Here is a 72089-nt window from a genome sequence, read left to right on the forward strand (position 1 = left end):
AAATATTCAAAGTAATGAAAAGCAAAAACCTACAACCATGATTACTCTATCCAGCAGAGCTGTCATTCAGAATAGAAGGGCAGAGAAAGTGCTTCCAGGACAAAGTAAAACTGAAGAAATTCATCAGATCCAAACCACTGTTATATGAAATGTTAAAGGGACTTGTTTAGGAGAAAGAGGATCAAAACTGAACATTAAAATGAAAACTGTATCACAACAACCAACAACAGAAGCTAGGGAATCCAAACAAAGGCAAACTAAGTAGACAACGAGAGTGGAAAAGAATTATAGGTATGGGGAACATATTGGGGGGAGGTCAGCTGGGAGGGAGAAGGGGGGAAAGAGAGAGAGAGATGGTACAGGAATTAACAAGCATAGTAGGAGGAAGCAGGGTAGCTAGGAAGATGTTACTATATGCACAACCAATGGGCATGGACTAAGGTGGGGGGACAACTGACAGCAGGGAGGTCAATGGGTGAAGGGGGGAAAAGAGGAAAAGAAACTGGGACAAATGTGACAGCAAAATCAATAAAGCATATAAAAAATTAAAAAACAACAATGGATTAGGTCAATGCACAGTGTTCTTCATCTGAGTTCATGGTAAACCCACTTTTCCAGTTGCTCAGTCTAGAAATTTTGCAATCATTTGGCTCCTTTATTTTTCTATCTATGGCACAAACAGAACAGCAAATTCCATCTGCCTTGCTCTCAAATTGTATCTACAACTTGTCCACTCTAGTTTAAAGGGTCCACTATTTGGGGTCTGGATTACTGGGAGAGTGTCCAAAATCAGAGTTTTCAAATGTCTAAATTCACAAAGTCCGTGATGTCTTACTTTCAGGCTTAAATTCAGAACAAAAAGAAATAACCGTCCTATTTATTATTATTATGTTGGCCAAAACGTGTGTTTGGTTTTTTTCCCCCCATAAGATTGCTCTAGTAGTGCTTAGTTGTCTTTAACTTCATTCAAAACAATTTTCTTAAGAATATATTTTGAAAGCGGTCCTATTAGCGTGTATTTTAAAAACACATAAGAAAATTGGTAGATTTTGTGTAGCCATTTTAATATTGAAGATGGGAGAAAATCAGCAACATTTCCAGCATGTTATGCTTTATTATGTCAAGAAAGGTAAAAATGCAAATGCAACGCCAAGAAGAGACTTGTGCAGAGTGTGGAGAAGGTGCTATGAAAGATACAACACATGCAAAAGTGGTTGGAAAGTTTCATGCTGGAAATTTCTTGCTAGAGGATACTCCAAAGTGAGGAGACACATTGAAGTTGATAGTGAGGTATACCCAGAACAGGCTATGTAACATAAATGACCATTTACTCAACACCTGAGCGCCATGCCCACAAAGACACTACTTCAGTCAACTTTCCCAACAACACTCGAGGCCAGCATCCCTGTGCCACTTTACTCCTGATGTTCACTCATGGGCTGAGGTCACATTGCATGTGGTGGAGCAAAGCCTCCATTTCAGGCTTGTCTCCAAAGGCCTCAGTATTTACAAGGGCCCGTGGGTGGAAACCTGACTTTCAGAGCACAGTATCCCGATGTTACTGGTAGATGACATCAAACTTCAGGTGAAGCCTAAGCATTTAAGTAGAGGGGCCATCAAGGACCTCCTCTGTGACCCAGGCTGCATGTGCTGCCTCGTCTAATCACCACCTCAACCAAAGTCCATGAGGAAAATCTGATGGAAACGTCCATTGTCATGGGGGCCAGAGCCACAAGCGCATGTGCATACTTAATTGCTGCTTGAACAGCCCTACTACAAAGGGATCAGTTCAAAGGCGCTCCTTGGGAGGCCTCCTGGGGCTGCTGAGAGAAGTGGTGGTGGGGGAGCGTGGGGAACAGGAAAGAGAGTGGAATAGGGGAAGGGCAGAGATGGGACTCATCATCATTTGAAAATTGGTAATGTGTATTTCAACAATTATTTTTATTGAGGTATAATTTGCATACTATCAAGTTCATCGTTTTAAACTGTAAATGCAGTGATGTTTAGTGCATTCAAAACTCGTGCAACCATCACCATCCTCTACCCCCAAACATTTTCACCAGCCCCAAAAGAAACCCCCTTCATCATTGGCAGTTAGTTATTTCTTGTTACCTCGTCCCTCCAGCCCCTGGCACCACTACTGTGCTTTGTATCTGGATGAAAGTCACTTTTCCAGAGATTTCATATGTGGAGAAATACAATATGTGACGTTTTTGTCTGGCTTCTCTCACTAGCATGTTGTCAATGTTCATTCATGTTGTAGCATGTGTCAGTCCTTCATTCCTTTTTATGACTGTATAGTGTATTGAATGGATTTACCACTTTGTTCATCCTTTCATCAGTTGATGGGCATCTGCATTGTTTCCATAAGCATTTTACATTTATTGAGAGTTCATTCTGTGCCAGGCGGCAACAGGCTACCTTAATCACTCCATTTCACAGATAAGGAGATTGGCTTGGAGCTTGTCAAGTATTTACCCTAGATTAAGAGCTGGCAATTGGATGAGCTGGGATTTGAACTCAAGCAGTCAGACTTCTGAGGCAGTAGATTCACATGATAGAAATTTAGAAAAGCACAAAAGGGTTTCCAATGAAAATCCTCCCTTTTTTCTTAGTTCCCCAGACACTACTTTCCCTCCTCCATTAGAGACATTATTTTGCCATGCTGTGGATTCTTCCAGAGAAATTACCTACACTCCAACATATATGTATCACAATTTATAGATGAATCTGTCTCATTAATTTGAAATATCACTTTTATGCAACAGTAAATCCTTATATGTACTTTTGTATCACTCTCTTAGAACTGTCCATGCTTTTTTCCCTGTCTTTTATATTTGACATTTCTCTAGAGCCCTTTTATCTTATTTTTGATTTCTAAAACTTTCATTGTTTTCTCATTTGTTTCCCTTAAGGCATTATCCATTTTGTTCATTCGCTCTTGTATTACATTTAATTAGTCTTCATTTCTGAAATTTTTAAATTTATTTTTAATTCTGTACTGAGTTCCATCGTCTCACTTTATTCTGATTTATGCTTCCTTTCATTATTTTTAAATTATGGTAAAATATACATAACACACAATTTTCCATTTTAACCCTTTTTAAGTATACAATTCAGTCACAGTAAGTACGTTCATGATATCACGCAACCATCACTACCATCTAAATTTAAGTAATTACATCAAAAGACTGAGCAGCACTTCAGAAAGGTAGATGGAGCAGGATATGGTTTTAAAATTTCCAAACCCTGTCACGAAAATAGACGAACCCATACTAAACATTCATGGGTAGCTTTTACAGGCATTTATCATTTCTGGAACATTTTCTTCATTCCAAACAGAAATTCTGCGCCCTTTATATTATAATGTCCCACCGTGTTCTTTCAACTTCTGCTTTGTTTTACTGAATGTCTTTTAGCTCATTTTGAAATAGCAGGTTACTGTTTTGTGGGCCCATCTATTCTGACTTGTTTCTTTTGCAGATGAGATACTATTCTGCTCTTTATTCTTCTTTTTCCATACTACCTTTGTATGGGATTTTATCTCAATCCTTTCCTGTTATTTATATTTTAGGTAAAATTAGTTTTAATGTCCTTAGAAAAGGTGAGGTTGAAGACCTCTTTTTTAACTTACAAAATTTTTCTGTATTTATTTTAATGTAGTCTTCAGAAACATGGGGCTTGCTATCTGAGGTTTACTGGCTCTGTTTCCCCTCCCCAACTTCATCAGGACATCTTCCCTCTGTGTCTATAGTTCCTCTGTGCACTGTCTCCTCCGTGTGGGCTACATCCAGGAAAGACACTCTGGTGCTCAGTGTCAGCATATATAGGGTCTAGACCGCTCTAGTCCTTCAAACTCTTTCGCCAGCCCCTTGTACTTGCTCACTTTGGGCTTGGGCAAAACCCCTCTCAGTCTCAGCTGCTCTTCTCACACAGGCCTTCAGTGTTTTCTGGTGGCTACTGTTGGTGCTTTGAAGGCCTCCTGCCATCACGTCCCACAGATGCTTCCTACTGTCTGTCACTTCTCTTGGTGCAGATGCTGAGACCTGGCAGGTGTGTGTATCCTCCACCCTTTATGTTGGGGTTTCTAGTTTTGTGGTAAATGCTACCCATGGGTATCTTGTTTGGGCTGACCTATTTCCAGGAAAGGGTTTGAGGATATCCAATCACTGTGTTGCAGAGCCTATTTTTCTTAAATTCTGCTCCATCCTTTTACATATATTTTTAATTTGGGGACCCTGTAATTTTCAGTTCCCCAAAACAGAGTCCCATTTGCCCTGCCCTCATAGGACTTTGGGTCAGACAGGTATCTCTGTCTCCCCTCTCTTATTGCATAGCACCTCATGTCTACATTTGTTCACACCACATTTTGAATAAGAAGGCAAAACACAACGACCTGAAGGCCTCCTGAGTAGAGCTACATTTGTCCACCAGGAGATGTGGAATAAGCCTGTGGGCTGGTGGAGAGTCTGTAGGCAGTCTCTAGTCATGATCCTGTATCTTTCGCTTCCCTTTTTCCTTCCCTTCTAATCTTCTTTTCTAAAAGTGTAGTAAACAGAATGCCCCACCTGCCCTACTTGTAAGAAACAATAGCAACAACAATAACACACACAAAAAAAACCCCTACTTCCGGCCATAGACAGACACGTTGAGTCTCCCTCCACAACTAAGAAGGAATACAACTACCTCAAAACTAGAAACGACCAGAAGTTCGAGGAAATCAAACTACATGGAAGTCCAGCAAACAAAGATATAAAGAAGAAATACTCATGCAGACAGGTAGTGGGGCGGAGCCAGGGCCAAGAGGACGCAGTGTGGTAGCGGCAGCAGGGGCGGCAGCGGCAGAAAGTGCAGTCACATGTTTTAAAAAGTCAGGAGCATTCCCAACCCCTCACCGGACCTCTCATCTCACAGTCCCAGCACTGGGGAAGATCAAGCCTCATTGCTTCTGACTATGCACAGCAGTTGGGGTTGGGGCGGAGGAAGAAACTGCAAGTCTCTCAGCGGAGTCCGCTTTTGTAAAGGGCCCCCACAGTCCTAGAACGTCCGCAGACCCACCCACTCTGGGAACGACGGCCAGGGCAGCAGCTAGAGGGGCGCCAGTCGGGTGCAGTAGTGAGAGAGGTGACTGGAAAAGGGGCGAGTGCTGGGAAGGTGGCATTGTTCCCCCTCGGACCCCATACAGCACCACAACATGGTGAAACAGGTTGCCCTGTACTGACAAATCCCTAAGGCTCCGCCCTTTACAACGTAACAGGAGTGACAGCTCTACCTGGGACACAGAGGCAAACAAACACAGGAGCCTGTCAGAATGAGGAGACAGAGAAGTATGGCCCAAAATGGGGAACAGATCAAGGTTCCAGTGGGAGAACTAAGCGACGAGGAGATAGCCAACCTAACAGATGAGGAGATAAACCACCTAAGAGATGAAGAATTCAAAACACTGGTGATAAAGATGCTCACAGGAATGACAGATATGCTTGAGTATGGCAAACACAGAAGAGAAGAAATGAAGGCTATGCTAAGTGAAACGAAGGAAAATCCACACAAACCCAACGGTGAAGGGAAGGAAACTGGGGTTCAAATCAACGATTTGGACCATAAGGAAGAACAAAACAGTCAACGAGTGCAGAATGAGGAAGCAAGAATTGAAAAAAAATGAGGATAACTTCCCAAATTTTGCAAAGGAGATGGATATACAGGTCTGGGAAGCACAGAGAGTCCCAGGCGAGCTCTACCCAGAGGGCACCACACCAGGACACACCATGATCGAGATGCCAAAGGTGAAAGATAAAGAGAGGGTTCTGGGGGCAGCAAGAGAGAGGTGGGGAATTGTCTACAGTGGGGTGCCTATAGGACTATCAGCTAATTTCTCAGAGGACACTCTGCAGGCAGGAAGGGACTGGCAAGCAGTAGTTAATGTGATGAAAGTCAACCTGCACAGGACTCCTCTATCCAGCAAAGCTGTCATTTGGAATGGAAGGGCAGAAGAAGTGCTTCCCGGACAAGGTAAAGCTAAAGGAGTTCATCATCACCAAGCCATTATTATATGAAATGTCAAAGGGACTTACTTAAGAAAAATAAGTCCGAAACTATGAACACTAAAATGACAACAAACTCACAAGCATCAACAACTGAATCTAAAATATAAAAACAAAATCCAACGAAGCCAACCAGAACAGGATAGAATCACAGGTATGGGGATTATTTGGAGGGTTATAAGCTGGGAGGGGGGAGGGGGGAAATGGGGAAATGGTGCAGAAATTAAGAAGCATGATCGGTTGGTACAAAATAAACAGGGGGAAGTTAAGAATAATATAGGAAAGGGTGAAGCCAAAGAACTTATATGCACGACCCATGAATATGAACTAAGGGGGATGGGATTGCTGGAGGAAGGGGGTACTGGACAGAGGGGAGCAAAGAGGGAAAAGACTGGAACTACTGTAACAATATAATCAATAAAATATACTTAAAAAAAAAAAAAAAAAAACCTGGTCCCTGCACCTGCACAGTTTTCTTCATCTCACTTCATGGTAAAGCAATTTCCCAGTTGCTCATTCCAACCAACCACCAGAACATCAGAAAATTTCATCTGCCTTAGTCTCAAATTGTATCACCAACAGTTCACAATTGAGCACTTTCCTCCACATCCACTCTAGTCCAAGCCTCCGTCATTTCTTGCCTGGATTAGTAGGAGAGTCTTCTATCTTAGAATTTCCCAAAGTTTCTAGATTCACAGAGCCCTTGGTTTCTAACCTCTAGGCTTAAAATAAAAAATAAAAGTTTAACCAGTCCCATTTATCAAAGTAGTTAGTTCCCAAAAACTTAAAAAGCATTTGTGCCTGTTGTAGGCTGGATAATGACCACCCAAAGAGATCAGGTGCTATTTTATTTATGAAAAGTGTCTTTGCATGAGTGATTAAATTAAGGATCTTTAAATGCAGAGGTCTTCCTGGATTATCAGGGTGAGCTGAGCCATAAATGCAACCCCTGCGTCCTTATAAAGAGGAGGCAGGAGATTCGGTGCAGACAGAAGAGAAGGTGATGTGACGATGGGGCAAAGACTGAGTGTTGCCGCCACCAGCAGATCAAGCCTGCAGCCAGCAGAAGCTGTGGGAGGCGAGGAACAAGATCTCCCCCAACAGCCTCCAGAGGGTGTAGTCCTGCTGACACCTTCATTGGACCCAGTGATACTGATTTCAGACTTCTGACTTTCAGAACTGTGCACAATACATTTCTGCTTTTTTCAAAGCCACCCAGGTGTGGTCATTTGTTACATCAGCTTCAGGGAAAATGCTACAATAAAACTACACATTGTACTGATACAATCGTTCAACAGCTAAGTAGATATTTGGAAAATAATACATGCGAATTTTAAAAATATTTTTATTTTTCCCTTAACCACAATTACTCATGTGATTATTAGGCACTGTACAACATGTCATACCTTAAAATCAAATTGGATCCTGCCAGCCTCATTTCCTATTCCAGATCAGTTTTCTAATAGTGCTTGCTTCTTGTTCCAGCTACTGCCAAAAACTCAACTTCACAAAGACAAGATAACATTGAAAAGAATATAGCGTGACCTAATGCTGAAACCGTCAACTAGTCACTGGGTAGAAGCACACACGGTATCTAACAGCTGTCAAGTATCACTGCAAATGCTTCAGAAATTTAAAATACACTGCTACACCCTGATGAGTTTGCTGTGGTGTTCCGGGGGAACCCCAGTGTACTGGGAACCGCAGTCCTAATCGGCTTACCTGCTCCAACCTTTGCCTCTAAAACTTGTCAACACAGTCACCAAAACTTCAGTCAGATCCTGTCCTCCTCCTGCTCAAACCCTCCCAGAGATCCTTATTTTTCTCAGAATCAAAGCCAACATTCCAACAGTAGCCTGTAAGACCCTACCAACAACAAGGGCCAGAAGTCATTTTCTATAAAAAGCCAGACAGTACATATATTAGTCTTTGTTTGCGGGGTTGTCTCTGTGCCAACTACTCAACTCTCAACTGTAGCAGCTTACTCCATATACAGGTGGGGCCAAAGAGGATCTACGGTGTGAGTAGGTAAAACAGTTTATTCCAGTAGCATTATTTATTAATTTTTGTATTACTTTCCATATGAAAAACTGTATACCTACTTTGGCCCCACCCTGTTAGGTCATTAGCAACTCAGCCCTCACTCACAGTCACAAGAGTGGTGAGTGTGAGCAGCACTAAGCAGGGGAAGAAAAGCAGAGGCAACCCAGGCCAAGTCGGGCTGACTGCACACATCTCTCCCTTTGCTTGGTGCACAGTGTAACTCACCACAGTGCCTTGCTCACAGACCTCTTTTTAAGTTTCTCCACAAAATCCATCAGGTCAAGGGGGTTCATGATGCTTCTAAAAAAAGTCATCAGGTCAAAAACGTGTGATATGTCTTACAATGATAGAATCTTTAAAATTTTGACAAGGAAAAGAACATCTGGACAAAAGCAGAGCACTGATACACAGCATGATCTCCAAACATACCAGTGAATGATATAAGTGAGGTAATAATACATAAAACAAAGTAGGAAATACATGGAAGATTCTTCTCTCTTCTGAGCAGAATTCCTGGGGGTTTCTGCATTACTTAGCACATATATTCTGTTAATAAAAAATGAGGCCAAAATGTGTCAACCTATTTCTCACAGAAACTGAAAAGTCCACATCAGACTCCTTCTTCCTGTACACTTTCACCTTCCCTCTTCCCTCCTCTCCATGAATGTCCTTGACTTTCTCTAACTATTATCCTCTTCATTTCTGCCTGGCCTTGCACCCAAACGTGGCAGACTGAGAATCCTAGAGGCCCAAAGTTCTACAGCGGCTGTTTGCAAGGGGGAGGAGACTACAGTAACTGCCACACCGGATACACTTTATGTGAGAAGGAAATGGAGAATATTGTGAATGCCTCTTCCATGTAAAAGAACAGGATGGCAGCATTCCTTCATGGGCCAAAGAAGCAGAGGAGGCAAATTCTGGTTGAGAGAACCGCAACCAAAGGCTGGGAGTGGAAAAGTTTGCAATGAGCTGACCCCTCTCGCTCTTTGGTATTTGCTTCTGAAGGGCAGAGTCCATTTGGGGAAGCCAAAGACACTGAAGAGAAGTCCCGGCTGCTCAAAGTTGACAGGAAGTAACAGCCATGAGAGTAAGAATTCAACATCAAATCTGTTCTCAGAAACAACACGGACAATGAAGAAGAAAAAGAAAAGGAGAGCAGAAGAGAGATGCAAGTACAAACAGGCCCACCTTAGTGCAGCCCAGCCCAGCCCAGCCCAAGGAAGGTAGGATTCAAGGAGAAGGAACTATAAGTGGGGAGCCTTAGACCACATCATTCACCGCAACATGCACTTAACAAACTCCATTTTATTCTTTAACCTAGTCACACAAAGAGCTCCTTAATCCCTTTCTCTGCTCCTCCAAAGCTGCAGTATATTCCCTAATGAGATGGCCTGATATAATTTCATTGGGAACATTGTAATTATACAACCTGGATGTCCCTTTCCTTTCTACCTAAGGATATTAACAATATCCTATTATACAACATAATATAGAGAATTAACTAATATTTAATTATATTAATGAGCATCTATAGAAACATTGAGATGATTCTTTTTTTAACATAAGAGCCCGAGGAAAGTGAGATTATCACATCTGCCTTGTAAACTATGACAACGGTCCCCAAAACTCAGCCATTTAGTTGTTGACTTAGCTCCCTCCATCCAATCCTGTCATCTTGTTGGGAATTTGAGCTCCCTATTGGCTCCCTGGTGACTTTAAACTGCCTGTTTTTGTGACATCATTCTCCCATCAAACCTACCACAACCTGGTAGAATCTTGGGGTTTCCATGGAGCTGTCTGTAAATAAATTTGTATCATCACAACTGACCAATGACCAGTAACCAGTGGCCAGTGACCAGTGTGACCAGTGACTTTCGCACTGGGCACATGTGCTCTTTGGCTCCAGCCACTCAGCCTTCTCATATTGTCTCCTCGTCCTTTGCATCTACAGTTGATATTTCCTCTTCTCCTCTGACCATGTCAGGTAATGAGAGAATCTTTTCTAAAGTTATTCCTTAGATATTTTTGGGCCCTACATTTAGCACTAGAGCCAAAATACTATATTCTAAGGGGAGAAAGTGTGATCTGAAAATCTGGAGACTTAATTTTAGTTTTGATTTTGACATTCCCTAGCTATGTCACTTTGGACATGTAATTCAATCTCTCACATAATCTGCTTTTTCCTCATCTATTACATTAAAACATTAGTTTGGTTGTTATTTCTAATCCCTTTCTTTTCTAATAATGAGCCTTAAAGGACACCCATATAAAAGTGAAATCAAGACTTCCCGAGACCATTAGAACAGAAACAGATAGAAAACCTAGGTGACAGAGAAAGCTATATATATATATATATATAAAACCATGTGTAATGGTCTCCCACCACTGATATTTCTACCTCAGAGTTTTAAATTTAGTGCTGTTTAAAAAGTAATTTATACCAGTTTTTCGAGTTTTCTATCCAAACTAAGTGAAAAAATATTGAAATGTAGGTATTATTTTTATCAGCATAGGCCAACAGGAGGAACCGAGAGGGAGGGGAAAGTGTAAGAACGAAGGAGGGAAAACCATAGGAATGAAAGAAGACAGCATGGAGGAGCCCTCAAGAGCAAAACTGGTAGTTAGGAATGGAATGTTGAAGGAATCCAAATATTTTAAATTAAAGCAGCAATAGCACAGGGTAAAATCTGCTCACAGTAGGGCAAAATAAAGGTGACTTTTAGCAAATGCTTCCATTAGTAGAGTAGAAAGAAAAGTAAGACCAGAATAGAGTATCACTAGGCAAAGAAAGTTGTCCAGAAGTCATGTGTTTGTGTTTAAAACCACCTCTCTGAACACAGATGGCAATTGACAACTGAATATAAATATTTAAAAGCTATATTTTAGAGCAGAGGTTTTCTATAAATGTGAAACTATAAAATTGGTTATCTGGGGGGCTGGAGGAAACAGCACTTTCAGTGTTTCACTTCATTCTGATTTTTAAACTTTGTAGATGTTTAGTCTATCAAAAATAAATATTTTTAAATGCTATATCCTTATTTGAACCAGAAAGACTAATTCTTTTGTGTGATGACTATGTTCTGAGACAAAGTGGGTTTTCATCTTTACAGTTAGTTTCTCCCTAACACAGACAGCACACTGATAAACAGCCATCATCTCTTTTTAGATCTTAGCTACCTAAGAAAAAGAGAAAAGTCACACCCCATACTCTAATTTCACATTTATCAAGAAACAATTTTGTGGAGTTTCTTGGGTATTCTTACTTCAAATTTTTGAAAATTAAATCTATGATGAAGGTTTTTAAGGCTTTGGGTATAACACATTCCTGGATGTTGAAGGCCATTATAATCCAGGTTTTAAGATAAATATAAAAACTACATGATACTTTTAAGTGTCCTTTTGTGTTTTATTAATTGGAATATATATTTCTACTGGACTCACTGTTATATAGCTGTTATATATCTGTACTTGCTGGGTAATATTCAAATGAATGTGAATGAGCACAATAATGGAATTCCTTTACACTTACTTTACTCTCTGCTTTACAGCTGGCTTTACTAAAATATTTGTCTATATTGGGGCTACCTGTACATACACATTTATTGCATCTTGCTACTTGTTAGGCAATTTTTACTGATATGTATTCTCTGTCTGTGTGTACCAGCTGGGAATTCCTTCAAAATCACCTTTCATTCTGGGCTATACTTTGCTTATAGTACTCACTGAAATAAAATAGGCAACATTCAGTTTTACACTATTGCATGTATAAAACAGAACTTCACGTACTACCAAATTTATTGTGCTTTGATCCTTGCTGCATGCCCTAAATTTTATATATATATACACATATATATGTATTTATTTATATATATGTACATATATATATATATTTAGTTCTGAAATATGGTTTTCATTTCATTTGTAATATATCACTTGTCATATATGAATTACTGCTGTTGTTGTCATAAGCACTTTATGGATGAGTAGCCTAAAGCTCAGAGAGTTTAAATAATGTCTTTCTTTCAAAAAATACTTCTTGAGAAACACACTCTCAAATAGTCATTTTGAGAAAGGATCAGAAGTCAGGCTTCAAGAATGTAAGAATGACCCTTCATTTTTACCAGCCAGACTGAGTTATATGTGATTTCTAAGAATAACATGTGAACTGTGCAGGCAAAATGAGACACTGAAGGTTATGATGATAATAGCTGTACTGGTTTCTCATGGACAAAACTCTGCCTACATTAGAGTTGTATTGTTCCCAGTTTATGGCTGTGTAATGCTCAGAGCACAGTCCTGCAGGGCAGTCAGGATGCTGAGGTTATGTAACCTGAGAATAATACTGATATAAAGGGAGAAGTTAAACAACTCTATCTGACCTCTCTGAGCCTCACTTACCTCACAAATAAAATGAGAATGCTAGAACAGAGGTTTTCTAAAGACTCCTGGTTCTAAGCGCTTCAATTCTAGGAAATAGCATGCAAATCAACACAAGTGCAGGCTCAAGAGATGACAGGGCAAGGAGAGGTTGATTCTAATCTCGAGAACAATATACAAACCACACTTGTTGGTCTTCTGAACATTTTTCCTTAGTTGGGAGCAAAGGCACTTAATACAGGGAGTAGTAAACTGCTCTAGCACGTACAACCATCGTAAACTGTTTTATTTTTGATATCTCAATGAGTACTGGTATTAGAGGCTTTCTGATAGCAACAATCTAATTATATTCTTCAAACATAGTGAGAGTTCATCAGTCTCACTGACTTTTTTCAACACCCTCTTGTTCCCCACAGAAAATTTCCAAAATCCACATTTCCTTGGAAATTCAGATTCTACACAGCCCTCTCTTCCTGCAGTGAGCAATGCAGCCTCCCTAACAGGAAGGGTCTGCAACTTCTCCAGTAACTCTACTCCAGCTGTCAGTTCACAATGGCTACTGCCATCAGCCTCTGGCACCTCTTTCCAAGCACGCGTGGGTAGTGCCTGCCTCTACCAACATGCTAGCACAACTATGTGGCCTGGAGGCATTGGCCAGAGCCAGGTCTCCACCTCAGCCGCTTCCAATCCTGGGGTTTTTCAGTGGGCTATCACAGGAGGCTCTGAAAAGAAGTCATCATCACTCAGAGCCTTCACTGTGCCTGCCATTGGCCAAAACACAGCTGTTTCCTCCATGTCTATGGTATCCCAGTATAATACCACTTCAGTTGCTAATCACATGGCCCCTGTGTATCCATCACTTTCTGCCCGCCTTGTTCAGGTGGCACCATCTCAGATTCCAAATCAGGGATATAGCCTGTCACTTCCCTACCAGGAGGGAGGTCAGGTATACTACTATAATCCAGGCACACAAGGGCCTCTTCTCTCTGGAGAACTTGGTCCCTACCTCCAGTCCTATGGCTCTGTTGTTTCTTACATGGAAAGCAGAGCCTCTGTCCCTCAACCAGAGATGGTCATGGTACTAAAGGACAATCAGCCCACAAATGTGATTCCACCGGCCTCCACCTCTGGAATCTACTACTCTGTGCCCGCTCAACCCATCGCAGATACAAGTTTTCAAGGTGAGTACAAAGAGCAAAAAGGAAGAGGAATAAAGTCAGCATTCAAAAATAGGGCCAATCTGCAGCCGGGAAGTGGTGAGTCCACAGACAGGTGGAATTTATGTCCTGTGACTTTAGAGACTACTACCCTCAGTCAGAACTCTGCATTTTCAGAGTCAGTACGAGAACACATAACAGAGGTGGGAAGGTTGGACATCTAAAGGCCATGTATGCTCTATGTAGGAGAACCACAAGAGCATACCAAGGGATATCACCCCTTCACTGCCCTGTACTACCACACTGAAATGAACTCCCTTCCCTGATTTCTTGATTTAGTCTATTTGTAGAGGTATTTCAGAACTCTTACTGTGACAGTGCCAATTTCACTTTCTCTCTCTTGGTTTATACCAAGACTTAAAAGAGCTGTTTCTCAATACTTTGTTAAAGAAAAAATAATAGGCTAAAAATCTGTCTGTGCTTATTCATTTCATTAGGAAGATTTCCATTCCCTCTCCTAGTGTGTGGTATGAAGTGTTCTTATTAACTCAGGAAAGTTGAAAGAATTAAAAGGATTATATGTGAAAACGCTGGGCTTGTAAAATATTTTTTAAATCACTTTACTTCTTATTTGATGCATAACAATCCTGTGAAATTCAAAGATAACCATGAAACAATGACATTAAATGACCACCGGTAACAACTAGAACAGTGGCCTCCTACCTCTTGCACAGGGTGCAGTCCATGAGCCTTAAAAAGAGCTCATAGAAATACCTTTCCCATTGTTGGAAGGAGCAAGGTTGCTGCATTTGTGATAAGGAAGAATTTTATTTACCAGGAACTAACTAAGTTCTCCTTGATTCCTTTGTAGTGATGGAGCATTCCCTGAGGATGGAGACTTCCCTGGGATTGCAACCTCCAGGCCAAACATTTTGTCTGCCACAAACTCCAGAACTCCCTCAGTCCTGTAATAGCAGAAATACCCAGATACTTGAGAGTAATCCACCACCTGGGAATGGGGACATTTCAGTGGTAGCTCCTGTCCAAAGTTCTAGTAATCTACTATCACTGCCTCCAGTGCCAAGCCAGGAACAGAGAGAAAATAAGAATTCAGACAATATTAAAGCTCCCCTTTCGAAGCCTCTGGATGCCTACCAGATCCCAATAGAAAACCAAGATCTTCCTCTGTTCCCTTTAAAAATCTCTGATATTTATGAGTTCCTGGACAGTACTGACTCTCTTGTCCCAGAAAAACAGCCCGATTGTGAAAAGGATGATCTCAGAAAGAACAGCTTGAGTCTTAATAACAGTCTTAAAAACCAAGACACACTTGAATATGGGACTGAACCTTATGATGGTTTTGTAGACATCGCTACACTGGTGAAGAATATTCAACTTCCCCCACCCATAGAGCCCTTGGATGATCTTGATCAATCCATAGGTCCCAAGGATACTCAACTTCCCCCACTCTTAGAGCCCTTGGATGATCTTGATCAATCCATAGGTCCCAAGGATATTCAACTTCCTCCACTCTTAGAGCCCTTGGAAGATCTTGATCAATCCAAAGGTCCTGTGGAAATCAAAACCAAAGGTACCAGAGGCAACAAGTTGAACAAGGTGCAGGAGAACTCAAGTGTCATTAAGGCTTCTGATAAAGCCAGGAAGAACAAACGTAAAGCCTCCAAGCCCATCAGCATTGCTCCCAATGCCAAAGCCAAGCCTGAGAGCCCAGATTGCATGTGCTTGGGAAAAGTGGGTATTTGCAAAGTTGCAGCCAGTGGCATGGCTCCTACAAACACAGCCAGGCATTCTAACAGCAAGCCTCACAAATCTGCATCCAGCAGAAACAGCAAAACTAAGAGCCACGGGCAGGGTAAAAACAAAAGAAAAAAAGACAACAACTCCAAGAAAGCTGAAAAGAATAAGCAGGCAGGGAACAAAGTTAAGGCAGAAGAAAAGCCAACCATTTCCAAGAAGCAGCAGAAGAGAAACCAAACTGAGCTGACTCAAGAGACCTTCAAAAAGCCTCGAAGCTGCCTAGCTATGCACATGCTGGAATCAGTGCAAGTGTTTCACGCACTGGGGAAGAAGCCTGATAAGAACACTGAACTGTTTTCATCCCGGGCCCTGGGAAACTCAAGCAACCCTAAAGGCCCCCAGCCACCTCCTCCTACCGAACGAAGGCTGGATACCTCGGGTGAGGGCAAAGGTCCTGAGAAAACTCAAGTCAAACACCAGAAAACAGATGGCAGTGCTGAAAAAGAGTGTTCTTCTCCGACTCAGATTGAGCTGCCACCTCCTGGCCAGGTCAAGTTGGTATCTTTGCCTTTTTTTAAACTGGACAAATCTCAAGCTCGACCAGTTCCTCGCAGGCCACAGCCTGTGGCATCACATCGGCCTGCTGTGGCTAACCCTGCCCAGCCTGGTTCTACCTCAGTGCAGCCTGCTGCAGTCCATTCATCCCGGCCCACTGCTGCACCTTTGACAGGTCCTGCCAGACCACCTTGCTCAGTTTCAACCAACCCATCTAGACCAGGTTTGACCAACACTACCTGCCCCAGTGTCCCTCCGTCTGCTGCTCCCAGGCCTGTGCCGTACAAAACATCAGGTTGCAGTTCTTTCCAACGGGAGCCCTTTCACAGTACTGTGACCAAGCCCCACTTCCCACCCAAGCCTCAAAACCAGTATCTACTCCAGGATTTCGCCCTCCAGCCAAGGCCATGGAAGAAACCCAGCATTTCTGGGCCCATCGTATCAAATCCCATCACAAATGAGCAGAGGCCAGAGCGGGAGGCCATGAAGAGGAAGGCTCAACTAGAGCGTGAGAATGCTGCCAAATACACCTCTGTGGGGAAAGTGCAGTATTTCATTGAAAGGGAAAAAGAAATGGAAATCTCTCAATACTATGGCTACGCACGGTAAGAGAGGCTAGCATGGTTGGTGCCACTTTGAATACCAACTTTTTCCCATAGATAGGTATACATTTCTCTATTCTGGTATATTTTAAAACTTAATAAAATTGAATAAATAAATAAATGTAATAGACTTAGTAGATGAGAAATAAAGAAGCCTTCTGAATTTGGAGATGCTGTTAACTGTGGTTTTTCTGTGGTGACGGTTGGGATCAAAGGCTGCCTGAGAATGAAATATTGGAAGTTCGGTGAGCAAATCAGCGACAAGGGGTAAGAAGTGAGGAAAAGGCAGGAACTTAGTCCGTGGTCGTAATGACCATGGGATTCTCCCATAGGGGAGAGGTGTTACGAGTTTATAAAAAGAAACAGAGGAGGGAAAAAGGTCTAAAATTAAGATAATAGAAGAAAATTGGATTAGAGTTGAAGATGGCAGAAGATGACTCTTGGTTGGCCAGAAGAAATATAAAAAGTCTCCTGTGGTGGCTGGCCGAATGCCTCATGATCACCAAAGAAGTATATATATTAGAAAACAGGTTCTGGAAACATTTCCAGCCGGTTTGGGTTGCCTTATCCAAATCTGATTGTAGTTGGGGGAGGTGAGTACAAAACAGGGGAATCTACCAGATGAGTGGCACTGGATTACTGTTATCCTGGGGGCAGCTGGTCACTAGGGCCTGGACAACTGGTGAACTGTTGCAGTAGGAGGGATACCCAGAACAGGCCATGTAACGTAAACGACCATTTACGCAAAGCCTGAGCGCCATGCTCACTAAGACACTACTTCAGTCAACTTTCCCAACAACACTCGAGGCCAGCATCCCTGTGCCACTTTACTCCTGATGTTCACTCATGGGCTGAGGTCACATTGCATGTGGTGGAGCAAAGCCTCCATTTCAGGCTTGTCTCCAAAGGCCTCAGTATTTACAAGGGCCCGTGGGTGGAAACCTGACTTTCAGAGCACAGTATCCCGATGTTACTGGTAGATGACATCAAACTTCAGGTGAAGCCTAAGCATTTAAGTAGAGGGGCCATCAAGGGCCTCCTCTGTGACCCAGGCTGCATGTGCTGCCTCGTCTAATCACTACCTCAACCAAAGTCCATGAGGAAAATCGGATGGAAACGTCCATTGCCATGGGGGCCAGAGCCACAAGCGCATGTGCATACTTAATTGCTGCTTGAACAGCCCTACTACAAAGGGATCAGTTCAAAGGCGCTCCTTGGGAGGCCTCCTGGGGCTGCTGGGAGAAGTGGTGGTGGGGGAGCGTGGGGAACAGGACAGAGAGTGGAATAGGGGAAGGGCAGAGATGGGACTCATCATCATTTGAAAATTGGTAATGTGTATTTCAACAATTATTTTTATTGAGGTATAATTTGCATACTATCAAGTTCATCGTTTTAAACTGTAAATGCAGTGATGTTTAGTGCATTCAAAACTCGTGCAACCATCACCATCCTCTACCCCCAAACATTTTCACCAGCCCCAAAAGAAACCCCCTTCATCATTGGCAGTTAGTTATTTCTTGTTACCTCGTCCCTCCAGCCCCTGGCACCACTACTGTGCTTTGTATCTGGATGAAAGTCACTTTTCCAGAGATTTCATATGTGGAGAAATACAATATGTGACGTTTTTGTCTGGCTTCTCTCACTAGCATGTTGTCAATGTTCATTCATGTTGTAGCATGTGTCAGTCCTTCATTCCTTTTTATGACTGTATAGTGTATTGAATGGATTTACCACTTTGTTCATCCTTTCATCAGTTGATGGGCATCTGCATTGTTTCCATAAGCATTTTACATTTATTGAGAGTTCATTCTGTGCCAGGCGGCAACAGGCTACCTTAATCACTCCATTTCACAGATAAGGAGATTGGCTTGGAGCTTGTCAAGTATTTACCCTAGATTAAGAGCTGGCAATTGGATGAGCTGGGATTTGAACTCAAGCAGTCAGACTTCTGAGGCAGTAGATTCACATGATAGAAATTTAGAAAAGCACAAAAGGGTTTCCAATGAAAATCCTCCCTTTTTTCTTAGTTCCCCAGACACTACTTTCCCTCCTCCATTAGAGACATTATTTTGCCATGCTGTGGATTCTTCCAGAGAAATTACCTACACTCCAACATATATGTATCACAATTTATAGATGAATCTGTCTCATTAATTTGAAATATCACTTTTATGCAACAGTAAATCCTTATATGTACTTTTGTATCACTCTCTTAGAACTGTCCATGCTTTTTTCCCTGTCTTTTATATTTGACATTTCTCTAGAGCCCTTTTATCTTATTTTTGATTTCTAAAACTTTCATTGTTTTCTCATTTGTTTCCCTTAAGGCATTATCCATTTTGTTCATTCGCTCTTGTATTACATTTAATTAGTCTTCATTTCTGAAATTTTTAAATTTATTTTTAATTCTGTACTGAGTTCCATCGTCTCACTTTATTCTGATTTATGCTTCCTTTCATTATTTTTAAATTATGGTAAAATATACATAACACACAATTTTCCATTTTAACCCTTTTTAAGTATACAATTCAGTCACAGTAAGTACGTTCATGATATCACGCAACCATCACTACCATCTAAATTTAAGTAATTACATCAAAAGACTGAGCAGCACTTCAGAAAGGTAGATGGAGCAGGATATGGTTTTAAAATTTCCAAACCCTGTCACGAAAATAGACGAACCCATACTAAACATTCATGGGTAGCTTTTACAGGCATTTATCATTTCCGGAACATTTTCTTCATTCCAAACAGAAATTCTGCGCCCTTTATATTATAATGTCCCACCGTGTTCTTTCAACTTCTGCTTTGTTTTACTGAATGTCTTTTAGCTCATTTTGAAATAGCAGGTTACTGTTTTGTGGGCCCATCTATTCTGACTTGTTTCTTTTGCAGATGAGATACTATTCTGCTCTTTATTCTTCTTTTTCCATACTACCTTTGTATGGGATTTTATCTCAATCCTTTCCTGTTATTTATATTTTAGGTAAAATTAGTTTTAATGTCCTTAGAAAAGGTGAGGTTGAAGACCTCTTTTTTAACTTACAAAATTTTTCTGTATTTATTTTAATGTAGTCTTCAGAAACATGGGGCTTGCTATCTGAGGTTTACTGGCTCTGTTTCCCCTCCCCAACTTCATCAGGACATCTTCCCTCTGTGTCTATAGTTCCTCTGTGCACTGTCTCCTCCGTGTGGGCTACATCCAGGAAAGACACTCTGGTGCTCAGTGTCAGCATATATAGGGTCTAGACCGCTCTAGTCCTTCAAACTCTTTCGCCAGCCCCTTGTACTTGCTCACTTTGGGCTTGGGCAAAACCCCTCTCAGTCTCAGCTGCTCTTCTCACACAGGCCTTCAGTGCTTTCTGGTGGCTACTGTTGGTGCTTTGAAGGCCTCCTGCCATCACGTCCCACAGATGCTTCCTACTGTCTGTCACTTCTCTTGGTGCAGATGCTGAGACCTGGCAGGTGTGTGTATCCTCCACCCTTTATGTTGGGGTTTCTAGTTTTGTGGTAAATGCTACCCATGGGTATCTTGTTTGGGCTGACCTATTTCCAGGAAAGGGTTTGAGGATATCCAATCACTGTGTTGCAGAGCCTATTTTTCTTAAATTCTGCTCCATCCTTTTACATATATTTTTAATTTGGGGACCCTGTAATTTTCAGTTCCCCAAAACAGAGTCCCATTTGCCCTGCCCTCATAGGACTTTGGGTCAGACAGGTATCTCTGTCTCCCCTCTCTTATTGCATAGCACCTCATGTCTACATTTGTTCACACCACATTTTGAATAAGAAGGCAAAACACAACGACCTGAAGGCCTCCTGAGTAGAGCTACATTTGTCCACCAGGAGATGTGGAATAAGCCTGTGGACTGGTGGAGAGTCTGTAGGCAGTCTCTAGTCATGATCCTGTATCTTTCGCTTCCCTTTTTCCTTCCCTTCTAATCTTCTTTTCTAAAAGTATAGTAAACAGAATGCCCCACCTGCCCTACTTGTAAGAGACAATAGCAACAACAATAACACACACAAAAAAACCCCCTACTTCCGGCCATAGACAGACACGCTGAGTCTCCCTCCACAACTAAGAAGGAATACAACTACCTCAAAACTAGAAACGACCAGAAGTTCGAGGAAATCAAGCTACATGGAAGTCCAGCAAACAAAGATATAAAGAAGAAATACTCATGCAGACAGGTAGCGGGGCGGAGCCAGGGCCGAAAGGACGCAGTGTGGTAGCGGCAGCAGGGGCGGCAGCGGCAGAAAATGCAGTCACGTGTTTTAAAAAGCCAGGAGCGTTCCCAACCCCTCACCGGACCTCTCATCTCACAGTCCCAGCACTGGGGAAGATCAAGCCTCATTGCTTCTGACTATGCACAGCAGTTGGGGTTGGGGCGGAGGAAGAAACTGCAAGTCTCTCAGCAGAGTCCGCTTGTGTAAAGGGTCCCCACAGTCCTAGAACGTCCGCAGACCCACCCACTCTGGGAACGACGGCCAGGGCAGCAGCTAGAGGGGCGCCAGTCGGGTGCAGTAGTGAGAGAGGTGACTGGAAAAGGGGCGAGTGCTGGGAAGGTGGCATTGTTCCCCCTCGGACCCCATACAGCACCACAACATGGTGAAACAGGTTGCCCTGTACTGACAAATCCCTAAGGCTCCGCCCTTTACAACGTAACAGGAGTGACAGCTCTACCTGGGACACAGAGACAAACAAACACAGGAGCCTGTCAGAATGAAGAGACAGAGAAGTATGGCCCAAAATGGGGAACAGATCAAGGTTCCAGTGGGAGAACTAAGCGACGAGGAGATAGCCAACCTAACAGATGAGGAGATAAACCACCTAAGAGATGAAGAATTCAAAACACTGGTGATAAAGATGCTCACAGGAATGACAGATATGCTTGAGTATGGCAAACACAGAAGAGAAGAAATGAAGGCTATGCTAAGTGAAACGAAGGAAAATCCACACAAACCCAACGGTGAAGGGAAGGAAACTGGGGTTCAAATCAACGATTTGGACCATAAGGAAGAACAAAACAGTCAACGAGTGCAGAATGAGGAAGCAAGAATTGAAAAAAAATGAGGATAACTTCCCAAATTTTGCAAAGGAGATGGATATACAGGTCTGGGAAGCACGGAGAGTCCCAGGCGAGCTGGACCCAGAGGGCACCACACCAGGACACACCATGATCGAGATGCCAAAGGTGAAAGATAAAGAGAGGGTTCTGGGGGCAGCAAGAGAGAGGTGGGGAATTGCCTACAGTGGGGTGCCTATAGGACTATCAGCTAATTTCTCAGAGGACACTCTGCAGGCAGGAAGGGACTGGCAAGCAGTAGTTAATGTGATGAAAGTCAACCTGCACAGGACTCCTCTATCCAGCAAAGCTGTCATTTGGAATGGAAGGGCAGAAGAAGTGTTTCCCGGACAAGGTAAAGCTAAAGGAGTTCATCATCACCAAGCCATTATTATATGAAATGTCAAAGGGACTTACTTAAGAAAAATAAGTCCGAAACTATGAACACTAAAATGACAACAAACTCACAAGCATCAACAACTGAATCTAAAATATAAAAACAAAATCCAACGAAGCCAACCAGAACAGGATAGAATCACAGGTATGGGGATTATTTGGAGGGTTATAAGCTGGGAGGGGGGAGGGGGGAAATGGGGAAATGGTGCAGAAATTAAGAAGCATGATCGGTTGGTACAAAATAAACAGGGGGAAGTTAAGAATAATATAGGAAAGGGTGAAGCCAAAGAACTTATATGCACGACCCATGAATATGAACTAAGGGGGATGGGATTGCTGGAGGAAGGGGGTACTGGGAAGAGGGGAGCAAAGAAGGAAAAGACTGGAACTACTGTAACAATATAATCAATAAAATATACTTAAAAAGAAAAAAAAAACCTGGTCCCTGCACCTGCTCAGTTTTCTTCATCTCACTTCATGGTAAAGCAATTTCCCAGTTGCCCTTCCAAGGGCAGCTCTCCGATTGGTGCCCCTGAAGAAAGCCCAGGTCCTACCTGTGCCGTGTCCCCTCTGAAGACTCTGGTGTGGGGCTTCCACAGACCACTGCATCTGCGATCGGCCTTTCCCAGAGGAGGCCTCTGACTGGCCTTTCCCCCATCTTCAAAACTCCATCCTTATTATAGTACAGAATCTTACTTTTTTTTTGCTGTTATGGACTTAATATTTTTAAAAAACTTTTACATAGCTGCTCAGTCTACCCCTTAGTCCTGTCCTTCATTTCTTTTTCAACACCTCTCTAGGTGGGGCCTTGTTTCTCCTGAGCTCAACACTCGGCTGGCAGATTTAATACCTTTGTGTGGTGCTGAATAGCTCTCCACACTTGGGCTGGATCCAGAGTCAGTCTCAGCTACACATGCCCAGACAGACAGAGAGGACCCTTATGACCAGTCAAAGGTGCATTTCTGCACAAGCTGCTAGGTACGTGGAGCCTGTCATTCCATGCATACCACAGCCACACAAGCACTTCCCTGGTAGTGCAGGGAGACCGGGGCACAATGTTCTGTCGCTCGGAGAAGACTTCGAAAGGAAATGCTGGCGGTTTGAATACCAACACCATAAAGAATCAATGCAAGGCCATGGATAGAGAGGGACATAAGGCGTCCTTTTGTTCAGCAGCAATTAGTACATTCCAGTAGAGCCAGTTCTGGGCAGGAAGCAGAGGCAGTAGCCACAAAATGGCCTTTGTCCGCACAGCCATAAAAAATGCCAGTCAGTGGGAGTGAACGCAGACATATAGTCCAGAGAGTCGATTGTAGATATCCTGATCTTGGCTTTTACAGTGAAACTATTCTAGGAATTCATGGACCATGGTCTGTGGAAGGAGAAGGAAAGCAAATACCTCCTCCAGAAAAGGTGCCACTTTCTAAAGAGCTCGTTTTAGGGTGGAGGGCTTTTGCTTACTAAGAATGTTGGCTGTGTTATTTTGTTAATAGAATATAGATCCAGCCATAAAAAGACATCTCTCCATCTTCACTCATCCCCCCGCCCACTCCCCCAGTTCCCTCATGCACACACAGAAATACGTGTTTAGCCATTTTGACTCACAGCTAAATAATCTTAAAACTGTGTTACACCTTTGTGATTGTAAACATGCATAGTAAAACTTGCTCATTAGGTAGGTAGATATTATTATCTCCATTTTAGAACTGAGAAAAATGAAGATCCAAGAAGTTAAGTAGCTGGATGAAGGTCAACTGGCAGAACTCAAATTTTAGTCCAGATCTGTCCCCCTGCATTACCTGGGTATCTGATCTACCCCTCAGGAGCCCTTCTCCTGTGAGGACACATTGGCCCAGTGTTAAGACTGCCTGAGTCCTCATCCTTCCATAGCTATAAGATGAGCACAGCTCTGTGCTTTGTTTTCCTGTACTTCACAGGGGGCATGATTTTGGTGCCTCTGCCATAGAATTCTGGGAGCATGGGAAATGTGGAATGATTAGAATAGTACCTGGCAGTTAGTCAACAGTAAATGGGCCTATTTCCATTATCTCAAGAACTATAGAAAAATAAGACTTATCCAGAATCAGTGGGCTAGGCTTTGAAAGTCTTTTCCAGCTTGAAGGGTTTCACACGGAGGCACACATTTTTTATCTCATCTGGGGCTAATCATATACATCCAGGAGGTGGTTGGACACATTAATGGTGCACATTTTGATTTTTTTTTCCCTCGAGAAGATAAGATTTGTTCCATTGACTCAAGGGAGAGAGAATGCTTAGAAGAACCTGAATGGAAGTCATGGGGACTATAACTGACGCTGCCTCATTCAGTAATGGGGCGGGGGGCAGGGCTTAATTTTTTAATTGGCACACACACACACACACGAATAAGAGTAAATAAATTCCATCTAGTTTTTTCCCACAACTCTAAAAAATATATAATTTTTCAGCTTTATTTCTTTGTGGAAATTAACCGTGGTTTTTTACAAGGCCAGATGCTAGCCAGCCACCATGGTAATCTCAGTTGAACTGAACCAACTCTGAACTATCAAATATGAAATAGTAAAAGCAAACCCTTTGCAGAGTAATAATAATAAATTATAAACTAAGACATACTGAGCCTTTATTGGGTGATAAATTCACTTTCTTGCCTCATATATAATGTTTTTTGAGAGTTTCACCTCTAATGAAATATTTTCACTGGACTTTGGCACATAATTTAATTTCCGAAGTTTGAACTTTTTATTAGTGGAAGGGTGGGAACAAGGTGCGTGTGTATAATGCCTGCCCTACAGATCATCCCAACCCTCCTGAAATGATTCAGAATATTGTCATCGTCATCATCACCATTGTCCTTCACTGGTCACTGTGTCCCAGGAGCTTGCAGCATCTTACACAACGCACAACTCAGCAAGGAGCGGGCTCTGAGTTGGTTCTAACTGAGGAGCCACGTTCCTATCTTGCTGTAGGGACTTCACTCCAATGCAACACTTTAATACTGTAGAATGGGCCTATTTCCATTATCTCAAGAACTATAGAAAAATAACACTTATCCAGAATCAGTAGGCTATGCTTTGAAAGTCTTTTTCAGCTTGGAGGGTTTCACACAGAGGCACACATTTTTTTTTATCTCATTTGGGGCTAATCATATACATCCAGGAGGATGTATAGATATATAGATAATGTAAGTACAGTATTCTTCTTATTCACGGTAGTTTTGGTCTGTAAAGTCACTGAGAACACTGAATTAGTAAATGCTGAACTACTGCTCCTGGGAGAAACAGAGTTAGGTTCCTGTGAACCTTTGGTCCCAACACTTTCATCAGCCAATCCGTGCATAACCTTATTGTGTGTGTGTTTCTGATACTGCCGACTCACTGCTGTTGAATGCATGGCCAGCACCACTGTAACTCACAGTAGGCGAAGCACACAGGCACAACACTACAGCAAGTGACTTCTGCACAGAGCATGTCACGGGCTGCCTGCACTGAGGAACTCTAGACAGCATTCCAGCTCTGTACTTAGAAGCCGTTTTCAACAGCAAAGTCACCAACAAAAAGGCACAAAAATGTGAAAAATGTGGCACTAACTATACTGCAGCCAGAGCTGCAAACCAGCAAGGCAGACGTGGCCCCGTTCTCGTGCCTCTCATTTGCGCCGCCTTGCCTGCGCATGTCTGAGAAGGCCCAGGGCAGCAGGGAGCCCTGATCTGGGAGGTACAAATCAATGTCAGTGAATAGACAGAGTCACAAACAGTGAGCATCCAGAAATGCAGAATCCACAAATAATAAAAATTGACTATTGCTTAAAACCCAGGGTTGCTGACTAGGAGATGGAATAATACACAGGTTAAGAGCCAGATTTTAGAATTAGACCATGTGTGTTCAAATCCTGTCTCCATACATGTGAAGTGGGCAAATTCTCCTTTGCATCTTAGCTTCATCATCTGTGAAATCTGACAGATAAAAGTACTTATTACATGAGGTTGGTGTGAGGGCAAAAACAGTTAAAATATACAAAGTTCTCAAGACAGTGCCTGACAGATAATAAGTGCTTGAAAAATGATAGCTAATCTTTCTCATTCCTCTCTCTCTGCCCCACTCTCTTTGAGGGAAGTAGAGAAAGGTGAGGAACGCCAAACTAAGAGGACTTCATGATGAGCTTCCATACTTGAAAAAGCAGAAGCAATTCTACCATTTCCCATCTAACAAGGAAAAATTGAATATAACACTGTTGTATTTATTAGGATAATAAATCCATCTACTTGTGGATTTCTAGACATTTCTGAGATATTGTTCTCCTTTACTTTCATATAAATGAATTTCCCTGAATTTTGACATACAGCTTTCTTTTTATGAAGCTTAGTATTCTACCTTTTGGATGAGTAAGAAATGGGAATAAGAATAATGTGTACACAACATGTGGCAATACACGTTTGGCCCAGAGCCAAAAGGCATGATTCACTGTGTCCTAGACAGCATTTAATTTCTAGATAAATCTTACAGTCTGTGTCATGCAGCCGAATAATCGCCCTGAGATGACAGCTCATCCACATCACAATTCCGTATTCTTAGAGAGTAAATAAACTGTTTAAGATTGAATTTGCAAACTAAATGTATGGAGAAAAAACGATAATAAGTGGGGTGCATGATTAATAATACTGTACCTCAGCACAAAAAGCAACTTATAACTATGAAATGTATGGGAAGGTAGCAGTTGAGAAAGAGGAGGTAAGAAAATATACAAATGCTATCATGAGCAGTAATTTCAAGTGTTATCAGTAAAAATTCATTATATTAATTTTAACTGTACCTTAACATAGAAGACAGGATTATTGAAAGTATTAAAACATCATTATCTTTATTGACATCTGAACTGTCCCTGAGGAAGGAAGAGGGAATGACAGCTGAAAGTTTGCACAAGGATTACTCACACAAGAATGTGAGAGAATAGCCATGGACAACCAGAGGTTGAATTTTTATTGTTTGAAATGACATTGTCAGAATATCTAGAAAATGATAGCCCAGAGACAGCTTTATGCGAATCTGCTCTATCAGCTCTGTTTTACTGGGGTTGTCCCTTGGGACCCTGTTAGAAAGGGTTTGGGGACGGAGCTCAGTAGGAAACATGCCAAAGCATATCTACAAAAAACATGTACATATACAATGGGGGGGGGGCAAAGAAACCCTGGAATTATCTTCTGGAGGGCAGGCCCCTTGTGGTTCAGTCTTCCCCTGCTAGGTGGGTGTTCTAGGAACCCATCTGTGTCAGTGCACCAGCTGGTGTTGTTGTGAGAGGCTGTGTTCCACTGCAGTGAATATTTGTTTGAAGACTGTCAACACATCTGCCCATTTCATGGTGGGCGATTTATGGGCACACCTGCCCACACCGTGCTGAGTGTTCAGCAGTTTCTGACCAAAATTGACATGACCCCCATGCCCCACCCTCCTTATTCACTCGATCTCACCCCGAGCAACTTTATTTTTGTTTCGCCAGATGAAAATAGTCCTCAAAGGGAAACATTTTGCTGATGTGGAGGAGGTGAAATAAAAAATAGCAGAAGCACTAAAGGCATCAAAATCAATGAGTTCAAAAACTGTTTTTGAGCAGTGGAAAATGTCTTTATAGGTGTATTGAATTAAATGGAGAGTATTTTGACGGTAATTGAAGTTTAAACATGTTAAGAAAAAATTCAGTGTTTTATAAATAAATTCCGGGTTTGGGGGGCATCCCCCCTGGTGTAACTAAACCGTTGCTTCATCTGTGTTCTGTGACGAGTGCTTCCTGTGCACTAGTCATGGATTCTCACAATGAGCGCCATGAGCGTTGCTGTTTCACTGACGAAGCAATTTGTACGAGACAACATCGACCACCGGAGCTGGCTGCTAGTAATGTTCTTGGGTCTTGTCAAAGTGGCTCACTGGTTGGAGCCCTTCAGCTGGGAGACAATTTGTTTGAATATAGTAGGTCCTGGTTATAGCTCTTAGTAGCCACAAGAGCTTTGGCATTTTTTAAACCTCTGTACACCCCCATCTCCTAATCCACATGCTAAAAGTAATAACAGTTCTGCATGTATTATAGGGTTGTTACGACAGGGACATGCATGGAAAGCGCTCAGCACAGTGGCTGGAAGACAATGAGAGCTCATTAAAGTGTGAGTTGTTATTATTGCCACAGTAACCTCCAGGACACACTGTGGGCAGTGGCCCTGTGCTATGTTCCCAGCCCTGCCCAAGGGGTTAGTATCCAAAGTCCCCTGGTGGGAAAATAAAGGAGATTCATCCAAGAGGAATGGAGCTCTTACCAGATAAACTTTGATCAGCTTAAATAAAACTGCCCATCAGACACTGTGTCTTTATGGAAAGTCATCAGTCTATACCAAACAATGCAAACATCCTTTTCCAACCACCCTAGAAATTATACCATATGTATAACTCGAATGTGTTTTCATTGCAGAAGTGATCCATGTTACATAGTAGAAAACAGAAAATGCAAATGAACCACAAAAAGATCTAAAAGCCATCCACACCACCCCTTCTGAGACGACCACCACCACCATGTGTACATACGTCCTTTCAGACTTTTTCTATGCATATCTCCCTATGTGCGTATTTATTTTTCACAGAAACGTGAACCCAGGGCGGCTCAGCTGACGTGACTTCATCTGCGGTGGGCCCCGTCCCCGCGTGCGTGTCTCATTCCTGCCTGTCGGGGGCCTTGGCACCTGCCAGCGGCTGTCCTGCGCGCTTGTCAGCTTCCTCCTGACCCAGTGAGGGCGTGTCATTCTAACCATTCCGCAAATGGGGGAATTAATGTTTTGAGAGCTTAAGTAAACTTGCCGAAGTCCGCAGAACTAGCCAGCGGCAGTTCCAGACTTACTCGCAGGCGGCAGGGCCTGTTCCGTAAACCGAACGTTGCGACGCTTCCACATTGGGGGCGGCGATGGGGCCCCAGGGACGCCGAACCTCGCTTTCTCGGGCCGACGCCCCATTAGTGCTGTCGCTGTTTTTACTGCTATAAACAGTGGCATCAGATATCTTTATGTATTTTCCATGTGGTTATTTTCTTCGGAAAAAATTTGCTAGATTAAAAGGCTCGTATATTCTACGGCTGCTGAGGAGTAGCACTAGATTCGCCTCCCAAAATACGGTGCCATTTAAAGCCCCATGAACAATCCATGGGAGTGCTCATTTCCCTCTCAACAGCGCCCATTCCTTTACTCAAAAAAAATATTTATTAAGCACCAATTACAAGCAAGCACTTATTAAGCATAGTGTGTTTACGTTTCTTAGATATTATTCGTATAATAGGTGGAAAAGTATATGTTTGTTTAGTATTGATTATCACAATAATGCAGGAGAAAAGCAAGTAAGAAAATTCTATGGAAGAGAAATGGAGAGCCGATGATTTTTAAGCCCATCCAAGGTCCTGTGGCCAAACCCATGGGGCTCCAAAGCAGCGCCCTGGCCTCTCTGCCCCTCGGCCAGCCCCAGACACCAGGATCATCTGAGGGCGTTTGTGCAATTTCCTGTCCCTTCCCCACAAGCTGCATATTTTAAGCTGAGACCATTTAAGGGAAGCATGCAGAAGAGCTGACTGAAGAGAAAGTTGAAAATGGGGTGATACTTCCCAAGCGTCAAGATTGACTTGAGTGTCACGGACAACTTGGTGGTGTCTGTCCCAAGAAACCCAGTAGCAGCCACAGGTCCCAGTCATGGCGATACAGTGCAGTTGTAAATAGCGTTGAAACTGGAAGAGGCTCTGGGAACCACCTGGGCCAAACCTTTGTTCTAACGCAGTCAAAGCAGAGACCCCAGGGAATGTCAGGGTGCCGAGTGATGGCAGCAGCATCAGGGTTAGAATTGAGGGTACTGGATGGTCAGGCCTGCTCTGGTTACATAAATCTTTTCTGAAGGCGTCCCGATGCTTCTTGATCCTTTTCCCTAATATCCAGAACCTCTTCCCATCTCTTCACAGCAGGGCTGAAGGAAAAGTGTGGTCCCCATCAAGTATCTGAAATCTTTATCTAAACAGAAACTCTTCCATGAAAAAAAAAATCATCAACAAAATAAAAAAACAATCTGGCACAAAAATATGTGCAAGTCATATGCAAATATTTATACAGATATTAATTAATACACAATTATACAAATCAACAACAACAAAAAAGGCAAACAATCACATAGATAAATGGCAAATGGAGATGAACAGACATTTTAGAGAAAAAGAAATACAAATGGTTAATCCACTTAAAAGATGTTAAATCTCAGTTATAATCAAAGGCAAATAAGAATAACAGAATTATCCAAAGATTTAAATAACAAAAAGGCAATGGAAAATAAAACAATGCTATCTCATTTCAAATGAAATTAGAAAATGTGTGAAAAACATTTATGTCTTGGCTTCTCCTTGCTTACCTTTGCTGTCATTCCAGTAAGATGGAAGGCAATGTTCCATTATATGCTATACTTATTGAACAATTTAATCTTCTTAGTATTAATTCTAGTCAAATTAATAGAATATTTTACTTTTTCCCTGAAAAATTAAAGTAAGTTAAGTTCAGTTTTCTCATAGGGAAAAGATGTTAGGAGAAAATATTTGCAAAACATATACCTAACAAATTATTTATATTAAGGTATATAAAGAACTCTTACAGCTTAATAAGAAGAGGACAAACCAGCTAATAATGCTGGCAAAATATTTGGACAAGTAGTTAACAAAAAATATATACAGATAATAAATAAACAAGAGAAAAGATGTTCAACATCACTAGCCATTAGGGAAATGCTAATTTAAACTATAACAGTCCTCTGCCCATTTTTTTAATTGAATTGTTGTTTGGTATTGAATTGTATGAATTCTTTATATATTTTGGATAGTAACCCCTTGTCTGAGCTGTTAATACCCATATGGTTTCACTCATACGTGGGATATAAAACTGAAAACAACAAATGAACAAACACAAAAAACAGACAAACAAACACTCACAGACACAGACAACAGGGAAAGGGGTTGGGGGTAGTAAAGGTGAAAGAGAGTCAAATATATTTTAATGGAGGAAGATTTGACTTTGGGAGGTGGGCACACAATACACTATACAGATCATATATCATAGAATTGTGCATTTGAAACCTATATAATTTTTTAACCATTATCACCCAGATACATTTAATTAACAGCTATGATGAGATGTCACTACACATCCACTGTAATATCTACAATTAAAAGCAATGACTATACCAAGTGTTGACAAAGATGTAGAAAATTGGAACTCTCATTCACTACTGGAAAGAATGTTAAATTATACAACCACTTCAGCACTTTAAAGGTAAAAAGTATGTTAAGAAGATGAAAAGACAAGCTAGAGATTGGGAGACAATATTTGCGAACTACATATCTGACAAAAGACTACTATCTAGAGTATATATGAGGTCTGTTCAGAAAAAGTCTAGCCATTGTTAATATAGCAAAAATGGTTTGCGCAACAGCTATATAACCTGGCAGCCAAGGAGAGTGAACTGGAATGCGCATGTGTGAACAATGATGCCTTCACTGTACTAGTCAGTGGGGGTGATAGACGCCACTGAGTAAGCATGTGTATTCTGTGGCCGTCGCATTCAAAATGACTGAGCGAGGTGAGCAATGAATCTGCATCAAATTTTATGTTAAGTCTAAACACTCCTCCTACTGGATGATTCAGAAGGCCACAGCTATGGGCAGCTGGTGATTGGCAGCTTCATCATGCAACACACTTGCTTATGCATCATGTCTTGTGCAGAATTTTTTGGTGAAAAATCAAATCACCCAGATGACTCAACTGCCCTATAACCCAGATTTGGTGCCCTGTGACTTCTGGCTTTCCCCAAAACTAAAATCACCGTTGAAAGGGAAGAGATTTCAAACCGTTGATGAGATTCAGAAAAACACAAAGGGGCAGCTGATGGTGATTGCAAGAACTGTGTGAGGTCCCAAGGTGCCTACTTTGAAGGGGACTGAGGTGTCATTGTCCTATGTACAGTGTTTCTTGTATCTTTTGTCTTCTTCAATAAATGGCTCTATTTTTCATATCACATGGCTGGATACCTTCTGGACAGACCTTGTATTTTAAAAATTTTCAAAACCAAAATTAAGAAAACAAACAATCCAAATAGAAAACAGGTAAAAAACATAAACAGACATTTCACTGAGGAGGATATACAGATGGCAAATAAGCAAATGAATATTTGTTCAAAATCATTAGCCATTAGAGAAATGCAAGTTAAAACCACAATGAAATATCACCAAGCACCTATCAGAATAGCGAAAATAAAAAATAAGCTCAACACCCAAAGCTGGCCAGAACGTGGAGAAACTAGATTACTTATGCATTGCTGGCATGAATGGAAAATGGTACAGTCATTCTGGGAAACAGTTTGGCAGTTTCTTAAAAAACTAAATATACAGCTACCATACAACCCTTAGGTGCTTGTCTCTGAAAAATGAAAACTTACATTTACACAAAAACCTGAGTACAAATGTTAATTGCAACTCAGTTAATAATAGACAGAAAACTGGGAACAATCAAAATGCCCCTCAACAGGAGACTGGTTAAACAGACTGCAGGACGTGCGTACCATGGAGCGCTACTCAGCAATGAATCTCAGGAGAATTGTGCTGAGTGAAAAAGTCAGTCCCCAAATGTTACATACTGCATGACTCCTATTATATAACATTCTTGAAGTAACAAAAGTATAGATATGGAGAACAGATTAATGGTTGCAGGGACTAGGGACAGGGGTGGGATGGGGAGAAGGGAAGCGAGTGTGGATATAAACGGGCAACACAAGGGATCCTTGTAGTGATGAAACTAGTTTGTATCTTGACTGAAGTGGTGGAAACATGAATATACACATCTGATAGAATGGCATAGAACTAAATACACATGAACATACGCAAATAAAAACAAATAAAACCAGGAAAATTTGAACCAGATCAATGAATTACATCAACATCAATATTCTGTTTGTGAAACTATACAAAGTTTTGCAAAATGGCACCACTGGAGAAAACTGAGTAAGGATATTACTTCTTACAACTGCATACAAATATCCTGTTTTCTCAAAATTAAAAATTCTATTTTTAAAAAGTTAAACATAATTTAGCATATGGTATGGCCATTTCGTTCATAGGTATTTATCCTATAACAATGCAAGCATATGTCTATACAAAAACTTGTTCCTGGATGTCTATAACAGCTTTATTTCTAATATCTAAAGACTGAAAGCAAACCAAAAGTCCATCAACAGGTGAATGACAAACAAAACATGGTGTATCCATATAGTGGAATACTACTTAGCAATAAAAAGGAATGAACTATTTCTATATACAAAAACACAGATGAACCTTAAAGTAATTATGGTAGATGAAAATATACTATAGACTATACTGTATCATTCCCTTCATATAAAATTCTAGATAATGCAAACAAATCTATAGTGACCAAAAAAAAAAAAAAAACAGATCAGTAGTTACCCAGGGATAGGGTAACAGCAGGGAGGAGTGAGAGAAAATGATAACAAAAATGGGACAAGGACATTTTAGTGGATGATAATATGTTCATTTTCTTGATTGTGGTTATTGTTTCATATATATATGTATATATAGAAACAAAATTATTTATTATGTGTTAATTTTACCTCATAAAGCTGTTAACAACATAAATTGCCTTGATGTTCTTCCTGACACAGCAATCTATTTCACATTACCCTGTTATTTCTAGTATCCTCTACCTTAATTTGATGGCCTTCCATTTTTTAATATGTTTGGGTTTCTTTTTTTTCTTAAATATTCACTGCATTAATTCTCTTCATGTTCCTATCAAGTTCTCTTTCTTAGGAATTTGAATTTTTTTAAAAACTGGAAAAAATAGCAAGATCCCAACAAACTCCAGGCAGGGAGAGCAGAAGCTACTATCACCTGTCACCAAGAAGGAAGCTTAAGTCCAGAGCAACTTGATGATCTGCCTAAGATCCTGGTCCAGGGCCACAAGCATGCCCTCCATCCACCCTCTTACTCAGTTAGATGCTGGGACTAAGGGAACATACTCTTCTCTTTGTCCCCACACTTCAGCCTCAACCCACAGATCAAGGAATTATTGACACTTCCAGTTCCTCAAGGGAAGAGGAATGGATCCTCTGATTGGTGAGAGTGTGAAAATTCCCTGGGTCGAGTCGGATGAAGGAGGAGGGTCGCACCTGAAAGGAGGGGTTATTCATACCCAGGCTCTCACAGTTCCCAGTCCCGTACATCTCAGGCTGGAAGAGAGTCTGGTCTCGTCTGCATCTGCTCTGCCCTGACCACCCCTAATTCCAAGGGACAGGAGTCCGTGAGGCCTCCTGACAAAGCCATGTTTGCCCATTCCATTTTACCAGGGAGCTCTGCCTGGGGAGCAGGCCATATAGGGCACACTCTTGTGTGTTTCTCTCTGTCGCGCAGAGGGCAGAGAATATATATCAAAATCCAAGCACAAAACCAGTGCGCAGATTCCCAACTGCATGCCTCTGCCACCCTGCCATGGCCCCCCTCTTCCAAAGCCCAGTCTTGGCATCTGCAGCTCAGGCACTCTTTCCTGTATGAGGCAGGTACAGAGAATCCTAAGCAATATTGCTTTTATGATTCAGATACACTCCCAGAACCCCTCAGACAGGGTTAGAGTGACAAAAACTGCTGGGTGACCATATGACCATCCATCTCCCCTTCTCTTCTTGGTAGTAGAACCTCAACTTTTTATATATATTTCTTTCTTTTATTCGTTCCAGAGAGAGAGGAAGAGAGAGAGAAAGAGAGGGGGAGACACACCAAAGTGAGAAACATAGACCGGTTGCCTCTTGCTCCAGATGGGGAACTCACAACCCAGGCTTATGACCTGACTGAGAATCGAATGCATGACATTTGGTTTGGAGGACAGTGCCCAACCAACTGAACCACACTGTCCAGGGTGAACCCCAACTTTTCATTGAGAACATTGGTGAACAAAAAAAAATTCCAGCCACCCTTACAGTTAGGTATGGCCAGGAGACTAAGTTCTGGCTGCTGAGACAGGAGCAGGAACGTTATGTGGGGTTTTCTAGAAGGAAAGCTGCTTAAAAGAGGTGCTGGGGATGGGAGGGGCCTGCCTTTCTGCTTGGAATGCAGTTTCTCGGCTGATGCCCCGCTAGCCTGGAGGAAAGACGATGAGAAAATATCACACTGAAGGTAGCGGGGCAGAGACAGAAGTGTAGGATCTTGATGCCCATGACCCGCTATACCAGCCCAGAACTGCCCACTTCTGGACGCTTTTATGTGCAAGAAAAATAAACTCCCATCTTATGTAAGCCACTGTTATTTTAAGAGCTCCTGTTTTACAGCTGGTCCTGGTTTTAAAGAATGTAGTCAGTCTTCTCTGTTTTTGTTCCCATAGCACTTCAGTGACTAATTACGTTCTGTTAGGGTAATCTCTCTAAATTGACATTTTCCACAGGACTATGAATTTGACAAGAGTGGCGACCACATTTCAGCAGTCTACAGAGGCCTAGTACCTTCCTTCTTAGCACACGGCAGGTACCTGTTGAATATTTGTAAATATTTGAAAAAAATAAATTTTCAAGATAATATTCAAAAGCTGTCTGGCCTTGGAATGTCCTATATTTACCCCAGGGTAACCTTTGCTTCTCTGTAGATGAATCATGATGTCTGGTGTCAGAACTTCTCTCCACAGCAAACTCAGCCAGCCGGGGACTAGAAATACAAGTGTAAAAAGCCACTGTTGGCTCCCCTCACCCTCACCCTCACCCAGAATTCCCCCCCCCACACACACACTCACAGGTGAGCGAACTGAGGCTTTGTTTAGGCCAAGTGCAATGCTACAATTCTGACCTCTCAGACCACAAAACTCTAGGAGTGGAGAAAATAGCAGGTCCTCATTTTACCATTATTCCTCATGTATCTAACCCAACATTTATTTAAAATATCCAAACACTGTTTCAGCGTTTTTTATCTCTCAGATTTCTACCTGTTATTGATCCATCATCTACCCTTTATCAGTGGTACATCCAACATTTACACCTTTTTATTTATGACCTCTTTTTTTCTGAAAAAGGAAAATAATTTTTAAAAAATATTTATTGGGCACCCAATATATGCTGAACACTAGGCAAGGTGCCAGAAATATGAAGCTAGAAAGGGATGGCAGGTTGGGTTTCTCCGTTGTGTTTATACCAGTGGCAGCTGTTGTAGCAGAAGTATCTACCAGGCACGGTGCTGACCCTGAGGAAGCACCACCTGACCTCGGGAGGGGCCGCACTCAGGCTATGGTATCTGGGCAGATCCCTGAAGAACAAGCAGGACTTCAGCAGGAGAACAGCGGAGGGAGCACATGTCTCCTGCAAGCAGTCTGGGGCTCACGGGGATGAGGCAGATGGAGCCAGCAGCGAGGTCCAGAGCAGGCAGAGGTGTGGTGCTCTGCGTGAGATGGGTGAACGCATAGGGACGGGAGAGGACAGGTGTGAGAGATGTAAGGCCTTGGAAATGACAGGACTCCGCCCACTGAATGGGAGGGTGATAGTTTTGACTTCATCAAAGAGTACAGGGTTGATAAATTTGAGATGGAAAACACCCCATTACTTCTACTTTTCTCCGATGTCATCTTGCCTGATGGAAGGGGTTATGGTAGATGGCGTGTCCTCCTCCAGCACAGGCTCCACTCAGCAGAGGCTGGCCCTTCGTTCCCCGTGGCCCAGCTTGACCTCTGCCGCTCCCAACATTATGCCGACCCGTATTGGTCTCCATGACCCTTAACTCTTGTGCCTTTGTTGCCCATTGCATCCTGACCTTTCATTTCCCATAGCTCGCACTTCTAGATGAGAACACACAGCAGACAACATGTCATCTCTGTCATATGAGCACCTCTGAATCAGGGGCATAGGCACTTACTTCTTTACTGGCAGATGGCCCAACACACACACACTGGTCAGCACACTGAATACCAGAGAAGGTCCCAGCTAGTCTGAGCACCTACTCATGAGAAGAAGGCATGAGAAATACACCACCCTGGTGAGCTGAAGGGACACAGGGAAGTGGCCTACTGGACAGAGACAAGAGATGGGGAACAGAGATGGGGAAAACAGATGCCGTGGGGCAACCACAGGCTTTGGGGACTGGGGATTGGGGTTAGGTAACAAAGGAAGTTGCCTGGCCCAAGCCCATGCTTCAACCACCCCAGTCTCTGCACAATCTCTTCCAAGATGTTCCAGGACTGAGAGGAATCAATGGTACCACCTTGGGAAGAGTTGCATTCCTCTTAGTCAGCAGAGAATTGAAAAAACACATTTTCATACTCACATAAGTTGGACATTCATATCTTTCTTCATGAAGATGTGGCAAGGAGTCCAGGTGTATAATGTCTACGGCTGCTTTCAGCCTCTTTTTTTCCACCCATTTATGGAAAAAGTTCAAGTCAAAAGAGCCTCATCAGGAGCCAGCAGGGCCTCCAAGTTCAGCAGACTGGTTTAATTGTCCAAAGTCAAGCTGAATAGGAGTGAAGAGAAAGACTGCTGTGGCTAAAACAGTCACAGCGCTCAGGAGCTGTCAAAGCGACCCCTGCCAAGGATGTAGCCCAGCTGCCGTGTCCTCAAGCTCCAGCGAGAAGGGGGGGAGGGGGCAGGGTGGACGTCATGCTTTTTACCATGATGTCCTCAGGGTTGTAAGTAAGATGTGTTCACAGCATCCTGGAGAGTTGGAGCTGGAGTCTATTGGCTTCATTGTGACATGCCCTTCACTTTATAGAAGAGGAAGCTACAGCTCATACAGGTGATGTGACTCAGGGCTAAGAACTGTGCCTGGCCAGGTAATACTGCCGTGGCCAAAGATGGGTCGTCCAAACTTCTAGAAAGTGTCCATCCAGCCCTGTGCTGTGGAAGGAGGCAGGGAGTAGGTGCATCCAACAAATGCAAGTGCCCCAAACTCTACACTGGGACAGCCCATGGGACAGCCTCCTAGCCACTGCCAGGCAACCTCTGAGACTAATTTCCATTGCTCTGAGCTCAGATTCACAATATTGTTTGCCAATAAATCCCAATAAAGCTGCCTAGATATAGAACAGAAGTTCCTTGGAAGAAAATAGGAATACCCAGAAGCAGGTCTCCTGTGATAACCTTGCACTCAAGGGTACATAAGGCACTTTGGAGTTCAGCAGTATCGCTTTTCCCAGGGTGTAATGACCCCTGTTTCCATTTTTCTGCAAAGTCAACACCACAGGCTCTCCCTGGAGCACCAATTAGATCTCTTTCCTCTACTATTTCTTGATGACAATAGGCAGCAACTCGCTTCTCTCACCTGATGAAGGTTAGATTATTACAATTAATGTTTTCTCAAACTTTTTGAAGTATGAGTGGGTATTTATGTCTTATGGACACCAAAAATGAAAGCTGACCATAATAAGGAGCCTGATAATGGAATCCCATTGTTTATACAGTAGGTTGTTTTCAGATGCCCCCGACTCCCTGTTCTGTGCCCTGTCTTTTTCCAAGTGACGTCCCCTTCACCCCTCCTTCCTGTGCTCCAGGTTACCAAATGTTGGCTTTGTTTCCCTTTCCTAATAAAATTCTTCTCAGGGAGAATCTCCTGAAGACTGTTTTGGGGGCAATAGCTGATGATTTTACCTCTCCTCTCCATTCCTTCTGCCACTGCCACTACTCAGGCCCACCTCGTCTCCTGCCCAGATATTATAACATCCTTGGTTTCATGGTCTTCAGTGCTGTCTGATTCATCTTCCTAAGCGTCTGTCTTTATCAGAACACTTCCTCACCCATTACACACAGACTAAGACCCAGTCTTCTTCATCTGTCATTCCAAGTCTTACACAACCTGGACACAGTAATTTTTTTCCCAATCATATCTCTTTCTCCTCTCCTTCATTGGCCTTCACTCATAGTTTTTTCCAGACTTTGCTTACACACCCCTCAATTTAATTTATTGCCTTCATGCCATCACTCTGCCTGGACATTTCTTCCCCAGTTCCCTTTTCCATTTATCTCAATCTTATGCATCATTATAAATTAGAATTAGTTAGGAACAACTGAGATAAAAAATATCAGGCTTAAAAAGGACCAGAGTTCATTTCTCCTCATACAGAAGTTTAGAGACCCAGGCTCATTTCAGCTCATTGTTCCATCATTCAAATGGTCTGAGGAAGATCCTAGAGCTCCATCCATCATATTGATATCCCACCAATCACATCATAAAGGAGAATGAAAAAGAGAGGAAAAGGTGCCTGATGGGTGGCTTTTAGAAACTACTGCTGGAAACTGCCACATGGCAGTCGTCGTCGTCGTCAGCCGTCCGTCTCGAGAGACAATGGCGTAGCTTCTTGAGAGTCTATCTGCACCGCCGAGAATGGCTGTGCAGTCCGACTTGGGAGTGACAATCCCTGCCACACTTGTTACAGGTGAAGGCAGATGGCTGTTGTTGCTGCTGTTGACGCTGCTTCTGCCTCGATCTTTTCTGGACCGCCTCCTCGTTGCGCGCAGCCTCTGCACGTGACGTACCTTGCCTGACCGCGAGCCTCCAGGCTAGGCGGTCGTCTGCTTGAACTTCCCATGTGTTGAGATCGATGGAGCATTGTGTCATGTCCTTTTTGCAGATGTCTTTGAACCGCAGTTTTGGGCGCCCTGTCATCCTCTTGCCTTCTGCTAGCTCGCCGTAGAGGAGGTCTTTGGGGATACGGCCTGCATCCATTCTTTTGACATGGCCGAGCCACCTGAGGCGTCTCTCGCTAAGAACTGCATGCAAACTGCTCATATTGGCTCGCTTCAGCACCTCGGTGTTGGGGACCTTATCCTGCCAGGCGACATGCAGGATGCGTCGCAGGCACCTCATGTGGAAGCTGTTGAGTTTCCTTTCGTGCCTTGCGTAGGTGGTCCACGTCTCGCTGCCATAGAGGAGAGTGCTGAGCACGCAGGCTTGGTAGATGCGCAGTCTGGTTTTCTCAGTGAGGCTGGAATTGTTCCACGCTCGCCGGTTCAGTCTGGCCATAACTGTGGCTGCCCTGGCGATTCTCCGGTTGACCTCCAAGTCAACTGACAGAGAACTCGAGATGGTGGACCCGAGGTAAGTGAAGTCGTTGACAACCTCCAGGGTGTATCCGTCGATGGTGATGCATGGGGGAGTCCCCGTGCCTTGAGCCATAACGTTCGTCTTCGTCAGGCTGATGGCTAGTCCGAACTCCTTGCATGCGTGAGAAAGGCAAGTGACTAGCTGCTGGAGTCCCTCTTCGGAGTGTGATGTCAAAGCTGCGTCGTCGGCGAAAAACATCTCATGGATGAGCACCTCTTTGACTTTGGTCTTGGCTTGTAGACGGGCCAGGTTGTAGAGCTTGCCATCGGATCTGGTGTGAATGAAGACACCCTCGCTGCAGTCCTTAAAGGCGTATTGGAGGAGCATGGAGAAGAAGATTCCGAACAGCGTAGGCGCCAGGACGCAGCCCTGCTTTACTCCGCTGCTGACTGGGAAGGCCTCAGAGGTTGCGCCGTTGTAGGACACCGTGCTGTGCATGTTGTCGTGAAAGGACATGACCACAGCAAGCAGATGTGGTGGACAGCCAATCTTCCGTAGCAAGCTGAAGAGACCGCTTCGACTGACCAGATCAAACGCCTTCGTAAGGTCGATAAAGGCGAGGTAGAGTGGTTTATGCTGCTCGTGACACTTCTCCTGCAGCTGATGTAGGGAGAAGATCATGTCCACTGTTGATCGGCCAGCTCTGAAGCCACACTGGGACTCTGGGTAGACGCGGGAAGCAAGGGTCTGCAGGCGGGCAAGAGCGACCCAGGCGAATACTTTGCCGACGACGCTGAGGAGAGAGATGCCCCGGTAGTTGTTGCAGTCGCTGCGGTCTCCTTTGTTCTTGTACATGGTGATAATGTTGGCATCTCTCATATCCTGGGGGATGTAACCCTCCTTCCAGCAGCAACAGAGTAGATGGTGGAGCGGCTGTAGCAGGACTGGTTTCCCACTCTTTGGGATTTCTGGAGGGATTCCGTCGCTTCCTGGCGCTTTCCCGCAAGCGAGGCGGTCGATGGCTTTGCTGAGCTCTGCCGCAGTAGGTGGGGTGTCTAGCTCCTCCATGACTGGTAGGTCTGGGATGGCGTTAAGAGCAGTGTCTGTTACGGTGTTCTTCGTTGCGTACAGCTTGAGGTAGTGCTCGGTCCACCGCCGCATTTGCTGTTCCTGGTCAGTGATGACCTCACCTGTCTTGGACTTAAGGGGGGCGATCTTGGAGGGGATTGGGCCTGTTGCCTTCTTGATACCCTCATACATTCCTCGTGCGTTGCCTATATCGGCGGCTTCCTGAATGCTTCTGCACAGGTTTAGCCAATAGGTGTTGGCACAGTGGCGGGCGGTCTTCTGGACTTTGTTCCTGGCAGCCCGTAGAGCTTGAAGTGTACTGGGAGTGGGCGTGGCCTTGTAAGACAGTAGGGCCTTCCTCTTAGCCTCGATCACGGGTTCCATTTCTTCCCAGTGAGCCTCGTACCAGTCAGCGTTCTTCCGCTCTTTCTTCCCGTAAGCAATAATGGCGGAGTTGTATATGGCGTCGCGGAGACGTGGCCAATTGGATTCGATAATGTCATCTGCCGCCACTCCCTCGCCAAGTGCATCTTCCATCTTGTTGATGAATTGCTGGGTCTTAACTGGGTTGCTGGCACAACTGGTGTTGATGCGTGGGCGACCCTTCATCTTGGAGTGGTGCAACCTCTTCGGCGTTATGCGCACCTTGCTTACCATGAGGGCATGGTCCGTGTCGCAGTCTGCACTGTGGTAGCTGCGGGTGAGGAGGGTGCTGCCAATATCCGTTCTTCTGGTGATGACGAGGTCAAGCTGGTGCCAATGGCGGGAGCGGGGGTGCTTCCATGACACCTGGTGGATCTCTTTGCACTTGAAGAATGTGTTTGTCACGCACAGGCCGTGGTGACACGAAAGCTCAAGCAGTCGCTGACCATTCTCATTGATCTTTCCTCTCCCAAAGTTTCCAAAGCAGGTGGGCCAGGCCATGTGGTCGGCTCCTACTCTTGCGTTGAAGTCTCCAAGGAGATAAAGAGCGTTACTTCTGGGGATCTTGGATAACGCTTCCTCCAGTGCATGGTAGAACTGTTCTTTCTCTTCGGTGGTGGCGCAGAGGGTTGGGGCGTACGCGCTAAGAATGCTGACTGGGCCGAAAGTTGTTGACAATCGGAGGGTAAGTAATCTCTCTGTGCCTCCTGTGGGTGGCTCTATGGAGTTAACAAGCGTGTTCTTCACAGCGAACCCAACACCGTGCTGTCTTGGTTGGTCCGGAGACTTCCCTTGCCAGTAGAAGGTGTAGTTGGTTTCTCTGATAGTTCCGTTGTCGGCCAACCGGGTCTCCTGTAGAGCCGCAATGTCGATGTTTAGTCGTGCCAGTTCCCTATCGATGACAGCGGTTTTCCTGGCACTATTGATCCACGGAAGGTCTGCAGTAAGTCCGGGGCACATGGTCCTGATGTTCCAGCTAGCGAGGCGAAGAGCTGGAGGCTTCTTTCTTGTTGTTTGCTTGGAATTAACTGGTGCGGGTGTTTTGTGGCCCACTTTTCGAGAGGCGCCTCTCTGATCCCCACGCACCCAGTGGGGCAGGCGAGCCATGGCGAGACGGCACCTAATTGGCTGGGGCTGCCCAGCTTGAGGCGGGCGGTAGCTGTCCAGTGAGGTGCGATGACCTCTCCCACCGTCAGAGGAGACCCCTGGCGCTCGTTTCCTTCGCCAATCGGATGAGCTTATAACCGGTATCTGTCTCCTCCCGTGTTGAGTCGACATCTTGCGATGACGCTGGAGTGTCCTCTCCAGTGAAACTGAAGCTACAGAGCCTGGGCAGGGTGATATGGAGGGTCTGCTGTTGCCCATGCAGCAGACCCCCCCTCTCTTCGCAGCTGAAGGGTCCAAGGGAAAGACGAAGTCAATACAGCTTGGCTTCAGGTGCGCCGCAGGAGTTGCCGGTGTTGACTACAATGTCAAACCGCCTTAGGGACTCCGGCTCCGGATTTTCTGTCGGGGTTTACTCCCTTAGCCTTTCCCCTGAAGAGGTATGCCACAAGGCAGCGGAGGTTTTTTGGAGTCAGAGTTTTCCTTCTCTGATTTTAGAGATGTCCTTCTTAAATCAGGTTGTATTTATTAAAAGCAAAATACAAAATACCTTGGAATTCAAAATTACCCATTGCAATGTTTATCCCCTAACTGGTTAGTTCTAAAGAAAAAATGTAATCATTTCAAGGCAGGTAATAAAAATATTTTAAGACAGAATTACATAATACACTTGCTTGCAGACTGACTTTATTCAAGCTTTGAGGCCTCAATATATTCCTCTACGTTTTCAACCATTAATATCCCAAACCAATTGTTTCCCTCGTACCAACATCTACTGTCTGAGGTGGTTCCCGCTCTGTTCTTTGACTGGCGGGTACCTTGTTTCTTTCGCTTTTGCTTTTTTGAATTTGGTTTACCCTTCAGCAGGAATAATTCAGCAGGGGCATATGACCTTGTGGCATGGAACAGATGTTCATAAAGCTGCTTTGCTTCAGGACACGTGCTCAGGAGACTTTCTACGGTGGTTGATGTTAGCAGTTGTCGGCACAGTCCATGCACGAGGCTTCCACTATACAATCTGCTCTGGCCTCCCATAGGACCGGCCAGTCCATTAGAAGCCCATTGGCAGTGCATTGATGTGGGGATGTACAACTGAATATCCGGTACCGCCAATCACAAGCTGCTGTTGCTGATGCTGGAAACGGTGGCCTCGGACGCCGTTACTTGTTTACAATTCCCACAGACAGATGAAATTCAATTCCATGTCAACCATACCCTTCGATCGCGCCTCGCTCTCCTCCCGGCCTGAGTTCCGCGGCGGTCCCCGCTCCGGCTTCCACCGCGCGTGTCTCCTCCCGAGGCTCAACGTCCAGCGAGGACGCGCAAAGCTGCAGAGAAGTCGGCGCGAGCGGAAAGCGTGTGGCGAGCGGAGCCGAGGGGGTGGGGAAGATGGAACGGTCGTTCTCACGGCCACCACAGACACCACAGACACGGTCGCCAGTCGCCGGCGGCTCCACATGGCAGTATGGCTTACCTATCTTTGAACTTAACCACATTCAGCTCTAAGGGAGGCTGGGAAATGTGGGTGACCATATTCCCGATTAAAAATCGGGAGTCCAGGTATTATAGAAAGTGAGGAGAGCCCTGGCGGGTGTGGCTCAGTGGATTGGGTGCCAGCCTGGGGACCAAAAGGTTTCAATTCCCTGTCAGGACACATACCTGGGTTGAGGGCCAGGTCCCCAGTGGGGGGCATGTGAGAGGCAGTCCATTGATCAATGTTCCTCTCACACATGGATGTTTCTCTCCCTCCCTTTCTCCCTTCCCCCTCTCTAAAAATAAATAAATTAAATATTAGAAAAACAAATAGTATTAAAAAAAGAAAGTGGGGAAAACTTATATTGAAAGGCAAATATCAGTCAGCTATGCCATTGATCAGAGCTACCTATTCTATCCAACTCCTACCTCCTCCACAAGCCAACTCTCCATCCCCTACAGTAGTTTATCTGACCTTCTCTCCTAATGCATGACACTTCTTACCCCCTGATGGCCACTTGGGTTCTTTTATTATAACCCCTGTTGGACTTGGTCACCCCTAGGACAGTATTCTGCATTGAATGTATTTAAACTTCTCCTGTCCTCGGCACCAAGAGGCACATTCACCTGTTTCCTGGCCAGCCCCCTCATCCTGACCCCCTGTCTATGAGCATTCCTAATAGCACAGCTCCAACTTTAGTTTCAGGTTCCCTCTTTTTTGTTAAACTCAGATACATGCACACACTGTACTGGGATAGATTTGAGTGACACCCACACAGAATCGCCCTCCTTTGCCATGATTGGAAAGAGCCTTATCCTGCCTGGCTCCTCGCGCCCTAGGATGCACATCCTCTCAGGATGCCCTGCAGCCTCTCATGGAAACACACTTGCCAAGGTCCACCCCGTCCCTCTATCACAGACATGTCTGGATTCCATCTCAGGCTCGTAAGCAGTTATATAATCATAAGCTGTTACACAAATAATCATAGACTGTTATATAAACAATACCCAAAGCCCTTAGTTCTGTGTAAATACACAGTGTTATAAACAGTTGATGGGTGGCTGATTGTTATTTACTAGCTCTCTGGACCGGTTAGTCAGACTTAAGAGCAGACCAGTTTTTGAAATGCAAATGGATAGCCATGGGATTGCAACAGAACGTGCACATACCAAGTGGAGGGGACCAATTACAAATAAATAGAAAGCTTGTCCCATGGGGGGACGTGCGGGCTCCCGTTGCTGTACAGTCGGAGAGGTCTGTTCTGTCGTTAAACAAAAGTGATTTCCAGGTGGTATGACGTGCTTCTTGTATAGTATTTCTTAGCCACACAACAACTAGGGGGTAGAATCTTCATTTTACAGAGAAGGAAGCTGAGGCTCAGAGAACATAACTGATTATCCTCAGGGCAGCAGATTTTAGATTTGAACCCAGATCTGACTGCTGAGCCAGTGGGGTCTCTTGCTACTGCCTGAACAAGGAAGAGCCTTATGAGATGTGTTCAAGTGGGCTGAGCAGGGGCCTGTGGGCAAGATACAGAGAGGCCATTGGGGCTGGGCAGCACACAAGGGCCCAGAAGGGAAGTGGCAGAGCTCGCTGAGTGGTGACCTTCCCATCAGGGGCAGGTCAGAGCAAAAGTCCAGAGACCAGGTGTCAGGAGGCTGCAGGGAGGGCTACGTCTGTTTGCAGGCCGGACAACATGATTTCTAAGTCTCTGCTGACTCCAAGACTGAACGTGGGTTCTTCCGCAGGGAGCATGAAGAATGCAGGTGGGAGATTGGGTTTAAAACATCAGACGAAGGTTGCACAACAGTGTAAATGTTCTTAATGCCACTGAACTGTACATTAAAAAATGGTTAAAATGCTAAATTTTACACTGTGTATATTTTTTAAGTGTCTGAAAGTCAGTAGAAGGAAAAAAATGACAGATCCACATCTAGATCAAACAATGTTATTGCAGGGAAGAGCATTTGATTTCACCCTAGACTTCTGGCAAAAGACACATCTCTGCCACAGGACAGGTCATGTCTTGGAATCTGAATAAAGAAGGATGACATGAACTCAGCCACGAGCATTCTGTGCCCATTCACTGTGTGATGCAGCCATATGATGTCAAGTCACCCTGAGTCCCACTCACCTTGTAGGTCAAAGGATGAGCCCACAGAGCTGTGGGAAGGATCAATGAGGTTTCGCTGTGATGATTGGAAACAGCAGCTGGCTTCACTGAGCACTTTCTACCTTCAGGGAGCCTGGGTCCCATTACTCTAAGGTATGGGCTCAGCAGTAGAAAGGGCCCAGGAGGCAGGATGGGCACAGGAGGGTGGAGCACAGCAGACCTGGGGGGAAACTCAGCAGATGACCTGTCAGTGGGCGGAGCCTTCCAGCCCTTCTGGATGCCTCCTCCCCTCCACTGCCACCCCGAAGGGCACATCCAGTGCTCTGTGGGTTGTGGCCAAGGATTGATAACAGAGAAATCTCTTAAGAGAATGTGTTTTTCTGTTTAAAGTCAAATTCATTTCTTGGCTAGGATTCCTTCAAATACTTCAATAAACTGGGATTTTCATAAATCCAGGGTTCTTGCCTACCCAAAATGCATTTTTGAAGAGCGACAGTGGCCCAGGAAAGAATGTGAGCAGGGCTGCAGGAATGGACAGCATTTGCCTTGGCCGAGAAAGGGCTGTTTGCCTTGTGGTTTTTCCCACTTGCATCTCTCCCCTGCCTTAGCCCCCACTCTTCTACCCCCTGAATATGGGCAGAGACTTTTCTCTGGGCTCCCTGAACTAGACCCCAATCTAGATGTTCAGCTTGCAGAAAAGCCCTCCTGAAATCCTGTTCCCATCATTCATGCCCTTGCTTATGACCTCAGCGAGCATGTTTCTTCCTGACTCTGAGCCCCCGGTTTGGCATCGCCATGGTCCTCAGAGCCCACTTCACCTCCTTCTGCACTCCTGTCTACTTGGCACTGTGCCCATGAGCCCCAGCCAAGATCTTCTTATTAGCAGCTGGCTCGTTCTGGCCTCTGTGCTCTGTCGTGAGTCATCCTCTCACCATAAAACCTCCTCCCCCCTCACCAATTCAGGGCCATTACCTCCTGCAGGACCCAACTCACCACTTTTAGGAAGCATTCCAAAATGGCCATTTGAGTATTGCTTCACTGTGCCCAGCGGCCTCCTGTTCAGAGACTTTCACTTTAGACATCTTCAGAGGATACAATTTCAGATTTTTTTCTCAGCCTACCTGACTGTGCAGAGCAGAGGAGGACAGAGGGAAGGGGGACCCCAACTTCTTTCTGAACAGCTTCCAAGGATACTCTTCTGGACCTCCCCTTCTGGAGGCATGTGGTGCTGCCCTTCCTGAGCCTTTGGAGGCTTCTGGGGAATACGTGGTGCCACTTTTCATCTTTCCTCACTCAGTATCAGCAATTGAGCTTTCCATATCTGCTCACTCATCTATCAGTTATCCATAATCTTGACACCTTCCAGAATGTTGCTGCAAGAGCAGAGCCCTGCCTCATTTTCTGTACCCTTGCAGTCTTCTGCCCTTTTTTCAACCCCTCTATGGTAATGTTGATGGAGTTTCATGAACATGTATCCAACCTGTTGTCTTTAAGTACTCGTCCAAAGTGGTCACATGTCCTTGTCGCTAAGTTCTTTCTGTCCTGACTGCCTCTGGCCTCCCAGCCACAGGACAGCCCCCAGCACTGTGGCTGCCACCGTGGAACGCAGTTCTCTGGACAGACACAAAGCTGGTCATAACTGACGACTCGAGTAGCCTTTGTTGATTTGGGGATGTGGAGTTGGTCCCATGTGAGCTGTCCCTTGTCCTGTGAGTCACCAAATTGCCTCCGCCACCTAATTCCAGGTGGTCATGCTGGCCGAAGCCCTGTGGAGGGCCCAGTGCACCTTCACCATCCGCCACCCGGCAAGTCCCGGAGGCAGTTGGGCGCATGAGCTGTCATGTCATGGGTTTGCCATTGGGTCTGAAGGCCCCTATCAGGAGATCAAAGCCCAGTGTCAATAAGGCACGTGCAGCCTTCAGCTTGCATGTTCTCATTTCCCCAGGGGAGTGCCTTAGGTTATAGCAGACACACAATAAAAATACCCACCATGTCCCTGGACTTACCCTGACCACTAACACCCTGGTACAGGAGCTACTTGTGGACAACAGAGACCTGCCAACCTCCACCTCCGTCTGGCCTCGGTCCGTCTCGCACGCTCACATGCCACACAGTGCTCTCATCGGCAGGCGCCCAGAGAGAGAAGGAGGAGCCGACCCAGGTTGATGTGTATTCCTTCCCTCCTGCCTGCATTGTTGCACTTACTTATATTGGTGGAACATTTGGGCCTCAATCAAATAATCAGAACTTCTGACGCCAACTTGAATGAGGTCCATCAGGGAAAGGGCAGCATCTTAGAAGTCAGGCCTGTAAAAGCAGAAACAGGGTGACCGGTCTCACACAGGACTAATTCGTGACCTGCTCACACAGTTGATAAGTATACACTGGTCCCACTCTGTGCCAACCCTGTGTTAGGCCTTGGGGGTTTGAAGAAAACAAGAGACACAGTTCTGTTCTAGAAGAGCCCAGACTCTGTGGAAGAGGCAGCCTGGTAAGTAGGTACCCTCCGCATGCGTGTTGTGGCAGGGGCTGCAGAGAGCAGGGTGTGGTCTCCACTAGGAATCAAAGATGACTCCTGTGAAAGGTGGCAGCTGACAGGAATGATGAGCAAGATTTAATCTAGCAAAAAGGCAGGAAGAGGCGTGAGCTGAGGGCAGAACTCTGCCAACATTCTCTGTGGCCCCCTGGAGGGTTATGGTGGAACAGTGGGAGGAGAGGGGCCTGGGGCTTGTACAGGCTTGGAGGTCACATGAAGAGTTTGGACTTAACCCAAAGAACAGCAAAGTGCCAACGGAAAGTTCCGAGCAGGGCAGCAATTCACATTTTGGAAAATGTGTCTGATTGCTGAGTGCAACATGAATTGCAGGGGTCTAGGCTGTAGCCGGAAGCCCAGCCCCCAGCAGTGGTCCCAGGGAAAGGCTGGTGGCTTCCACATGATAGTGCGGGGGAGCTGGACTCCTGAGGTCTTTGGGAGGTAGCCTCTCTGGGATTTGGAGATGGATTCATTCAGGGGGGTGAGGTTTAAGAAAAAGTCTGGGTGGGGGTATGTGTTGGGCTTAGTCATCTGTATGGTGACATTTACTAAGACAGGGAACCCTGGTGGTAGTTCAGCAGAATTTGTTGTATCTCTCTTACTGGAAAAAAAAAAAAAAGGCACTGAAGATGCCCCTTCCCAGAAACTCCACCAATCAGAAGAAGGGGCCAGGTATACCCTGAGCTCATCAGTCTTTTCTCAGACTTTGTGTGCAATCAGGAGCCAAAAACAAAAAGAACCTGTTTCCTTGGGCTGACTTCCGTAGCACCCTCAAGACAACCCCAGCTCTACACGGCGACCTCAGCCATCACTCTCTGGCCCCTCCCTCCCTGCCCCGTGCTCACACACAGGTATATCCCAGGCATCGTAGCGGCCTGCAAACCCACCCGCCCCCTTCACTTTTGATACCTAAGTGTATACTGTCTCTTCCACCTGGGGCTCAGCCTCCAGACCACCCTCTCCCAAACCTCAGGACCACACCAGATCCCCAGGCCTCCTAAGATCCCTTCTAGCTGGAGGCAGAGCCGCTAACTCTGTTCCTCTGTTCCTCATGCAAACAAAACATTCGAGGAAGCAAAACGACATCGCTCCTCTGCCCCTTACACACAGATGACCACCTGACCATCTCGGCCCTTGAGGTCCAGGTTTGCTACCAAGTGAAAATGTCTCCTATAAAGTGCTAAGCTGGCTTTGGCACTGAGAAGGACAAAGGGCCGGATCACACACCGCCTCTGTATCCCAGAGGGAAAATGGGCACTCACCTAACCCACTACAGTCTAAAGGTGGCTGCGATCAGTGCTGCTGGGGGCTGAACTGTGTCTCCCAAAATTATATGTCGAAGTCTTAACCCCCAGAACCTCAGAATATGACTGTTTGGAGACAGGGTCTTTAAAGAGGCAATTAAATTAAAATGGGGTCATCTGAGTGGACACTAATCCAATCTGATTGATGTCCTTACAGGAAGAGGAGATTAGGACACATATCCAAGTCAGAGGGAGGGCCACATGGTGACAGAAGGAGAAGACAGCCATCTGTAAGCCAAGGAGAGAGGCCTCATGAGAAACCAACACTGTTGATACCTTGATCTCGAGCTTCCAGCCTCCAGACTCTGAGACAATGGATCTCTATTTTTTTTAATATGCTTTATTGATTACGCTGTTACAGTTGTTCCGATTTCTTTTCACTCTGCTCCCCTCCACCCAGTGACACCCCTCCCTCCAGTTGTCCCCCCACTTAGTCCATGCCCATTGGCTGTGCATATAGTTCTTCTCAACATCTTCCTATTTACTCCACTCCCTCCTACTATGCTTCTTAATTCCTGTACCATCTCCCTCCCTGCTGACCTCCCCCCCCCCAAAGTTCCTCATACCTATAATTCTTTTCACACTCTCATTGCCTACTTAGTTTGCCTTGGTTTCAATTCCCTAGCTTCTGTTGTTGGTTCTTGTGATACAGTTTTCATTTTAATGTTCATAGTTTTGATTCTCTTTCTCCTAAACAAGTCCCTTTAACATCTCATATAACAGTGGTTTGGATCTGATGAACTCCTTCAGTTTTACTTTGTCCTGGAAGCACTTTCTCTGCCCTTCTATTCTGAATGACAGTTTCACTGGATGGAGAATTTGTGGCTGTAGGTTTCTGATTTTCATCACTTTGAATATTTCTTGCCAGTCCCTTCTTGCCTTCAAGGTCTCCTTTGAGAAATCAGCTGATAGTCTAATTGGGACCCCTTTGTACATGATTCTTTTCTTCTCTCTTGCTGCTTTTAAGATTCTCTCTTTATCTTTAATTTTTGACAATTTGATTATAATGAGTCTTGGAGTGGTTCTCCCTTGGTCCAGTTGTTTTGGAACTCTCTGTGCTTCCTGGACCTGTAAGTCTATTTTCTTCCCCAAGTTCGGGAAGTTCTGCTTCATTATTTTTTCACATAATTTTTCAATTTCTAGATCTTCTTCTTCACCTTCTGGTAACCCTATGATTCGGATGTTGGCCCGCTTATAGCTGTCCCATAGGTTTCTGAGCCTCTCTTCATTTTCCTCACTTTTCATTTCCTCTTTCTGCACTGGTTGACTGTTTGTTCCTTCCCTATGTTCCAATTTGTTGATTTGATCTCTGGTTTTCTTGCCCTCACCACTAGTTTCGTATGTGTTTTTGTTCGTTTCAGCAGGACTAGCCTTCATTCCTTCCCCATCTTATTTAAGATCTGCTGTTAGGTCTGTAAGCATTTTTATAACCAAAGCTCTAAACTGTGTTTCAGGAAGATTTCCTATCTGCTGAGCCGTTATATCAGATATTTGCTGTCTGGTCAGCAGTGTCACCGGGATCTCTATCATGATCTGTGCCATCCTGACAGTTTTGTGTTTACCTTTGCTTCCTGGGCGGTGCTGTCACACATTCTACATCATAGGGGCGGAGCTCCGTGCACTCATGACTACCAGGCGACCCGTCTCACCACACTGTGGTGTTTCCTGTGGGTCTGGGGGTCCAAGATGGATTTCTGCCATTCACTCTCTGCTGAGAAACCAGGAGCCTCCTCCTCCATCCCTACAGCTTCTGTCCCCCACAGTCCGAGGCAATGGGGTCTGCCTTCCCCGGCGTTGGACTCACGAGCTCATGGGTCTGTTCTGCAGCCGGGGATGCTCTCTAGGCACTTCTTGCCTCCCCTTAAATACAGGTGTCTGTGCTTACCGCTGTCCCACCACCATTGCTGCAGCTGCCGCCACCAGCACAGCTTGACCTCTTTGTCCCGGCTTCACCCCTCCTACCCATCTGGATGAGCACCACTTCTTTATAACTTCATACGTTGGACTTCCACGTAGCTTTATTTTCTGGAACTTCTGGCTATTTCTGGTTTTGTGGTAGTTGTATTCCTTCTTAGTTGTGGAGGGAGATGGAGCGTGTCAGTCTAAGCCTTCATCTTGGCTGGAAGTCCAATGAATTTCTGTTTTTAATACTCCCCTACGCCACCCCTAGTCTGTGGAACCTTGTAATGGCAGCTGAGTGTGCTTGTACAATTGCTATGACAGAGAAAAAAAATGTCCTGCAGGAATGCCAAGGAAGGAGCCAGCATCAGGTGACTCGTGTCGGTTCCAGAGCGGACTGGTTGAGGCCACCCATCTCAATCTGCCGTTCCCTGGGTGACCGTGCCTGCAGGCATGAGTGTTGGAGGATGGAACGAGGTAAGACAGGCGCAGCGGAGGTCACAGAGTAAGCCCACAGTGAAGGGTAGCCTGTGCTTCATTAGCTATTATGGAGGAGGCCTGCATCCTGTCAGCTGATGGTGCACAGCACAAAGTGGTATAAACAGAGAGAGGCTCTGACTGGCGGAAAGAGCCTTTGCAGCCAAGCGGATCCCAGGAGCCAGGGCTGGGAGTTGGGCTGGACTGACTTGGGAAATGGAGAGTGACCTGGAAGAGTGGGAGAGGGGAGCCTGGGCAGGGGAATCCGCAGGGGGCAAGAGCAAGGAGACACTAGAATACCAGACTTTGTCCCCAAGAAAGAGAAAACTGTCTAAGACTTGTAAGGCAAGGAAGTGACAAGCAAGAAAGGGAACGCTGGCCAGCTGCAGAGGAAGGCAGAACAGAGGGACCCATTGTGGGCTTCTGTGATGCAGAAGAGAGGCCCGTGAGTAATTTTGGCTCTTCTATCTGTTGGTCTTAAATATTTATTTCTATGTTTACACGCATAAACAATGCTAGAGCCCAGATGCAGCTACCCCCTCCAGCTCTTAAAAGATTTCTGTAGAAGAGTTCCTGGAAGAGGCAGTTAATGCCTTTGCTCGTTTGCCCTGGGATGCATTTCTGAGCGGCAGGGCCCTGCATTTGTGGCCGCTGCAAGGAAGGTTTCTCAGGCGTAGACCTCCGGGGCAGGGCTGCAATGAGACTCGGGAGCTCAGGTTTCCAAAGAGGGAGGATTCCTCAGGGAATTCGGGGAGATGGCTAATAAATAATGAAAAGATTGCCCACAGTGCCCTGTCCATTTACCAATACTCTGCTGTTTAACTTTTTTATCACAACAGGGTGACTGTGAGCCTCATCTTTCTGCAGCAATGGAGAAATGTTGTGCCAAACCATCATTTCTTTCTCATTTACCCACATTATTTGGGTAACAGAGAAGTTGAAAGTTGTAGGTGATTTGGATTGTATCTAATTCAACTGTCCTATTTCACAGATCAGGAAACTGAGGCTCAGAGGAGGAATGTGTTCAAAGTCTTAAGGATGGTTAGTGGGACACATAGCATTGGAATGTGGATGGCATGACTCCCAGTCCAGGGTGTCACAGTGTCCAGCACCCATGGGAGAAGAGCTGCTCAACAGAAACACAATGCAAACTACAGCGGTCACTTTCCACTTTCAAGTAGCCAAATTAACAAAGTAAAATGAAATGGGTGAAATTAGCCATAACAATATATTTCATCCCATAGGCAACATATACAGACCCCCTCTGGACACACTTTTTATTCCAGGATCTCAGAATGTGCTATTTGCATGGTTGGGCGTGGAGGGGCTGAGGACAGGGAGTGGGGTCAGTGCTGAATAGCAGCCTTTCCAAGAAGAGCAGTCAGTGTGCAAGCCCAATAAGCCATACATTTTGCAGGAAATCTGCACTTCTCTCCAGGAGCATTAAGCATAGAGAAAAATCCCCATAATGAAGGAGTAGGCAGTGATAGACATTGTCCCAGCCTGCAACACACAGAGGACTTTTTATCCAACCACCCATGTCCATGGTGCTTTTAGCTGACAAAAGATGCCTGTAGGGTGCTGGCATTCCAGCTATCTCCTGAGGTGGTTGGAAGTGGGTGGCAATGCCAAGTCCTGGGAGGAAGGCTGGGACAGGCATGCCTAGGGAGAGAGAGGGGCTGTCCTCATGCTGGAGGCCTTGTGAGGTTAATTCAGGTGACTAACGTGGAACCCCAATCCCCTTGGGTCCAGGGAACTAGATCAACTTCCAGAGTCCCACCTGTAACTGTACCAAGTTGCAGAGTTCCACTCCTTTTCAGGAGTCTGGAATCCCAGTGCAATTCCCTTGAAAGCTATCACCAGCTAGCTTGGCCTCCACCCTGTCCCAAGGTGACAATGTGCATGCCTTGGCCAAGTCTTTCTTCTCTGGTCTCTAGACAGGTTCTGATGCTGGAGCCACTGAACAGGTAGAGCAACTGAGGCTGCCAATAAGCGACAGGTTCCTGAGGTAACAAACCCTAAGAGCAAGCCTGGTATATCCCCCACTACCAGCCGGCCCTATGCGTGGCTTACCTGAGCACCGATCCCAGCAGATGCCCACATCAGTGGGATAAACAAGCCTCTCAGACAATGAGCAGTCACAGAGCTTGATTGCCCAAAATTTGCTTCTAAATCTATCCTGTCCAACACACCTAGCCATCAAGCCCCTGAAATGCGACTAGTCCAAACTGAGATGCGCTATACATGCAAAATATGCACCAGGTATCAGAGACTTGGTATGAGAAAAAGGATGTAAGTAACACATTGAAAATGTTTACACTGATTTCGTGTTAAAATGATAAAATTTTGCATATATTGGATTAAATGCAATGTATTATTAAAATTAACATCAAGCATTTCCTTTTACTTTCAGTGCGATTAATTTAAAATTTAAAACGCCACATGTGGCCCCCGTTTTATTCCTGTTGGACAGCACAGTCCCAGTGAAGTGTCTTGTTTCTGAGGCCACTTTGTCGGGGTTTGACTAGCAGCGTGGTGACCGGTGGCATAAGCATGGTGGTTGTCGAGCAGGACAGGGGGTGAAGTGAGAGCACTGGCTGAGGTGCCCTGTCTCTCGCCCCACTCATCGCTCTGGAGGCCAGAGCTTACTCCAGCGTGTGGTGAGGAACCATCACCCTGACCCAGGTCTCTCAGGGGCTCCACCTGCGGTGTCGGTGCGAGACCTGGGGCAGGACATCGCCAGGTGGGGACTCAGCTATGTGATTGCTTCTCACCCTTTAGAAATGGACCAGGAAGTCTGGAGCTGAATCTCGGGGTCTGCCAACACAGGGGATCCTTGTGATGATGGAACTGGCTGGTATCTTGAGTTTGGTGGCAGAAGGTGATAAAATTACAGACACCTGCACCTGTATAATTTCTTACAACTGCATGTGGTTTGACAGCTACCTCAAAGTAAAAATGTTGAATAACAAGAATCAGAGCCGTATCTGTACACCCGTGTTCATAGCAGCATTACTTGCAACAGCCAAAAGATGGAAGAAACACAAGTGTGCATGAGTGGGTGAATAGATAAAAAAATTATGGAATATACATACAGTGGAATATTATTCAGCCATAAAACCAAAGAAATGTCTGACACATGCTACCACATGGATGAACCTGGAAGACACCAAGTGAAATAAACCAGCCAGAAAAGGACAAATATCATATGACTCCACTTATATGAGGTACCTAGCATCATCAAATACACAGAGGCAGGAGACTGGTGGTTGCCGGCAACTGGTGAGAATGAGGGGTTACTTAACAGGCCCGGTGTGCAGTTACGTGAGACGAAAAGCATTCCAGAGGTGGGTAGTAGTAATGGTTGCGCAACAATGTGACTGCTTAACGCCACTGAGCTGCACACTTTAAAATGACTAAGATGGTAAATTTTATATTGTGTATTTTATTACAATTTTAGAAAATTTAAAAATTAGGGTCTTTTGACTTAAAGATCAGGACGCTCTTCTACAGTCCGCCCTGTTAGAGGAGGTAAACCGACAAGCTGCTGAGCGTATCAGTGGGAACCGGACTTCCAGTTCCTGGGTGATTAACCTGTAGAAGAAGCAGCAGAGCATGCCCTTGCCAGGCAGGTTGGGTGTTAGAAGGTGGGGACCAGAGGAACCCACATCTCACCTCAAGATCATCATACACCCAGACAGGTCTCTCACACCACCCAAAGGTGGAACTAAACCTGTTAGTGCAGTGTTAGCCATGACCAAAAATATTAATCACTGTGGAGGTCAGGGAGGTGAAAATCTAGATGGAAATTTTAATGCCTAGAGTGCAAGGGGGTCAGGGAAGGCAAAGACTGATCCCAGGATCCGCAAATCAAATCTGCTTTCATGTGTGACACGGTACTGGCATTTGAGGATGTATTTCGCAATACCTCTCACTAAAGTTATGACATTTCCCATACTAACTAAGGAGGATTGACTTTATGGGTCACCCTAATTGTACAGCGGAAGTAGCCCTGCCTGCGTTTGCTATTTGACAGGAAGGGTGTGAAAGAACCCACTGAGTGGGCAGGGCAGGGGCCTCCCTACACCACAGGAAATCAGCCACCCAAAGGGGAGGACTTCCGTGTACCTCCGAGAGTCACGCTGAGACAGGGATGGGTGGGAGGAGGGAGCTGCTGTCCTGCGAGTGCCCCCTTCTCCAATCACGGAGAACAGGGGTCCAGTTTCAGTTATAGGGCATTTCAGAAGATAATTACATCTTTTCCCTTAAATTCCCATAGGCTCATCAGAAGCCCCTGAACTGCCTGGAATGTTTAAGAATGCCAGATATATCCTGGCCACAATTTTCAGCCCCCAGGGCATTTATTAAGATGTGCAGTGCCTGCACCACCCCACTCTTCACCTCTCCCACAGCCATCACGCAGACAGACCTGTGTCAGGCAGTAGCCCTGGCGGGCTGTCTCTGAGCTTGATGAGGACGCGTGGACACCTATATGATTCTGCTCTATTCATAATGTTTTCTCAGCCACGGCTCCCTGAGCCAAGAGATTCAACTGTTTATGAAAAACAATATTCTTTTCCCTCTTGGTCATCTAAGTCAAGGGAAATTTTTGTGTGGTGATGCATAAATCCCAACGTTTGGTTTGAAAAGTTCCCTAAAGTGTGGGTGTGTCCATAAAACAAGCCTGAAGACATCACTGGAACTCCCCTGGGAGGCCCTCTGGACTCACAGACGCCCTCATTAGCAACCTTGGGCAGCTCACTGTGGGACTTAGAGTTTTCAGCTCAAAAATGAGTCTACAAGCCGGAGTTATTAGACTTGCTGGAGAACATCATGTTTCAACTCAGTTAAGGACAACTCTCTCATGATCCGAATCCCTCTGATAAAGTCATTATAATGTGTCCCAAATGACTTAGCTCTTCTCTTCGAGAATTTTTTTTTTATGTTTTACCCAATCCATAAATAATTATCTCTTTTTTGTGAAAGGTTTTGTTTTTTTGTTTGTTTGTTTAATACATCTGAAAAGAATGCATATACAAAGAGTTGAGACATGAGAAAGCATTGGTTCAACACCAATGAATCTACAAGCATTAGAATTTGGGGAAGATGGAGAAGATTACTTAAACGTTTTTAAAAATTGAAAACTGCAACCAAAATAAACTGATAAAATCACTATTAAAACTTATGAAGAGTTTTCCTAAGACTCTGTCCATAATTTTTATTAAACTAGAGAGCCTCAACTGCCTGCTCTAGGGGATTCCCCTGACTGGTCCCAGGTCATTAAATGTTCTCCCCTCCCCCACTCAGCCCCGGCTTCTTAATGAAGCAGGTCTCCATCCTCATACCTTGAAAGAGAATGTGCAACATTCTACAGACATCTGTCTTCTAGCATCACCCCTCATATACATACCAGGCCTTCCGCTGTGTTCTAGAACACCATATCATATACCATTAAGCTGTACAACAATGCTAAGCATATAAGACCTTGACTGACAAGGAAAAAGTGTATTTTTTTAAAATTATGTACTCAATCCACGTGGTATTTTTCAAAAGTCACAATACTTTTCTTAATTTATCAGTGAAAGTAGTTAGAAATTAACTTTAAAAATCAGCAAACGGCTAACAAATTTCCTTGAAAGTCGCGTATATAGTGCCTGCTAGGAAAGAGGAGGGGCAAGCCAGGTTCCACCCACTTTCATGGGTTTCATCCAATGCTGAACCTACTCAAGGGTGGAGAGTAAAGGCAACTTTCAAAACGGAGTATGTTATTAAGTGAGGCATTGACTGTACTCCTTGCTAAGAGCACCTGATGGGGAAGATGTTTTCTAAACTAGGTCTAGGAAGTGGAATGAGGAATCACGCCATCCCCCTCCCCTAAAGCACTGTCCAATGGTTAATTTTTTGAAGATGATAAATAAAAACAAACCCCTACACACTTCCCACTCAAAAATAAAGAAAGGGGGGGAAAAAAACGAGATGTCCCAGATCACTCTCCATAATGGAACTTGGGAGCAGCTTCAACAACCCGAATTATTCTGTTACGGGTCATCACAATTATGTTTGGCTTTTCAACAAAAGAAAAAAAAAATTTAAACAACAAAACAAAAACTAGTATTGATCACTTTTCTGATGATACATACACAATTACTCAAAATTAACTAGTATTGAGAGGCGGAAGGGGACCATACCAAATGGGCTTGGTTCACACAAGTGCTGTGGGTAAGTGCAGGGCATTTGTTACTATTGCAAAAACGAATTGTAATTTTTAATCTTTAGTTGGTTTGAAACGTTGCTTTTAGTATGATGGACACCAGCTGTGCAGAAAGGGCTCTGCAGAGATGTTCAAGCAGCTCACACCTGCGGCTCTTCTTCATTCCAGAGGCTCCAGGACAGCCGATATCGCTTCGTCAAATACATTCCTGAGGCTTTCCGTGTGAGTACAGAACACCCACAAACTCGGCAGCCTCCAGGTCGCGGGTCAGCATTTTCACAGCCTCTGGAGTGACAGGCATCTGTTTGTTCTTGGCAAGTTTCTCAAAGTTGAGGGGTCAGCTCTGAGATCAACTTGGTTCCGAAAAGGCAAGAAAGGAGTCTTTGGACAGCGCTGAGTTATCTCAGGCACCCACGTTTCTTTCACATTTTCAGATGAGGATGGAGAGACTACTGAAAAAAGGACTAGAAATACATGTTTGTGGACAACTCAGCAGTAGTAACTGGTCATAATCCTCTTGTTCTGCAGCATCAAGAAGTCCAAGAGTATATAGTTCTCCAGCATAGTTGTCAAACACAGTCCACACATATTCAGATGGAAATTTGCTCTTTGTGCAGGATATCAGGAGACCTGTTTTATCAAAGGCATCATCACCCACAACAACACACTTAATTGTCTGCATTGCTGAAACAGTTTTCTATCCACTTTAAATATTTCAAATCCGATGATGGCCTCAGCTTCTCCACCCGGGGTGTGGGCAGCACTCAATAACGATTTCATGAGTGCCTGTATATCAGAGTGTGCAATGCCACTGACTCTAATTCCTCCTCCTCATGAAGAAAATTACTTGCCTAGACCCTTCCACAGCCATCGAAGTAGCCATTGAAAATGATGCTACAGACAGCATACTGAGATGGAAAAATGGAAGGGATTACAAAATCGTATGCGCTTAATGCCATTTTTGTAAATACATAGTATATGTTTAATCCTACTTGTGTTAATGTATATTTATAGACAAAAAATAGGTAAGTATATAGACAGATAGATATTCATGTGTATATTTGAATACAACAAATTTGAAAGGATATGTACAAAAATATTCATAGTGCTCTCCAAATAGTAGAATTATTTTTTTCTTTTAGTTTCTCTGCATATTTTTCTAGGGTAACATACTATATGGGAAATCAAGAAACAAAAGTGTGTTTTGAAGGAAACCTTGGCACTGCAAGTAGCTGGTGGCAGAGGTTGTGGGCACCGACAGAAATTGATGTGTGTGTAGTTCGGGAAGTGCAGAGTCCTGGGTGACATTGTGGCTACCTCTGTGCAAATGGTTCAGGCCTACACACAGAAAAATGTAAAGTTCATATTTTCCCTAAGCGACTGGGATTAAAAGTATATATAGTTGACCCTTCAACAGCATGGATTTGAACTGAGCAGGTTTGCTTTACACATAAGTTGTTTTTAGATAAATACTATAAATGTATTTTTCTTCCTTAGGATTTTCTTAATAATGTTTTCTCTAGCTTGCTTCATTATAAGAATGCAGAATATAATACATATAACATACAAAGTATGTGTTAATCAACTGTTTATGTTATTGGTAAGGCTTCCAGTCAACAGGAGGCTGTTAGTAGTTAATTTGGGGGGAAGTCAAAAGTTATACATGGATTTTTGACTGCATGAGAGGTCAATTTCCCTAGCCCCATGTTGTTCCAGGATCAACTGTATATCTGTGTGTGTGTGTGTGTGTGTGCACTTATTATATATGCGACTATCAAGGAGCCTTTATGACCACTAGAACTGTCAATGTTTATATTAATATTTATTAGTGCATCACTTTAGCCCTTACACTGGCCTTAACGATATGAATCCCATTACCTCTATCATATCCACTAATCAACATAAACTCAGATGTATTTTTATACTAGCCACATCAAGCCTAGCTGTATATCCTATTTTCTGATTAAGATGAGCTTCAAATTCAAAATATGCCTGAATCAGTGCACTCTGAGCAGCAAGCAGCATGAGTAATTTCATAGGAAGTAACTTGAGTAACTATTCTGTTATCAGTACTGTCACTCACATATATACTAAATGATATCTTTGCCACCTCCTCTTGGAAAATGAGGAAGGAAACTCTCTGGCCCTGTTTTTGTTGTTCTGTTTGCATCAATGGCCAGAAGAAAGAATAGGAAAAAGCTAATTTGATCTAATAAGAAAAAGCGTAACTTTAGCAACGCTGGAAGGCAGGGTGAGAAGAAGCAAAATGGGGAAGGAAGTTGAAAGATCATGACGAGGTAGGAGGGAGATGCAGCTGGGATGTTTTTAGGGGGAAAAAAATGAGAGGAGAGATTTGAGCAGCTGCTGTGCCATGAGGGACTTTGGGAGAGGAGGGAAGTGGAGAGATGGGCAGATGACATTAATGAAAAGAAACTGCAACCTAACACATCTTGTTTCTCCCTCAAGAAAACCTTCAGCAAAGAGCTGTACTAACATCTTGGTCTGGGGAGCCAGTGTGTGTTTGGCATGTACTGGCTGTCAGATCAGGAATCCCGCTGTCTTGCTGGATTGGGAACCCAACCAGCTGGGAAAATAAGGGGAGGCCCTGAGAAGGTGGGGGAGCAGCCCCCTGTCTGTGCTAGGCCGCACAGGCAACGCCATCAGCTGCACACACCCCGCCCCCCGCAGTAGCCACCGTCTCGGCATCGCTCCGTGCTGGCCACGGGCTGCTGTGGCCACATCCCGCAAACCGGGCGCCTTTAATAGGAGAAATTCCCCGCTGCACAGCTCTGGGGGCTGAAGTCCACAGTCACGGTGTCATCATGGCTGGCACCTCCTGAGGGCTGCAAGGGAGAGCCTGCCCCATGCCCTCCCTTCCCCGCAGACAGACGGCTGTCTCCATCTTCACGTGGCCTTCTCCTTCCGTGTGTGTCCTGGGTCCAGACGTGCCCTTCTTATCAGGGCCTCAGTCGTATTGAAGAAGGGCCCACCCTGAGGGCCTTATTTTATCTTGGTCACCTCTGTAAAGGTCCTATATACAAATAAGGTGCCATTCTGAGGTGCCAGGACTTACTTAGGACCTCGGTGCTCAAGTTTGGGACTTGGGGGGACACAATTCAACCTCTAACACCCACTGACAGCCCCAGGCCCACGCAAGCCCCCATCCTGAAGCTCACTCTGGAGAGAGAAGTCCTTCCCCTTTCCCTCCACACTCATTGCAAACCTGTCCCTTCCTTCTGTCCTTATAGATCTTGCAGAAATTCCTCAGAACTCTTCCTTGGTTGTCTCACCTTTCCCCATCCTCAGCCAGGACACAAGATTTTTTCCTATGCTTCCGTCTCTCTGGTGAATTCAGTGGCAATTAAGGAGAGAGGCAAACTTCACAATAGGACTCAAACCCCCTCATGGAGAAAGAGCTGCCCCCATGTTTTGAGGCTCACTGATTACAGCTTCATCCAAGGTAGGGGGAGGCATGGGGAATGTCTGAGGAAGGGCTGGACAGACAGCTCTCTGCTTCTGCCCGAGCCATTGCCTGGAACACACTTGGGACTTGGACTCATTTCCAGGGGCTCCTTGAGCCCTTATGGGGGTAGATCTGCTCTTCAAAGCCTGGATTCTCTACCGTAGATGCCAGGGAGGGCCTGGAGCTGGAGAGACTGGGGAGCAAAGGGCATGTTCGGGCCATACAGAGTCACCTGGGAAAAGTGGGGGTATGGTGGGCAACTAGACAACCCAGCTTAGCCTGCACACTGAGCTTTGCTTAGACGTGCCACTCACCTTGCTTTGGGGAGTTCTACCCGACTCACGGCTTTTCACTCTGCCATGGCCTAGGGTTCCAGTCCCCACTTCCAAAGGCACCAGAAGTTCTTGTGTGCATAGGAGCCCTGTCTCTACTGGGCTTCTTCCTGTAAAGTCATATTATTCATATTGTGGTCCCCTTCCGTCCCAAGTCACCCTGAATGTATTTTCAACCTCCCTGCTTCCTACTGACCCCACCTTTTCTCAACTTCAATGGTACTTTCAGCCTGCGACTCACCAGGGGGTACAGTCCACCATACCCTGCCTCCTGGTAGCTCCCACACTTTCCTCTCTGCCCCCTCCTCCCAGTAAGTGCCCCCGCTGAAGAATTTTGTCTCACCTGTCTCTGATCTCCTTTGAAGAACATAGTAGAATTCAGTGAAGAAATGAAATTTAAGCCCAACCCTCAAAAAAAATCTCATAATCAATCTCATAATCTATGGGGGGATGACACTCAGGGAAATGATTACAAATCTTTGCCAAAACAGGAGTATGTGCAAGAGACAGAGGCAGCCAGAGTTGATAACCACAGCTCCTCAGGAAGCACTGGATAGCTGGATAACGGAGAGGTGCGCCCCCACGGCTTCCTCTTCCTCTGCTTGTCAGCCATTACACCCAAACACCAACTCACTTTCTTTCCCTACAACACTACCTCTTGGTTTTACGCTCAAGTTAGGAGACATGGTACCATGAAATCATGGCAATTGCATTGGTGCAACCAATGATTTATAGTCTTCAGAGCGTCCTGTGAACAAAGCATTTGTATAGGCCAGTCATGGGCTGGATGGCTTCTGCAGCTCTTTCTAGATTAAACCCTATGTTTTACGGAAAGATCAGAGATCCCAAATGAGTTTCCTGAGTTCCCACAGGGGGGTGGACATGGAACTGGAACTACATGTTGCCCCGTACCAAAGCCACTCTGCCCAGTTAAGTCTCCTTTCTCACCCTCTCCTGGAATTACCCTCTCTGTACAGCTCCCTTCAAACGGTCTATTGGTCAGCATCCTCACTTTCAAAAAAGGCAGAGGCAGGTCACAGTGAGACCCAACTTACCTAGCGGCGATAGATTGCCTATCAAGAAGTCTTTATGACCGTGAACATTGTCTTGCCAACTGGGGCCTGGAGGTTCTCCAACCATTTACCCCTGATCACCAGCGCCCTGTACGGTTTTCTCTTGCTCCCACAGGTAAAGCCCACGGGAGTTAAACTCTTTCCTGATTAGGTTTAATTAGCACTCTAGTGAAGATGTTTCCTCCACTTAAGAAATCTGGGAGGGCCCATTTTTGGGTGTATTGATTTCTGTAGGGGCCAATTCTAAGATTATTTGTATGTCATTCAGAATATAATATTAGTATTCATGCTGGAGAAACGGGGGTTCTTTAGAAAAGAAATATCCTGATTTGTAGTGTTTACTGATATCTGTAGGGTGTAAATACTCCCACCATGATCAATTTCAAGCTGCCAACACAATGTCATGGACCTAGCAAGCTGCCAACTGCACGTGGTGTTGCAAAGTGATGTGCAGATGAAGTACATGTCCGTCAGACAGTGGGCAGGAGCCCCTCTTGGTGAGCGTGTGTGTGGTTAGAGCTGAGAATTTTGTGTACAACCTGCTGGTCTACCGGGAAGGCAGTGCTAGTACACATTCATCTTCTGACTCCAACCCCTGATTTACCAGACTTCTCTGAGGATGAATATGGTGGTTACTTTTGTGTGTCCATTTGGCTGGGCTGAGGGATGCCAGGCAGCTGGTAAGCATTATTTCTGGATGTGTCCCTGAGGGTGTTTCTGGAAGAGATTAGCATTTGAATCAGTGGACTGAGTACAGAGATACTCAGGTGTGGGTGGGCCTCATTTACACATGAAGGGCCTGAATACAACAAAAAGGAGGAGGGCTAATTTTCTCTCTCCCTGCTTTAGCTGGGACATATTTTTTCTCTTGGCCTCAGACATTAATGCTCCTGGTTCTCTGGTTTTTGGACTCAGACCAGGACTTAGACCATCCATCTCCTGACTCTCATCTGAATTATACCACCGCCTTCCCAATGTTTCAGCTTGCAGAGGACAGATTGTGGGTCTTCTTGGTCTCTGCAATGGCATGAGCCAATTCCTATAACAAATATCCTCTTCTAAATCTCTATATATACCCTACAGGTCCTGTTTCTCTGGAAACCCTGACTAATACAATGACAAAGTGGGGAACTCTGGGAAGAAGAGGCACATATGGGGAACTTTTGCAACAGAGAAGGGCAAAGAACAACTCTGAAAAGAACAACACAGAGTAAGAGACAGGCAGAAGTAACCTCAGATGGTTAGCTAGAGCCAACTAGGTGGTCAGCTGGAGGCCCCTGGGGTGGCTTCAGCATCAGCACCTACACATCAAGCCACTTACAGGTACATCAGCCCATCTTGCCCCACCACTGGGGCAAGTCCTGCAAAACACCTGTCAGGTGAATTAGACACCGAACTGCCCAGGAAGGCTCAGAGGTTGCTTGGAAAGCAGGTGACTTCCTTCTCACCTGGACGGTACTTATTCATTCCAATTGAAACACCCCCTTTCTCCTCACCCGCCCTTCTCCATTTCAGATACATACGTACATGGTTTTTGAGAAAGGGACGCCAGGGTGCCCAGCTCTAAGTGATTTTACTTGGCAAGTGTGTAAAGATGAGGTGGGCTCTTCTTGGCTTCTAAGTGCCAAGTTCTGGGCACCTTCATTTCCTGTTGGTACAGTGTGAATGATTCTGCTACAGTAGGGACTCGAGGGAGGGGGACCCTAAGGCGCCCAGCTGAGTGTTCATGACTGCTGGTGCCAGGTCTGGGTTGGGCTGGGCTGGAGTGAGCCTGGGGCTGTCTTAGGGCTGCTTCTCTGAGGAACGGAGCTCTGCAACCTGGGCTCCCCACATGCTCAGAGACACACGAGGCTGCAGATGGCACCCTCGCCGAGCTGCCCAGGGCAGGGGGGTGTATAATGGGACTTTTTCCCCAGAGAAGCCAGGAATATTCCATGAGAAAGAAGCCAAGAAGAAAAAAAATGTCTAAATATCTGTTTTTGCTTTCTACGCCTCACCCACTCAAAACATTAACTTCATACCAAGCTCCCACTGAGTCTGTGTCCCGCGACTTGAGGCAGCAGCCCCCCATGCATCGGGAAGGGGGGAGGGAAGCTGAGGCCACACTAGCTCGGGCTGCACGGCAGCCACACTGTCTCAGCCCTGGCTTCATGCTTTCGGTTTTTCTTAAATATTTGATGGAATCGTTCACACCGTCATTTCCAAGGGTTTCAAGGGTGGAAATGTTTTTCCTGACTTGTATTTTCTTTGTATTTTGTTATTTTTGGGTAAGTAGAAAGAGTATGCCTTTAGACTGCTACATTAATTGGCAATTTCAAGTTTCTACCCTTCCTCTCACATCTGTACAGGTAAATCAAGCCACAGCACAATTTCAACAGTTTCAGCTGCAGGCAGGTTTATAACTTTGGGGAAGTGAAGAAATACAAGCAGCTTTTGTCTTACTATCACCCTGTTATAATGGTTGGCCTTCCAGCAGGAAAATGAGGCTTGTTCCTTAACAGGATCAAGGAGCCTATGTTCCACTAACAATTCTGATCACCGAAGAGAAAAGATGGCAACTTTGCTACCTAGAAGTCACTTTCATTCCAGCCAAGAGGTTCAGAGGCAATCAAGACAAATTTCAGAAAGGCCCTCCGGACTTACTCTTATCAGATAGCAGAGGAGATTTTAAAGCTACATTAATTAAAACAATTTGATTCTGGTGCATAAACAGACAGATCAATGAGCCAAAATAAAGAGTCCCATACTCTGGTTTCTCTTCAGATTGTATAAATCTTTCACCTTTTACGAAATAAAGAGTCCCACAAGAGAATAATTTCATATATAAGAAAGGTAAATTTCCAGTCATTGAAGGAAAGATAGATAAACATTGGTGAAAAAACTGGCTAACCATAAGGAGAAAAGTTAAACTGAATCCTCATATCCTTATAAATTAATTACAGGTAAAAAAATTATATTTAAAAAAGAAAAAAGCTGTAAAAACACCAGAAAGAAACATGAGGTAATTATTTTCATATAATCTTAGGAGAGGAAAAGCACTTCTAGTTAAGAAAATACTCAGAAGCTATAAATAAAAATATTGATGAGGTTGACTATATAAATAGTTAAAATGTCATCCATATCAAAAATATTAAAATGATGTTAAAATACAGATGAAAGTGTGGATAAAATATTTGAAAGACACGTTATGGACAAATCACTAACATATAAAAGGCTTAATATAAAAATAGGACTTGTAAACCACAGTAAAAGGACAACTCAATTTTTTTTAATGAGCAAAACGCATAAACAAGTAGTTTGCAGAGAGCGGGGAGCCAGAGAGCAAGGGGAAGAAATAAAAATGGTACATAAAATGCAAAGGAAAAAGAAAAATCTAATTAAAATCTATAAAATGTATTACCAATTAGGTTGATAAAGATTAAAAAGTCTGATCATGCGTGGCATTGAATAAGAACGTGGGGAAACAACTATGGGGAGCAGCATAAAAAGGAGCGACCTTTTCCAAGGTGAGTCAGGTGGTATCGGTCCAGACAAGAATGCACATATGTAGCCCCTGCATGTGCAGGAACTCGTCTTGCAGGTGCACTGCCTCACATGAGCAAAGGCATCAGGCACTCTGTGGCATCATTTGCAATGGCTAAAGACGGGAAACCATTGAAATGCTCACCAACAAGAGCCTGGAGAAATCCTTTAGGAACATTCACACAACAGCATACCCTGAGAGGATGCAGGGATTCCATATGTTCTACGATGAATCATCGCCAAGATCGCTAAGTGGAAAGAACAAAGGGAACAGGAACACGGCTGTCATACAACATGAGTGTGTGTGCATGCACACGCTTGTACATTCATTCAGCAGAGCTGGACCGAGCAGCTACCATGTGCCAGGAACAGTTCTAAGCCCTGGGGTCACAGCAGGGCCTGGGGCCACTTACTGAGAGGTACAGGACTCACTGAGACCAGATGTTGCTTGTTCGAGAGATTTTACAGAAGTCTAAAGCATGAGCCAATACGGACAATTTATATGGGAATGCCACTGGACAGCTTGGGTGGGCCCGCAAATTGGGTGGGGTGGGGTCTCAGGGAATCACCAGGGCAGGGCAAACAATGTGAGCCAGGTTGATGGGGACTTATACATGGTAACCGCCTGTTGCTCTGTATGGAGAGGGCTCATCAAAAGAACAATGGCCTCTACCAACACTTCTACCTGGGACAAAGTTGTCCTTCCAGCTCTCACCTGGATGCCAGACAATTCAGTTCCTTTCCATCTTTCTGGAACCTTTCGAGCTACTGCCCTTGTGCTAGAGCTCAGAGGTAATGAGTCCAAGTAAGTCCGTGTGTGGGCCCTTTATGAGGAACTCCCTAGGACTCCAGTAGCCTTCTGTCTCACTCAGCCACAATCCCTGCTGGTTTTTACAGCCAGAATTTATGGGGACTTCTCTTTCTGGCCCTGGAACCCTGGGGTGGGGGACATGGTGTGGGGCTGGGACCCCTCACTCCTCACAGGGGACCTCCACAGCTGAGATATCACTCCTGATTTTTATCTGCCACACATGGGTGTGGGACCAGCCCATTCCGCATCTCTGGAAGTCTTGATGTGGCTTCTTCTTGAAATCTTTATTTGTAGGATGTCTATTTAGCTAGATTTCAGGCAGTTCTAAATGATGATAGTTCTGTAGTTTGGTTGTAATTTTAGTGTGGTTGTGAGAGGATGCAAGTACCACATTTACCTATGCTGCAGTCTTCACTGTAACTCCACAAGTCTCTTCTTTTTTAATATTTTAAAAAATGTAAGTAGAGTTGGCATACAATCTTACATTAGTTTGAGGTGTACAACATAGTAGTTTGACATTCCTATACCTTACAATATGATCGCCCCACTCGTTCTAGTAGCCATCTGTCACTGTACAAACTTATGACAATATTATAGACTATATTTCCCTTTACCTTTGTTACCCACCCCCATCTGCATTTTTCTTACATCTTTCTACCCTGTGGCTGTGAATGCTGAGAAAGAATATATCTTGTAGGCAGAACTCCTGGTGGGAGCATGGATGGACCTGGAGGGTATTATGCTAATTGAAATAAGCCAGCCATTAAAGACAAATACCCTATGATGCCGCTGATATGTGGACTCTAATGAACTAAGTAAACGAAATAGAAACAGACTCATAGATACAGAGAAGGGACTGAGAACTCTCAGGAAGGAGGCAGGTTGGGAGGCTGGGTTAAAAAGGAGACGGGATTAATTAAGCAAGAACAAACAAACAGAAAGGCACAGACAAACAGACAACAGAATGGTGATGCCGGAGGGAAAGGGGGGTGGGGAGGCAAAGGAGGGCAAGAGGGGACCCAGGGGGTGAAAGGAGTCCTGACTTCCGGTGGTGAGCACAGAACAAGCAGTGCAGATGAGGTATTATGGAGCTGTGCACTTGAAACCTGTACGGTTTCATTAACCAATGTCATCCCAATAAATTCAATTTTTCTGAAAAAAGGAACAAAAGAGAAAAAGAAAAAAGGAACGTGTGGCATACAAACTTCACATTTGAGATGACAGGATCTTTGTATCTGCCACATTCCAATACATATCTTTTATACATTGGAAATGTCAACTAGGTCACTCTCTAGGTCCAAAGAACATTCATTTGCCTTTCTGTCGTGGAACAATTAAGAAAAACGACCGGACAGTTCAGACAATCTGAGATGCAGCACACCGGGCTGGTTCTGAGTAGCAGGCTTCCCAGCTCACACGGCACGCTAAGTTGCAGGTCTGACCCAGACGGAGCCGTGTAAGGGCTGCCTGTGCCTGCCCCACTTCACTGCTGTTGCCCTGGGAACCAGCACCGTGCCTGGCACACAGAACATGCACAGACTTGAATACCGTGAATGAGTCTTAGCATATGTTTGTTTTAGAAATATTTATTCAAAAACAGGTCACAGAATAGTAAAGAAATACATTCAATGGTACTTAAAGACATCACTACAAAACATATCACTTCATTAAGGTGCAATTAAAATATTCCAAATGGCACATATCTCTATTATTTCAAGCCAGTATAACAGGTTTTACATTTCTTAAACCTAGCTTACTTAAGTCTTTAACAAGTCCAAAGTTTCTTCTCTTTGTGAATATTTGCTTTAGCCCATATCTAAATTTTTAGCTTTTCAAGTTAGGGATTCCCCATGGACTTGTATGATCGATTTACTATATTGTGGCCTTAATATCCTTACTTTATCTGTCCAAGTTTTACTTTGCCCAGGTGTAAACTGAAATAACGCCGCTAATCTTGCAAAAGATGCTGCATATAATGAACATCAGGTACTCAGCATACAACAAATATTCTATGATTAATGTTTTTACAAACCTAAGCACTACTCATCTGTTCTCGATAAATTCCTGCCCTATTTATTTCCAGACAGTGTTCCAGCTTGTCAAAATCTTTTAGAATTCTAATTTCCTTACCTGTAATTCCCCAACATCTGTTATCTGTATATTGGGTAAACTTTTCAAAGCCATTAGTAAGAATATTTGAATGGGACAGAAGCCTCATAGTACACTATTAAAGGCTGAAGAGTCAGTTCACGATGTTATTCAAAGCTCTTTGGATACATCTATTAGCAAGAATTAGTTACAAATTCATTTACCTATACTATCATCTAACTGATCATTTTTTATTCATTCTTGAAGATTTCAAGGCTTTCTTAACTAAAGACATTCTAAGTTGAATATATTACTTTGATTTACTAATCTTTGGTATATAATAGTAGTTTTATTATGAGTGAAGTCAGTCTAGAAGAAGAAGATACACCAAGACGAGTTTGCAAGTGGAAAGGAAAAATAATATTAAGAACAGCTCTGCAGAAACCAAACCAAGAAAGTTATAGTCTACAAAGTGCTAGAGATTGTTTGAGGAGGGGGAGGAAGATGGGAGCTAAGAGCTGAGTGAGTGCTTGCTATTGGCAAGAGACAGAAACGCTAACCCTTCAAAAGAGAAACAACTATTTACATTAATCTCTGCAGCAGAAATGAACATCTTCCTAAGGGTGGAAGAGGAATTCTATTCACCAATAGGTAAGTCAGTAGTTTTACTTGTTATCTGATGACAGTATGGAGACAGGAAAGTGTCCCATTTCTAGCTGTAGAGCAAACTTGATAGCTCAACTCTTCCTTTGCAACAAAACACAGAAATGCTGAAGAAGATGTAAGAAATAATGTATTACATGAAGAGGAGAACTTACAAGAAAGTAAGGGGACATCCTGAGGGCCAAAATGGAAGGAAACTGAAAAGTAGACAGATAAGCTGTGAGCTGACATTCTAGCTCTTCTAGCTGGCCTGGCACAATTTGCCCATCTCATCATCAACCTATGGGTTTCAGCTGGAACAAGCTATAAGGGAACTCATGTAACCTTGGTCTTGCAAAAGGCAGCAGGTAGGAATTAAATGCCACTCCCCCGAAGCCCTCCATAAACAGGATGGATGACCCCTCAGTGAAAGGGAAGTCAAGAAAACACTCTGCCACTAGGACAGGCAGGTGATGAGGAAAAGTGTCTGTCCTGGCCTGGGGGGTCTCCACATTCCTCTTGAGGTCCGGAAACTCTGAAGATGAGAAATTAAAATAATAGCGGTCCTTTGTCGGTAACAGCCCTGGGAATAGGACATAAGGAGACACAAAACTTATCCAGAAGGCACTATTCTTAACACGTCACTCAAGAGTAGTACAGAGAAAGCCCTGCTGAAAATGAGCTCCTCTTTCAAAACTACAAAATACCTGCGTAAACAGTCTACCAGATATGAGAATCAACACATACAGACAACAGGAAATTGTTTTAATAGAACTATTAGACACTATAAAATGAGCATGTATAAAGTGACCACCGACGTAAAAGGAACTGAAAAGTTAATAAAACAACTAGGCACCCTGAAACAACAGGCAGATCAGAAGAATGATACACAGCTAGAAATTAACAGCTACCCAATGAATAATTTTAGGAGGTTATATGAACAGCTGACAAGCTTATTCATGAACTAGAAAACAGAGAAAAAGGTATCACCCAAAGAGAAGTAATAGGAAACACAGAGAGCTTAAAAGATAAAGAGAAAAGAATGAGTAGGTCCAATATACATTTTTTAAAAATAGTAACCATACTATCTGTGTCTTTGAAATGTGTTCTCCATGACATAACAACTCTTTATTCAGTAAGCTTGCATGGTTTTGCTATTGAAAATCCAAACATACTTCTTAAACACTAACTTGTTTTCAACATTGCTTCTTTGTAAGGTAGTTTGACCATGCTATATAGAGATGGTTACTATTTTGAAGGGGCTTTCTTCCTTTTACATACGAATATTAAATATCTTTCATTCATAGGTAAAATCTGGGAAACAGATTATAAGGAAAGGCCACCTCAAAACCAGCAGGACATTTGTTGTACTCATCCTTAGAGGAAAAGCTGCCAGTGACGCTCTTGTTTTCCTGCTGCCTCTGTCTCAGCTGAAGCGTCAAGTTAGAGATTCTACTGAAAATGATACAGTGTGTACTTGAGAAGAAAAAC

The 72089-nt window shown here is 44.3% G+C and overlaps 1 protein-coding gene and 1 pseudogene across 1 annotated transcript; one reads left to right on the top strand and one right to left on the bottom strand.

Moving 5' to 3' along the window:
• The first annotated feature begins 9971 nt into the window (after positions 1–9971).
• LOC150006125 (uncharacterized protein C2orf78-like) lies at positions 9972–48147 on the top strand. Its single transcript, XM_090280741.1, has 6 exons — positions 9972–10068; positions 12878–13642; positions 14490–15059; positions 15186–16536; positions 43840–44119; positions 47989–48147. The coding sequence occupies exons 1-6, from the start codon at positions 9972–9974 to the stop codon at positions 48145–48147; spliced, it is 3222 nt and encodes a 1073-aa protein (XP_090136867.1).
• Positions 48148–58728: 10581 nt separating this feature from the next.
• On the bottom strand, positions 58729–59349 carry LOC150006126 (cell division control protein 42 homolog pseudogene; annotated as a pseudogene).
• Positions 59350–72089: the final 12740 nt, after the last annotated feature.

The sequence above is a fragment of the Furipterus horrens genome, unplaced genomic scaffold (genome assembly GCF_987537825.1).
Source record: "Furipterus horrens unplaced genomic scaffold, mFurHor1.1.pri manual_scaffold_6, whole genome shotgun sequence".
In the NCBI taxonomy this organism is placed as follows: domain Eukaryota; kingdom Metazoa; phylum Chordata; class Mammalia; order Chiroptera; family Furipteridae; genus Furipterus; species Furipterus horrens.

Bases quoted from the DNA above. Each gene is read 5' to 3' on its own strand.
- LOC150006125 (XM_090280741.1), top strand. From the start codon at position 9,972: ATGTGCTCTTTGGCTCCAGCCACTCAGCCTTCTCATATTGTCTCCTCG. The intron at 10,069-12,877 runs GTAATGAGAGAA...TGTTCCCCACAG, and splicing joins TTCTCCTCTGACCATGTCAG to AAAATTTCCAAAATCCACAT. The intron at 15,060-15,185 runs GTCCCAAGGATA...ATCAATCCAAAG, and splicing joins TGATCTTGATCAATCCATAG to GTCCTGTGGAAATCAAAACC.